Source organism: Mercurialis annua, linkage group LG3 (genome assembly GCF_937616625.2).
Source record: "Mercurialis annua linkage group LG3, ddMerAnnu1.2, whole genome shotgun sequence".
NCBI lineage: Eukaryota > Viridiplantae > Streptophyta > Magnoliopsida > Malpighiales > Euphorbiaceae > Mercurialis > Mercurialis annua.
In genome coordinates this window covers 70,680,834-70,738,576 of record NC_065572.1, presented here as the reverse complement: position 1 = coordinate 70,738,576, position 57,743 = coordinate 70,680,834, and the positions used below count along the sequence as shown (strand labels likewise).

Below are 57,743 nucleotides of genomic sequence, written 5' to 3'. Positions count from 1 at the left end.
ATTTGTTTTTAAGTATACTAAACTGAATTATTAATTTAAATTTTCACAATAATTTATACTTCTATTTTTTGTCAAAATTATCTGTATAATCTACAAAAACACTCGTATAGCGTACAAAAAATGAGATGCATATAATCGGTCTATTGTTTTTTAGCTTTACGCACTATAGATTAAACTCATTATTAGATCTCTGACTTTTATATTTTTGTTTTAGTTAAAGTCTTTTGATGTTAATTTTTTGGTTGTTAATGATATGGAATATACTTAACGAATCTCTTATTTTATGCGGCAATTTCGTCCAAATTGACAAATTTTACAGTAAAGGGACTATTTTTGGCTAAAACAATCTGCAGTCACCATATAAAATAAAAAATACTAGTGCAGGGACCTTACAGTAGTTTTATCCAAAAATTTTTACTGCAGGGGTAATTGATTTGAATGGCTGAAGAGGCACCACGTGTACTTTGCCATGAGAAACTTACTGCTCTTAACTTTGTATACGTGCGGCGTAGTGACAACGCTTGGAATGTAAGCTTCTTAACAAATTTCCGGCAAATCGGACGGTTGTTATGAAAACGATATAAAGAGAGAGAAAAAAAAGTTAGAAAAAAGTTCACATGGTAATGGTGGAGTGGTGACGGTTGGATCTACACTACAGCCTGTGTTGTATTGCGTGAAAATGACTTGGTATTGCCATTATTTATGGAGTGCCGTGAGAACATTTTCTTAACATATGAAATTATATAAAAAGAACTTTTTAAAGAGGCAAAATATATTGTAAATATTTTAAGTGAAATACATTTAAATATTTTAATCTTTGTGAATTATAAATATAAACAAAATATCTAAGTGACATGTTCTACTGACGGGCAATCATTAAGAGTCAAACTTTGACAATTTCTGCAAATTTATTTGCCCGAAAAAAAATATAACATGGACCAATAGTAATAGTTTCTTTTTATCTTTTTGATCGATACTAAGTTTAAGTAAATTATGAGAATAATCAAGAAAAAAAGCTAAGAAAGAAACGGTTCAGGTGTGTTTGTATATGTACTAGATTAAAAAAACCAATAATTTTAAATAAGCTTATGCAATTGCTGATTTTATTCTAACAGAAGAGGCACATGCACACGTAGTCATAATGAACAAGGAGTAGAATATGAAAGGTAAAGTAATAAGACATTTTTGAGTTGAATTTTGGAAAGAAAATAAAACAAATTATAATATGGAATCAATTATAGAAGACATCAAATATAACAAGTTTTAATTAATAATATGCAAAAAAACTAATGATAAGAAGTGTTTGTTATGCACATGAATAAAAGTTAATTAGGTTAGTCTCTAGTTACTCGAGGTTAAATTGAAAAAAATTCAATTTAAGCTCAAATTCGAGCTATTTGAATCTCATTGCGAGATGACTTTGAGTATTAGTTAAAAGGTTTGTGAATCTAAACGAGGTTTTTTTGTATGTATAACTTCCATCAAACAATTAAAATATTTGTCTAAAATAAATTTCATATTAAAACTTGATCTGTGATAAACTAAACAGGAATAGTAGTTGATGTCTAGGCCCTAAATAATTGTACAGGACAAAAAATGAACGTAGATGGGCCATTACAAAAGATAGTTTGCAACCCTAACCTTCCATGCAGACCGCCATGTGATGCTCCACCATTATTGAAATTTGCATACCAAGACAAATATCTCAACTGTTCCTCTTAATTAAAAAAATAATAAACAAAATAAAAAGATGCTGTCATAAATGGCTATTAAAGAGCAAAAATCCAAATAAAATAGTCACACTATTTAAATTACATAATTTTTTATTTACATTTAATAAATTTTGATTATAAAATTCTGTAGGCGTGTGTTGCGAATGTACGGTAGTGATGAAATAGTAGGAGGGGGTTATGGTTCACTGTCAACTATTTTAGTTCATTTTTAAGCGCGTTTTGAACGGTTGTGATTGAAACTTGAACTCAAAACAGTAATAATGTAACTGACAAATGGAAAAAAGAGAAAGCTACTTTTTTATTCTTTTACCTCATTTTGTCTTCTACAGTATAACTTTAAAAAAGAAAAAAAAACTTTTAAATTTAATTACTCTGGTAGTTTCTGGCAGTGTTTCTTTAGTTTCTTATTCACCAACTACTTATAACTTATCTCTCTTTTTCTATTGTTTTCAAGATTCTTTGTCTTGGACTCATTAGGTGCACACTGTTTGCATGCTATGCTCATTTTTTAACCACTTGGTAAAATTTATAAGGTCTTGTCATTTGATTGGAGTCGTCAAAAGTTGTAAAACTCGTGACATAGTTTTGGTTTTGCACATAATTTACCACACGGACACGGTAACTTTTTCAGGTTTGGATATAGGTTAGCTACCAAACCTCACTGCTAATGACATCAAACATTTGGTCTGGGAGTTGGCCGCTGTTGTCTTTAAAAACTGATCAAATATTGAATTTTAAAAAAATAAAAGAAATTATTGTAAAAGTTATTAGATGCTTTTAACATAACAGTTAAATAAAATATTAATCGGTGGCATGTTATTTTTATTAATTTTTTTTATCTTGGTTCAGTCTGCCTACTTTAAACGGCGAAGTGATTTAATTTAAGTTCTATATAAGATTTTACAGTATATAACTCAAAAAATGTAAACAAATTAAAATTAAATCGTGTAAAAAAAGGTCCTTATCAAACACGAATTTGGCCCCAATTAAATGATGGGCCTAAGATTGGCATTTGATCACATCAATTTTGACTCGGTACTTCATCAATTGTGTAACTAGGTTACAACTTGCAAGATCCATCGCCAATTCCAAAATGCAGATGAACACAAGTGGATTTTGTAAGGAATTTATTTACAAAGATGTACATGATTGCAAAATAACATTTAGTACATAACCAAAATCCTCAGAATCTGATCCTCCGGGAAACGAAATCCAACACGGCACTAGGTCCATGGTTGAGAAGATTGCTGAGTAATGCAGGTGAACTCAATGTCTGCAACATAAATTTTGAAAATAAAATTGGCTGCAGCGGATGTTTATATTTGCAGAGCTTTGCAAGATAAATATTCAACAGGGTAATACGTTTGATGAAAATGTAATAAGTTTACACAGTTCTATCTCTAGATACAGTGACAGACTTTTTGCACTCAATAGCAAGTAATGGTGCACAATTTTCTCAAAATTAATACGTTAAACTGTTCTTAAATATCATGAATATGTACTGCATTAGTAATTGCTGCATCTTGCTTTTTCGACACTTTCTTCCTTTTCCTATCCGACTGGGGTTCTTTAGCTTTCAGATCACGGGCGAAGGACCTCAACAAGGCAGCTACATGTTCATTTCTATGAGCTGAAACCAAAGAAGGGTGTCAGCTCAGCACATCTAATGGAATCAAACTATGTTACTTATACAAACATTAAGATAGCGAGAAAGATTCTTCCTACCAGATTCTCACACTTACTCCAAATCGACAACAAGAATAATTTGATGAAAAGCAAAATTACTTGCAAAGGGACCTTTTCATCACCTCTTTCAATTACCCTAATCATTAATGTCTTTTAACAGTTGCGTAGAGCTCAAACCAAAGAACATGGGAAGAGAAGAGAGCCTTGTAATGGTTTTACAAATCAAACAAGAAAATCATCAGTATCATGCAGTGTTACTTATTTAGAGCAACTCGAACAGGGACGACAAATGTCATTTGCCATTTCTTTATACTCCAACACAACGCCAAATCCAACACCGATATATAATTTGCCAGCAACTCTATTTTTTTGTCATAAAAGGAAAAAAGAAAGGAAAGATGGTATAATTTAAACAGAACATTCCTTTTTTGTGTTAAAAGTAGTGTTATGTATTGGATATATTCCGTAAATTTACATCAATTTGATGTAAGACTCGCAACAAATGATTTTAGTCTTTGGAGATGGACTTATAATAAAAACTTAATGCAAACTACATGACTAGAAAAGGATTACATATACACATATACCAGAAAGTATAACATCATCCATGCTGACAGTTTTACGACTAGCATGCTGAGCAAACAGCTCCAGATCCTTTGCCAATTGCTCTGAAAATTTCAAAAAGGAAATACTTCAATCAAAGCTTATTATACAAGTGTTCGAGAGCAATTATAGCAAATATCTTACTAATCTCAGAATTAAAACATATAATATATGATATTTTAGATAGATCTTTCTTAATTACTAGTATCATCTCATGTGCAGGTTATAATCTCTTTACAGGTGAGTAAATAGGTAATGCTTTTACAGAACTTCAAGACATAGTTCTAACCGGACTTAAGTAGCAATTTGCCCCTTCAACTTGTAAGTAATGGGCAATTAACACATAAATTAACTTTGTGGACAAATTAGTCATGAACTTGCTGATTATGGGCAATTAGCCCCATTTTGAAAAAGTAGCTTAAAATTTGATGGGGCAAATTGCCAATTGAGGGACAAATAACTTACAAGTTTAGGGGGCAAATTGCCCATAATATGCAAGTTCATGACTAATTTGCCCACAAAGTTAATTTGTGTGTTAATTGCCCATTGTTTACAAGTTGAAGGGGCAAATTGCTACTTAAGTTAAGTCGTTCTAACCGCATCTAAAACTAAAATCAAAATTGTTCGCTTGATGAGCACGAACAAGAAGCATGTCTAAACATTTCAATATCCAAAGGAAATGATAACATCAATAAAAGACATATTCTAAATTCTAACCACATTTAAAAAGTAAAATCAAAATTTCATATGATGAACAATTGAACATTTCAGCAGTGTATTTTAAGGCTAAATCGGAAATTCACCTGTGTATTTAAAGGCTAAATCGGAAATGCAAGCAATTATTGGTTCAGATATCTCCATTCCGATATTTTTCGCTGTTCAGAAAAATCAATAATGCTTTCAAAATTAGACAAAATAAAAAAAATGAAAAACTGTAGGAGGTGAATAATTAAAAATTCACCTTCAGTTTCTGCGATAGAGATGGCAGAGAGCCGGAATCGGTCTCGAAGCAACTCGTTAACCGATTCGTCCTCTTCTACTCTTTCTAAATCGTCGTTCCCATGTTCTCCTTCCATTTTTTTAAAATTTAGGGATCTGTCGATTGCCGCAGTCCGTCTAATATAAACAGCTGAAGCGCGGGAAAGTACCAAACGCACCGTTTTTGTTGGAAATGTGTCCAACTTACCACCAAGACTATATAAATTTCCTTTTTCTTTTAGACAAAATAACAAGAAAACCACAATAATGACTCTCTATTTCACATAATGCAATTTAATTAATTTAGTTACTTGATTACAATTTTTCTTTCATAAAATACCAACTTCTATTATACTTTTCAACCAACACCACCTTCCTCCCAAGCCAACATGTGTCCACCAAATCATATATATTTTTCAACCGAAGGGATCCACAGTTGAGATATGATTCACGGGACTGATGAAACAAAAAGAAAAGAGGGGCTCTTGGTTTCAATTATAGCCGTCAGCATTATGATTTAGAGTACGTCGCATTATGACTTAAGAGTGCCCCATCAATTTTTAAATATCCACTTGTCTCCATTTTCCTTATCAGTTATCACTTTAGGTCCTTTTTCTTTATTTGCGTTATTAGCAAAAATTGGTACACATTCTTTACATCTTGTTTTAAAAATGGTACCACAAACTTTAATTTCTATGATTTTTGTATTTTTGAATTATTGTTTATATTTTTATTTTATATTAGTGTTTTTATTTTGTACATTTTCGATACATTTTTGATTCATTTTTTATACATATTTTATTCATCTCTGATACATGTTTGATATATATTCGACCGTTCAAACACTTTTTCTTGTGTTTTATACATATTTGATATGTTTCAAATATATTAGATAATTATTGATTTATAATTTTAAAAGAAAATAGTTAAACGACGCGTATGTAGGTTAATTTCTCTTTTTCAAAATCTTGAATTGAGACAGTCAATGATGGAACAATTCCGTGTTGTTGAGTTTTTGGATTTTTTTGTTGCATGGAAGAAGTGTAAATAGTTTTACAATGCCATCAGATAAGACTTGGAGGAAATTAGGTGATTCTGCCACCAAAAAAATCTTCTATGGAGATATTATGGCAATGGAGAATGTGTGGAAAATATAAATAAATGCATTAGTTAGAGAAGAAGCGGAGACATTTTGGGTCTAGAAAAAGAATTAGATGTAGTAAAATTAAAGTATAATTAACCAATTTAATTGTTATTTTTTATTTTAATCTATTTAATTGATTCAATTGTCTAATTTGATCGGTTCGTTTTATATTTATACATCTATGATGTATAATTTATACATGATAGATACATTTTTTAATGTACTTTATAGATACATCGTTGATACATAAATTATACACGATTGATAAATTTCAATACATCTTAGATATATTAGATGATTATTGATTTATTATTTAAAAATAAATAGTTAAACGACGTACGTATAGGTTTTTTTTGCCAAACGCGTAGGTATTTTAAAATTTACCTTAATAGATACATCGCTGATAAATAATTTATACATGATAAATATATTTTTTAAATATACTTAACATATGCATAATTTATGTATAATAGATACATCGCTGATACATTGTTATTTATTAAAAAAAATTAAACATGATAGTATATTTTTTAAATGTACTAATAGATACATCGCTAATACATAATTTATACATGAGATATACATTTTTAAAATATATTTAAATAGATACATCGTTGATACATACATACTTTTTAAATATTCGTAATAGATACATCCGTGGTACATAATTTCCATGTGATGTATATTATTATAAGTTAGGCCCGTGTATCAATAAAATTGAAAAATTATCAAACATATAATTTAATATATCGCCGATACATATATGATACATATTTAATACATCGCTGATACATTTCTGATTTGTCAAGTTCTATAGTTTCAAGGACTGTCATCGTTGGAGTATTATTTATAGCGTGGATACATATCTGATATATTCAAATAAATCATCGTCAAATTCTATAAAATATATATATATATATATATATATATATATATATATATATATATATAAACATGATAGACACATTTTTTAAATGTATTTAATAGATACATCGCTGATACATAATTTATACACGATAGATATATTTTTAAATGTATTTAAATAGATACACGATAGATACATTTTTACTAAATTTATACATTTTTATTAAATTTACACACTATATATTTTTTACATATATTTGTTTGATACATCATTGATACATAATTATTTATTGTAGTTAATTAAACTAACTTTCTAATTTTTGTAAATATTACTTTGAATAATTTTGTGGATTTTTTTATCTATACTATATATAAAAGCACGGATGGGGGGGGGGGGGGACAGGCAAATTTACTGAATAATCCTTTTCAGTTTACTACTAAATAAAAGTTTTATAGTCATTAACTAATTAGTTATTTAATTAATCACTATTGTAATTAAAGTCCTAATTAGAATAGGTAGCTAAATTATCTCCAATTTAATTTTTAGTATTTAAAAAATAACTAAATTGTCTCCAAATTAGTAGAAATACCTATCTTTTAATTTGATTGAACTACAAAATTAAAATTATGTATTTGGTCAATATATTATTATTTATATTTCTATCTTATTATTTTTAAAAGATATTATTAATAAAATTAAGTTAATTATTTAATTATGGTTATTATAAAACTAAAAGAAAAATAAATTCAATATGGAAAAAAATTTAATAACCGAATATATTATATTTATTTTTACAAAAATTCTTAACTAATTTAATATTAATTATAAATAAAAAATTGATATAATTATAATAAATTTACTAATATGTTCATTGAGGAGTTACGTTACGAGCCACGCGCATAGCACGTAATGCGAAATTAGTATTTATAAATATACAGGAATAATAAAATACGATATATAATCAAAATATATTTTTAAAAGATAAATAAAAAACTGTCAATTTTATTTTTTTGGAGAATGTATCAATGATATCTCGGAGATGTATCGGAGATGTATCAGATGATATATATAAAACTGTGTCTATAATTTGTTGATGCTTGCGTGCTATTGGCTGACGCGCTGACGCGCGCTGACGCGCTCTGACACGCCAATCACATGTGCTAGCTGTTTTTATTTCTTTTTATTAAGATAATGTCATGTTTGCCATGTGTCACCTTTTTAATGGAATGATGTTTGTTGTAAACTTTTGTGCTTTTTGGTAGGAATGATAAATAATGGAGTTAGGTGACAATGTATGAAATGTTGAGCCATTTTTGTGGTATTTTTGTGATATTCTCTTTCTTTTAAGATATTATTAATTCCTTATCTCGAAGTGATTTACGAAACAATACATTTTAATTTCTTTATATTTAGGCTTAATTACTTAAAAAAACCTCCACCTTATAATATTTTTTCGTTTATACCATGATCTAGGAAAAAGTTCATTTGTACCCTTTTTTTAATTTTTTGTTTTCAACTCTACCCTAAAGCACTAAATTGAACTTTTTTTTATCTAGAAAAAGCTTAAAATAATCCTTCATTTTTTAATTTATTTGTATTTTTTTAAATAAAAAAAAGATGATATAACCCTTCTATTTAATTATTTTTAATATTTTCATCCTTTAATTAATTAAATTGTCAAAAAATAAAATTTTGGGGTACAATTGAAAACGAAAAATTAAAAAAAGGGTACAAATGAATTTTTTCCTAGGTCAGGGTATAAACGAAAAATTATTTCAAGGTGGATTTTTTTTAAGTAATTAGGCCTTATATTTAACCATTCTTGATGGGTAATAATTGATCACTGTGAATGAATTGATTCACAAATTTTTACTTAGATAGATGCATTAGATGTTAGTTTTTTTGTTTGGGTACATAGTATAGAAAGGTGACGAGTTTCAAGTGTAAGACGACATTCTAATATTATTTATATATGGATTAATCTCATCCGAGATGTATAGATTCTTTGTAGGAGTTGAAACTCTAACTTTAAGTTTTAAATGGTTAAATGAGTATATTTTAAACATGTAATCTCGTCGCAAAAAGCCTTACCAACTCGACTACGTTTTGATTATCATTACATGTTAGTCTTAATAGACAGTGAAAATACATACAGCAGTTAAATACATTGAAAATTCACATTTTACAAAACAACAGCCAAAAACTGCCTCTGAATTTTAGATTTTTGAACTCAAAATGCAAGCAAAACTTCAAATCTAACCTCTCCCTCCATTTCATTCAGGAACAGCTTCAACAAGCCTAGCGAAGTAAAACTGAGTAGTAGTCAGCCCTCGTTTTCTAATCTTCCACCCAACTTTCTTCAACGCTCTCTCCACATCACCCTCCGCATGTAAATACGCTCTCGTCGCCTTCGACGGCCCCGGAAACAACTCGCCGATCCTCTTCAACAAACTGTAGTAAAATGTCTTCGGCGCAAAACTTAAAATCAATCGATTCTCCGCTAATGAGGCGAGATGAGCAATCATTCCGTCCGCTTTACTCTGTGGATAATGTATCAGAACATCTAAGCACACGACGGTGTCGTATTTCCCGTTTAAACTCTCCAGATCATTAACTTCAAATTTTGGTAACACCGGCGCATTTTCAGTCGCTAATTGAAGCTGCTCTTTCGCCTGCACAAAAATTAATTAATTAAAATAAAGTAGATTAACGGTAATTTAAAATATATTATTTTCAAATCAAAATTTTAAAACACAAAATATAATAAACCTGAGATTGTAATTAATTGCTTAATTTAGCGGGAAAAAATTGATTGCGTACGTTTTTTTCAGCCTCGGCGACCATAGCAGCGGAGATATCGCTAGCGGAGACGACGGCGCCTTCTTTTGCTAGCGGAATTGAGAGGCTTCCGGTACCACAACCGGCGTCACAGACGGTTACTCCTTTGAGTGAGCCTTCGTCTTTCAGCATTTGTAGCACGTTTTCGACGGTTTTTGAGTGGCCTAACCTAATGTCACGTTGAACTCGATTAACTTCGTCTGTTTCACCGTAGATCTTCTTCCACCGTTGGAATCCAGTGTTGTTGAAGTACTCTCTGACTACCTCCTTGTCTCCGCCTCCGACTTCATCCGCTTGCAGCTTCCGCCGGCGCTCGGGGTCAGTGAGGGAGATTGCGGCAGCTAGAGCAGCAACGGAGCCTCCGCTGATGACGGCTAGGGTTGTCCCGTCGAGTGAGGAGAATTCGGCGGCGGATGCGACGGTGAACGGCGGAATGGCGGATACAGTAACTGTTCTAGTTGTTTTCAATTTGGGAGTTAAGAATCTGGAGATATTGGTGTTGGTGTGAAATGTAGTTGAACTTAAAAACGACGACGCATTCGCCATTTCAGCTGGCGAGGAGATTTCTGTCTGTGGAAGGAGACTGAAGAAATAGGTGGTTAGTATTGGTTTCGATATTTTCTTTAGGAAAAAGCTATCCGGATAGAATCTATCCGGATAGAGAGGCCTATTTTGGTATTTTGATTCAATATTTGAAGGTTATTTAAGTAATTTAAATTAAAAAGAAAAATAAAAAGACAATTGTAACCTTCGGTAAATAAATAATAGGTCTATCGTGATTTTTTTTGAAAAGTAGTTAGAGATATGGCCGGAATAGTTGGCTATTATCATGTTGGCGGAATTGTGATGTTTGATAAGTGTCATGTATATTAAATTCAAAAATGAACAAAGGATTATCCAATATTATAAAGGTGGTTTAATAGGTGATGGTAAACAAGAGTTATCAGTTATCACGATTATGAAACGATTATGAAATGATAAGGGACTATGGTTGTATCTAAACTTAAATAATAGTAATATTTAAACTTCAAATATAAGCTCTCATCGGAGTCTCTTAATTAACCAATTTTATGGTTAATTAATCTAAATTTAAAAAATATACTTCTTATAGGCTTAAAAAAGAATATTATCTTTAATTAATTAAAAAGCGAATAAAAATAATTGATATGTGTCATGTATATTCGATAGGCATATTTGAATTTAAACATCATAATTCCCCCATGCCCTTGGACAGTTCTAAACCAATTTCGGTTTAGGCCGATTTAAAAAATAAATAAAAATAGAAATTTATATAGAATCAAAAATAAAATAAAATTTCAATATAATTTTATATAAAAAATGATGTGACATCTCAATTCTGAACGAGAATAATAATAAAAAAATTTAGTTTAAAAAGTAATATTTTGAAAACCAAAAAATATGTGGTTATGAACTCATAAATAATCTAGTTCAACAGCGGTTGAACTATTGGTAAACTTCTTTTTTTAATTTGAACTTGATTTATGGTCTAACTACCAGCTAAATCTGTTTAGTCACTGGTTTTACCACTTGTCAATTCGAGTTGTTTAATTTAATATGATTAAACTTAATTAATGAATTTTTATTTTTTTCCAGATTAGTTAGACCGTATTTCTAATTAATTCTTGTTTCAACTAATTGAACTGACATGTGCGGTTCTTTAATAACTAGTTTAAAGTTTTATTTTTCTTTTGTTGTGTTTGACCAATTTGTATAAAGTAAAATAAAACCTATATTTTTTAAATCCGAGCAAATATTTTCTTTTATCAATTTTTACTAAACTAAATTGATTTTTGATTTAACTTTTTTTAGATGGAAGTTTAGTTCCATTTTAGCTCAATTTAATAAAGATTTGAGTATGTATTAGTCAGTTCGATTTGTTGGTCAAAATACCAATGTTTGGTTTTTGTAGCTAATAAATCAAACCAAATTAAAGATCAATACTAGCATATTATCTCCGAGAGACGGTAGAGTATTAAAATTTATATCATTATAAATTTGATATTAATTTTGTAATTATTTTCAATATTAAATATTTATAAACTTAATTTTATAACATTAATATTCTCTTCATTATAAACTTAATTTTATAATATTAATGTTGTCTTTGTAAAATTAAATGATGAAAACCGAAATACATAATGATATAATGAATTGAATCTCATTGGATCTACACCGTCAAGGAAAATCTGTGGAATCGCCTAAACAAGTCATAGCCGAGGTCGACCCTAATGGAGAATCGGAGGACTCGTCTAACTGGACCATCACCAAATCCTAAACGGATTCGCCCATATAAGAAAATTAGAGAGGATTCGCTCTAGAGCAACGGATGCCGAATCCGCATAGGATTCCGCAAATATGACAATATCGAATGTAACGCGTTTTACCAGAGATCCATGATGTCGGGTAAAGATCAAATATATCTATAGAGATTTTTCCTTGGATCTCGCGGAGTTTTCCTGATTAGGCTTTATCTCCTAATTCAACGCGTTAGATATGAAATTTGAAATCTACCGAATCTTACGGTATTCGGTTATTACTGCTATTAGGTGAATTTTTTAGGTTGCCTATGTAAGGCGAGTCTCTAAAAACTCAACCGCGACTTGTGTTGATAAGTCCACATATTCTCTTTGAGAGGCGGATTTGGTGCGTTATATTATTCTGCAAGTCGGTTTCATTACTAATATAAAAAAGGACCTTTCTAAAGTTATTTTAGTTTTTTCAATTTTTATGCAAATCCAATTTTTCTTATCTGTATGAGACGGAAATAATATACGTACAAAATGATATATAATATTTACCATTAAACATATAATATTTTAATATTTAAAATTTGAAGAATTAGTTCATTTGGGAATAAATATACATAATTTAGTAGGGGTAAAAAAGTCTTCTAATCTTCAAACTGTTTACTAAAATTAAAAGGTGGCTATAATTTAAGATGCCATAAAAAATAGGATGGCACATCAATTTTGGACCAACAGAGTAATTAAAATAATTTAATTTATATTTTTAATTGCTTAAGTTTAAATCAATATTAATTATCAATTTTAACTAAAACTAAATTAAAATTATATTATTATGAGATTTAGTGAGTTAACGACTTCAATTTAGTTTTTTGTATTTATCTAATTATTTAAACCATTGAATTTTATAAATTAATAATCAATATTCAAATTTTAATCAAAAATAAGTTCAACAACTATTAAATAATACGTATTATTTTTTTATTGATATTGGTTAAATTTTATCAATATAATTTTCAATTCATAAAAAAGTATTAATTTTCCTTATAGAAGTAAAAACTGTTTAAATAAGTAAAATAGTACTTATAATAAAAATTTAATCACTCAAAAGCCCTCCATCTTTAAACTTTTTTTAATTACATCCCGACGTTGAAAAACTCTCTCAAAACTCTCTCACCTTTAAATTCCATTTCAATTGCTCCCTGACGTAGGAAAATCCTCTCAAAATCCCCCACCTTTAGATTTTTTTTCAATTATACCCTAAATTGAAAATTTTTATAGTTTTAATTTTAAAAAGTTATTGGATAGAATTTTGGAAAGAATGATTTTTTACATTATTAATAATATTAGTATTTAATTAGAATATAAATTAAAAATGAAAAAAAAATTAAATTTTTTTTCATGTCAAAAGAGGTCAATTTAATACTATAGCGTACAATTGAAATGAAATTTAAAGGTGTGAGAGTTTTGAGAGATTAACCTATAATAAAACATGAGAATCTAAAATATGAATTAAAATTCAAAAACGACTCGAGAAAAGAGGCTGAATACCATTGTGGAGAGATTTGAAAAGCAATTTTAAGAAAAGTAAAAGCTTTTATTCATAGAAAGATTCATACACAAGTACGTATAAACTGTGGCAAAGTATTTATAGCATATGTTCACAATATCCAACCACTAATGGCATGTTTTCACCAAATAATCACTATGCCAGTAAGTCTAATAGAACACAAACCATAGCTCTTTTCATAAAGTAGTTATATAACAATTGAAAATTGGTTAGAGAAAAGATAAATGGTAAGTAAGTATTAATTACCAAAATAAATAGTAAAATAAATAATGTATCCATTTTTTACCAAAGGCTATAATAGTAAATATATTTTTAATTAAATAATTTAATTTAAAAAAATGGGTTTCTATCCGGATAGATTCTATCCGGATAGCATCACCCTTTTCTTTATTACTCTGTGGATATTGAAGGATAAGATTAGTTATCACTCTCTCGATTCTTGTGGGTCCCACTTTAATCAAGCTTTTAAACTTAATGCATTTTAATTTTATTCTTGATGATTGTGTAGAAATTGTTCAAGGTTAACGGTACCTTCTCTAATGGCGCGAAGAGATGGCTGATCGCGACGTTTAACCGGAACTTACTAGTGAACTACCGGAGTAAATTAGGGAAGAAAAGCTTAACCTTATTCAAGAGTCTTACTCTGAGTCAACATTTGACGACAAAACTTGGCCATATTTAAATTTCTGTGATATCAATTTTAAAAAGAGAACAATAAATTTAGCAGTATGTGTACAAAACATCTTATCTTTTATGTGCATTGTGATTATAATAATGTAAAGATTCCTAGCCAGCTGCTTGGCTTAACTCTATATCTGCTACTATTATCTTGTTTTGAAAGTGCTATTTTTGTTTTACCTGCTAAATATTCCAGCTATTGTTTACTAAAACAATAAGCACACGGACAGGAAAGGAATTTATATATTCCTACTTGATTCCGTTTTCATTGTATTTAAAGGTTTTGATTTTGATAAGCAACAAATTACGGAATGGCGATTCAAGCGTGTTTCTTGATTATAGTAGCAAGCATTTTATGCTTGAGTGTGGAATCCAAGTATATGGTATATAATACCACAGCAGGCATTGTTTCTGGGAAGATTAATGTTCACTTGGTGCCTCACACACATGATGATGTTGGGTGGTTAAAGACTATTGATCAGTACTATGTTGGATCTAACAATTCGATTCAGGTTTTTCTTTTCGTTTGGAGTACGAGTTTGATTTTTATGGCAACTCAATTTGTTTAGGTTTTGAGTTTATTTGGTGATGTTTTGCAGGGAGCATGTGTACAAAATGTGCTGGATTCCTTAGTGCCAGCATTGCTTGCAGACAAGAATCGCAAGTTCATATATGTTGAACAGGTTTTTGTTATCTTATATGAACTCACATCTTAGGGCGTTGAATGAAAATTAGCTTTGTTTCTACATATATATACATTTTTTTTTGAGTGTTTATCCCATGCAACCGTTGCGCCACGTCATTTTTACATCAAGCCAATGAGCATTTGCGATAGGGAATCTTTTAATTATTACTTATTTTTTTTATCATTCAATTTTCCACATGGCTAACGCATAATTGGTTTGTTGCACGAATGACATGGCGCAACGGTTGTGTGCAATAATTTTTCTTTTTTTTTATCTGTTTCTTCCAAAGTAACAGTTAAGCTGTTTCACTAACAAGCTTTTAGTTTTTGCTCGCAAATCTCAGGCATTTTTCCAACGGTGGTGGAATGAGCAGAGCAACAAGATCAAAAGAATAGTGAAAAGGCTTGTTAGATCGGGCCAACTTGAGTTAATGTATTGCACCACCTCTTATTCTCTTTTAACTTTTTCTTTCTGCAACTCAATTAAATGCAGGAAATAGCTCGCATAATATTCAATATGTCACCCACTTACTTAAGCAAACATAATTGAAATGGCATGTTGATTAATGAAAATTGAAACTGGGATTAATCTATTTTCTTATGCTTGGTGTCGAACATATGAAATCCCTTTGATAGTAATTTAAGCTGTAGATTCTAAAATTTCAATTTGCAGAAATGGGGGGATGTGCATGCATGATGAGGCAACTGTGCACTACATAGACATGATCGATCAAACAACTTTAGGGCACAAGTTTATAAAAGAAGAGTTTAATTTGACTCCAAGAATTGGTTGGCAGATTGATCCATTTGGACATTCTGCAGTTCAGGCTTACCTGCTGGGGGCAGAGGTATGGTCTATTCATTATGGGGTCAATTTGGCCGATAGTTAACTAGCATATATTTGGTATTTTTTCAAAGCTGATAATGCTGGGATGAGATAGTAGATCATACAATTTGGGAAGATAATTCATTAATATAAGCCTGCCCATTGATTCTTAGGCATCTCATGATTATACATTATCTATTGCTGGCGCAGGTTGGATTCGACTCTTTCTTTTTTGGTCGAATTGACTATCAAGACAGGTCTAAAAGGAAGGATGAGAAGAACCTTGAGGTTGTCTGGCGTGGCTCTAAAAGTCTAGGCTCCTCTGCACAGGTGAGTGTTGATAAGTATTTTATACTTGTTTCTACTGCAATCAAGCCAGTTTAGATGCTAATTTATATTGAAGGAAAAGGCCAGATGGTGTTTTTCTTTATTAATGATTAGATTGAATCAAAATTCACTACATGTTCTAATTCTAGTTCTTCATTACAATAATGAGTATTCTCAAGTCAAGTTTATTGCTTTAGATATTTGCAGGTGCATTTCCTAAGAATTATGAACCTCCAAGTGATAACTTCTACTTTGAAGTTGATGATGCATCTCCTGTTGTCCAGGTAAATAAGTGGCTGCCAAGCATTGCTGGTATTTAATTAATGCATATTACTCACTATGTTAAATGTGTTCCTGTTGACTTGAAGGATGACATCAATTTGTTTGATTACAATGTCCCTGATCGCGTGGATGATTTTGTATCTGCCGCAATTTCTCAAGTAAGGCTGTTATGTTAACTTCTAATTTAATCTTCCATTTTCAGTTCTATTCTATAAATGTTATTTTTATGCCAGGAAGAGATGTTTTAAAATGTCGCTAGCATTTGAGACATATTCAAAGAAAAGAGTTCCTGTCTGTCAATGCATATTACAGCTACTTGTTATCTTCTATTTTCCAGGCTAACATAACTCGGACAAATCATGTTATGTGGACTATGGGGACAGATTTCAAATACCAGTACGCTCACTCGTGGTTTAAGCAGATGGACAAGTTTATACATTACGTGAATCAAGTTAGTTTTCACTTGGATTATACTTTTATGCATTGAACAGCTTAAGAGGTGGCAAATATTCAGATGTTGCATTTGATTGTAGGAGTGATTTAATTATGGTAGTACTTCAAATAGAAAAAGCGCATGATCATGTGCATTTTTAGGAGTTGTTAATGAAACATCGTGATGATTGGTAAGCTTTGTGACAGCAAGCTATTCATTGCGCTTCATTATGATTTCAGCGAAAAAATTTCAAGTTTCTCGAGATCTCTTGCTTTTATTCAGATGAATCTTTAGGTTTGTATACTTTCTTCAAGTTTCAATGTTAATAGAGAGCATTGATAATTTGCAGGATGGGCGTGTGAACGCCTTCTACTCAACACCATCAATATATACTGATGCAAAACATGCATCAAAAGAGTCATGGCGACTCAAGACTGATGACTATTTCCCGTAAGTGCTGAAAACTAGAAAGTCAATTTTTCAATTTTATCAGTTTGCCACTTCTATTTCTTCTTGAAAGTCTTACTATTTGACAATTGAAATTCCAGATATGCAGATGATGTAAATGCTTACTGGACTGGATACTTTACGAGTAGGCCTTCCTTGAAAGGCTATGTTAGAGCAATGAGTGGCTACTATGTGGTAGGACTTGTGTGACTAGATCATTTCGTAATTTTGAAAAAATGATGCTCATGTGCACCTCAACATAAACAGGCAGCAAGACAACTGGAGTTTCTTAAAGGAATGAGTAGGGCAGGACCAAATACAGATTCTCTTGCTAATGCATTAGCAATTGCCCAACATCATGATGCAGTTGCTGGCACCGCTAAGCAGCATGTGGCTAATGATTATGCAAAACGGCTGTCAATAGGATACAAGGAGGTTCAACTTTGATCTTCCCAGTATTCTCTTGGTAAGATTTTATCATATATACTTTAGCTTGTTTGCTTGAATTTGTTTATGTTTCTTGCAGGCTGAGAAGGTAGTCAAAGAATCACTGACCTGCATAGCAGAGGCAAAACTAGAAAATGGTTGCATAAACACAACAGTTGACAAATTGCAACAGGCAAATACTTTACCAACTAAACCTTCATATTCCGTGAAATGCAATTTTATTTTGAAAGAAGAACAAATATAGTCTGTCGTTCAAACTTCAAACTGATTTTCATGTTCAATCCAAGAGACTTAATATCTCATTTTGTGGAATCTTCTCTTCTTTCATCCTTCCATTTCACTGTTTTTCAGTGTCCCTTGCTGAATATAAGCTATTGTCCTGCATCAGAAGTTGATTTGTCAAATGGAAAAAGCTTGGTAAGGAGATTATACATGTTCTTTTTCCTCACATCTTTTGGAGTACATCATCCTTGATGGTTCATTCTCTTCTGTATGTAGGTGGTGGTTGTCTACAATTCGTTGGGATGGAAAAGAGAGAACATTATAAGAATTCCTGTGAGTTCTTCTGATTTGATCGATTTAATGATCTCTAGCTAGTAAATAACAATTTGAAAATGCCATGTAAGCATCTTACTTTCAGTTCTCCTTTGTCTCAGTTTTTTCGTAAACAAAAACATAGTCACAAATTAAATGAATGCACAATGCACACATGTATGTATGTGCATGTATATTGTATACATGTCTAAACGTGTTTGTTTATGGAGCTGCATTTTCTTTCCAAGATTGGTATATACTCGCCAGTTCCTCCGTGTGTTTATAAATATTAGTTAACCTACCCGACTTGATACAGGTTATTAATGACAAAGTTATTGTCAAGGATTCTGAAGGAAATGCAATTGAATCACAGCTTTTGCCTCTTTTAAATGCCTCTGTAAGCATAAGAAACTACCATTCAGTGGCATATTTGGGTAATTCTCCAAATCTGACGCCCAACTACTGGCTAGCATTTTCAGCATCAGCACCACCTCTTGGTTTCAGCACGTACATAATCTCTGGTGTCACCCCAACTGCCAAACGGACAGGTAAACTAAGCAATAGCAGCGTTGGGCAACTTTTAAGCCAATTTTTGTGCGTATTCATTTGTCTTTACTTTATGCATACAGCTGCTATTTCTGAGGTGCAAACAGCACACAGGACAGGAGCTACTCAACATGATACAATTGAAATAGGGCCAGGCAACTTGAAACTAATATATTCTGGGAAAGAAGGAAAACTGACTCAGTATATAAACAGCAGAACCTCGGTATATAAAACTAGCACAATTATTATGTACATTACTGCATAGCAGATTCTCTTGGACAATTTACTCTACTGCCAAGGAACACTGTATGTTTTTGTAATTAAGTTATGTTTTATTCGACAAAAAGGTTAAAAGATCTTTGGAACAATCATACAGCTATTACGCCGGATATGAAGGAACTGACAAGGATCCTCAGGTATTGTGCTGCTTGTACATTATTGCTGCGTGATTTCATGTTGTCATCTATTGGCTTAACTTACTTTGTTCAAGGCTTCTGGAGCATACATCTTCCGCCCGAACGGTACATATCCCATCAACACCACAAATGGACAGGTACACAAGTCCTCTCCGAAATGCTCGACAAAAGATTCAACTCGCTCATATTTTCTGCAAAACAAGAAACTGAAGGAGTTGGTTAATTTCAGGTTGCTTTCACAGTTTTGCGGGGACCCTTATTGGATGAAATACATCACCGGATTAACCCATGGATATACCAGGTATGCTATCTTGTAGCATGAGAAGGAAATGCGTCCTAAACTTGTAGTGTCATGTTTACACTACACGACCTCAACTTCCCGACTGCATATGATACAGTTTTGGTGGCAGAAGCTCGCCTTTAAAATTTCTCCTAGGATAATGATAACTTTTGAGAAATTCTAATGCTGACAATATGTATAACTATTCTGTAAAATGAACAGATAACCAGAGTTTACAGGGGGAAAGAGCATGCTGAAGTTGAGTTCATTGTAAGTTGTTAAATTTGTTTCACCATGAATAGTGTATTTGGGAATCCACTGAATGAGAGAAGTGTTCTTACCAACTAGATTCTCCATTTCAGGTTGGGCCGATACCAATTGATGATGGAATTGGCAAAGAGGTTGTAACTAAGATTACAACAACTCTCAACAACAACAAAACATTCTATACAGATTCAAGTGGGCGTGATTTCCTAGAAAGGGTACTTCATTGTCCGGAACATTTTTGCATATAACTGTGTGGTTGCAATAATGCCTCAAATAGAAATCATTCCTGTGCAGATTCGAGACTATAGGAAAGACTGGGACCTCCAAGTGAATCAACCTATTGCAGGAAATTATTATCCTGTAAGTTCTCTTTTCATTGCAGTAGGTGTAATAGTGGATATTAAACTGCCTGAGTCATTGAGTTATTCCAGTATTACAAAAAGGGTACTAAATTTCAAATCGTTAAAAAATAGTCACTAAGTTATCGAATTATTTCTCAAAGACGTCACCGTTTTAAAAGAAGGTCATTAAGTTTATCGCAAATTTCAAAACGGGTACTGAGTTATACCATTTTGTTCAAAATTATTACTGAATTATACACCTTTTGTTAATTATGTCATGCCACGTAGGATAAAACACAAAAAGTTTGGTGCGTTTTGCCTGGAGTGACATCTCGTGAAATAATTTGATAACTTAGTGACCATTTTTTAACGATTTGAAACTTAGTACCCTTTCGGTAACATTGGAATAACTCAGTGACGTAGGTTGTTTAATATCCGTGTAATAGTTTACTGCTAATTTTGCTTATGAAAAATACATATGATCTTATTTACATGGTGTTAAATGTCTTGAATGGACCGACTTTCAAAATGTTCAATTATTTAATATTAATTCGACTTTCGTCACTTCAAGAAAAGCAAGAAAGTTAATCTTCTCCCAATGATCGATTGTTCAAAAACATCAATTTGAAATTACAAACACGCGTGCATGCCGATTGTGTGTGCTCGTTAAGTGATCTATGTAGATGCCAAATTACAAAGTATTTTCATTCTCCATTCAGATTAACCTTGGAATTTTTATGAAAGACAAAACTTCAGAGTTCTCTATTTTAGTAGACCGATCTATTGGAGGATCAAGTACTGTGGATGGGCAATTGGAACTGATGCTCCACAGGTTTATTCTTTCTTTTATAGTGGTTGCACTTTCCTATTTGTTTCCATATATTCCTTTACTGTTTATATTTACTTAAACAATATTCCGGCAGTATTTAACTGTGTGGTTTTTTTCTTCCCTCCAGGAGATTAGTTAAAGATGATTCTAGAGGAGTGGGAGAGGCGCTGAATGAGACAGTGTGTGTTCAGGATAAATGCACAGGATTGACTGTAAGCCCAGATCAAACCTCTATATTTGTAAGATTTCACACGATGATATACTGTTTTGATACATATCTAACTTGATGAAGTACATTGACAGATTGTAGGGAAGTACTACTTAAGAATAGATCCCTTAAGTGAGGGTGCTAAATGGCGTCGAACATATGGTCAAGAGATATATTCTCCCTTCCTCTTAGCCTTTGCAGAGCAGGTTGAAAAAAGACATTGAAGCATTCTTGTCACTGTGGTCTATATCTGTAACTTATATATGAACATCTTCATTTGCAGGAGGGCGACAGTTGGACAAATTCTCATGTAACAACCTTTTCTGCCATGGATCATTCCTATGTTTTACCAGATAATGTTGCACTATTGACCCTCCAGGTGTATATCTCTCTTGCTCGATTATATAATCTGAGAAAGTTTTACATTCACCAGATGTATTATACCCACCTGTTATATGAGTGTATATTGAGTGTTTTACACTTGGCCATAAAAATTTAACGCACGTCTCCCTGCTTAAACTATGCATTAAATCCCATCATTGGGTGTAATAGACCAGATGTAGGCAATAATTTCCCATTTAATCTACTGTTGTTACATGGAAAAGAGGGAGAAACTTTTAAGGCAGTTGCAACAGTTTGATAAATGAATTAACAACAATATCTTGGTCTTTCGCGAATATTATCTCTCTATGCATTAGTAGATTATTTTGAAGTTGGAATCTTACTTTCTTGTAATTCTGCAGGAACTGGACACTGCAAAAGTTCTAATTAGGTTCGCACACTTATACGAGGTAAGCTGTTCCTCTTCACATTCACTATCTATAGTATACTGTTTTCTTGCTTTCCTAAGTTGTCCTATATTCTGAAACTTCGTTTCTTTCAATGCTGTTTAATTTCAAGATTGGAGAGGATGAGGAATTGTCAGTCATGGCAAGTGTAGAGTTGAAAAAGGTGTTTCCAAACAAGAAGGTAGAGAGAAACAATTAATATACTACTATATGTTTGCTAATAGCTAAGAAAAATGCTCAAGGCTTTTAATGTAATATTCTAATGTCATATGCAGATAAGTAAAGTGACAGAGACAAGTTTATCTGCCAACCAAGAAAGAGCAGAAATGGAGAAGAAGAGGCTAGTTTGGAGTGTACAAGGCTCTTCTGGGGACGAAACCAAGGCAGTGAGAGGACGAGGTGTAGATACAGAAAAACTAGTAGTTGAACTTGCTCCAATGGAAATCCGCACTTTCCTTCTAGACTTTTGATTGAAAATGATGAATCAAAAGAAGCTGTTTATATAGCAAGAGCTCTAGTAAATTGGCTGATACTGATAGGATATTTTAATGTCCGTAACTGTAAGTAAGGCAGATACAGATCAATAAAATTTCAGCTGCTTTCATCCTTCATTTTTATTTTAGTTTTCACTTAATATGATGTATACCAAGTAAGTGACTGGTTTTATATACTATAACTTTTGGAAAAAGAGTCATTTATGCCCTTAAGATTTGCCTCTGGGATCAAGCAAGCACTCAACGTCCGAAAAGTTTCAAATAATGCCCTTAATGCCTTAAAAAGTGAATAATCAGGCCCCCATTTTAACTTATGAATGAGATGTTGGGGACTGGTTGGTTGTTCATTTTTTAAGACGTTTGGGGCATATTTGAACCTTTTCAGATGTTGAGGGCTTATTTAATTTTGGAGTCAAATCTTAGGAGCATAAATGACCCTTCTTCCATAATTTTTTGATAGAACCCATAGATATGTCCTCTCTGCTCTATAGTTTGCTGCCTTATTTAGCAGAACAGGTAACAGGATAAGGGTATATTTTGCTAAAGAATAAAGGCCATGTTTGGTTCATGGAATGGAATAGTATGGAATAGAATAGCTATTCTATAAGGAATGGAATAGCCATTCTTTAGTTTTTGAGAGGAGTCCTTATTCCACAAAATCATGGAATAGCAATTCTTTAGAATACCTATTCCATGAATCAAAGTAAAGAATTGTCATTCTATACGGAATAGCTATTCCATTCCGCACCTATTCCATGAACCAAACATGGCCAAAGGGTTAACCTGGCCCTTGAACTTGTGTGTTAGAGTCGATAAACTCACATATAATCATTAAGTATATTTGTTTTACTTTTTAGGTCAATTAAGGATGAACTTGTATAAAATGAACAACTTTAGAAACCGGACTGACTCTATCTTGTTTTTAATTGATCTTAAAATAGGATTTTTGTTCTTGATCAACTTAAAAATAGAAATTATTATCCTTAAATAGCCTAAAAATAGTGGTTGTAATGATCCTCGAGACAAATATATAGATGATGTACAAACTACTCTAAGGGTATAATTGAGTCGAGCCAACAAGTTACTCATGATTGACTTGAAACATACTCGAAATTGATTCAACTCATATCAAGCCGAGCTCGAGTTAATTATCAAGTCGATTTCAAGCTACTCGAGTAAATTATCCAGTCGAGTTCGATCTCCAAAATACTTTACTCGCTGAGCTCGCGAGTTTAATCGAGTTTGAAGTGTATATTTACAATAATACCTTTACTTTTATAGTAAAATTTAATTTTTAAATATTTAAATAGATAATCGAATTGAGTCAAACTCGAATCTCAATTATTCTACCGAGTTCGAGCTCCTAAAATAAAACTCGATCGAAGTCAAATCGAGTTTTGAGCTATATATTTTAGAGTCGAGTCATACTCGAGCTTGGAGTGTGTCGACTCCACTCAGTTACATCTCTCACCCTGTATAATAATATGAGCAAGTATTTTACACATTTACCATATGTGTAATAAATGCCTCACCATTTGTCGAGAATAAATAATTTTGCATGCACTATAAATTACTGTGTCCGATACGTCAGGTCGTGTCACTGGCTCTCAATAACGTCGTGTCGTCTGTTAGAGTCGACGGTAGCCGTTTCATATCAATCCGCACATTGCCCAAATCAAAGCCCAAAAACAAAGCCACAAACAATTAAACTCAAACTCACCACCAGAAGCAGAACGCGGAGCTACCTTAGAAAAGCGGCCGGAGCTTCAATTTACCTCTAGAAACAGCCATCACCCTCCGAATCCATACTAAAAACAGGTACGTCCGTACAATCTCACAAAGCTCTTCATATTTTCCCTAAACAATAAAATCGACCTCAACTTCAGATCTAATCTTCGCATAAAATGCAGCTAAAAATCAATTCTCACTCTTCTTTTAAAAAATATATTTTCGCAGCTCTTTATCTTCCGAATTCTATAATCATTTTTTTTATTTGTTAATGCGATTTTGTTTGACCAGTGGCTCCAAGTGAAGTATTGATGGCGAAGGAGAGCGAAAAGACGGCAATGGATATTGACGCACCAAAATCAAACAATTCCGATCAGATCAACCCTAGATATTCAATCAACGGTTATTTTTTTAATGAACTAATCGAATTACCTGAGTTTTGCTTAATTAAGTGATATTACTGTTTATTGCTTCATTTACACATTTTTGAGGTGTTAATGTGGAGTTTTTTTTGCTACGGTATCAGTGTTGCAGCTACTGAAATCTGCGCAAATGCAGCATGGCTTGCGGCATGGGGATTACACTCGTTACAGGTGTTAATTCCTGTAGTTTAGTACTTTGTATGCACTTTTTTTATTCATAATACTGGTTTTTGTTATTTAGTTGAGTAATGGAATCTTGTTGAAGCACAGGAGGTATTGTACTGCTCGATTGAGGAGGTTATATAAATCGCTGAAGTTTACTCATGGCCGTGGTAAATATGCTCGTAGAGCTATTACTGAATCCACTGTTACTGAAGTGAGGTACGCGTTGTTGATTATAGTTTTATTCCGTTGTTTTTGTTTATTATTATTTTGTTGGCTTATTATTCATTGGATTGGAGATATAAGCTTCTTATGTGGTCTTGGATATATATTATGTTAAAATAATCTAGATGAGGGTGGTTGTGATATCCGTTTCTTCTGTGTTTATGTTTCCTAGAAACAAGATGCTCTTTGAATTTACTTTCTGCTCCTTATTCACGTAAAAAAATATAATGAATGAATGAAGATAAGTCCGTGTTTCTTCACAAGATGCAGTTTTACATATTTGTGCTGCTTTTTAAATTCATTTTGAAAACATTGGTTTCTGTTTTGATTACTGAATCTGAAGCTTTGTTTAGCTACTTTTAGCAGATCGTGTAATTATGTTCTATTTTTATATTCCTTCGAGATTGTAATTTATATTATTTGAAAGAAGAATAGGTTTCTGCATCTGGTTCTTTATTCTGCGGAGAGAGCTTGGAGCCATGCTATGGAGAAAAGACAGCTTCCAGATGGTCCAAATGCCCGTCAGCGCATCTATTTGATTGGGAGACTAAGAAAGGCAGCACAATGGGCTAATCTTTTCTCACAGTTGTGTGTTATAAAGGGAGATTCCAGGACTTCCTTAGAAGCTGAGGTATCCTTCTATTTTGGTTACTTCAATTCGTGTTTGCAGTATTTGCTCTCATTTATTTCATAAATTTTCAAATGCGGTGTAGTTTAAATAATGTGCGTAAATATGGAGGGTGTGGTGGTGATACCGTTATTTTGAATTCTTTTATTAGATCACTTTCTAATTTTTGATATGAATAATTATAAATTTCAAAGTAAGTCATGTCTGCAATAGCTGTGGACATGACTGACTAAGCAGCCATGGTTGAAGTGGTAGTAATATTACATTCCAGTGATGCGCAGTCTTGTTAATGTTTTGACCCACTATCTAATTGTTTTTTTTATAATTTTCATTAGTACTTTTGCTAAATTTATACTGCCTGTTCATATAGTTTGATGAAGTATGTACGAATCCCTGATCTAAATCCACTAATTTCTGATTTATATATTTGTAGGCGTATGCCGCCTATATGAATGGCAGTCTGTTATTTGAACAAGATCGGAATTGGGAAACTGCGTTGAAGAATTTCTTAAGTGCCAGGTCCGTTCTTTTCTCCATCATATGTATCAGCATGCTCTAAAGGGTTAATCATATGCTTGTTTGCTTCATCTGATTCTATTTGTTTGAAAACCTCTAGTATGTTGGATCTGATTTTAATTCTATTTCTCATCTATTTTCCCTATTCTCATATTTATTATCACGGAGTTAATTTTTCCGGTAAAAAAATTGAGGTCACTTTTTGCGGCATAAAGTGTGATTTCGAGTATCACATTCAAACTGAAAATGATATGAGTGTAACAGTTGGATTGTGGGGGTTGAGAAATAGTTTCTTCCTGCCAAATAACAACATCCTTTAAGCACATTTTCCCACTTAAACATTGGAGCTTGTGATTTTACGTTGTTGGATTTTTTTTTAAAAAATATGCAATTAATTTTGATTGTCCAGTGAGTCTGTATCACATGCAAAGATCTCTTTTCCTTAATAAGTTAGAAGAATAATAGAAAGAAGAAATGATGCTGCACTTGATTTAATTGCTAACTAATGAAAATTAAGTATTTAAAAAGTAAGTACTGAATTTTAAAAACCGAGTATAATACACACCGAAAATTTTAAGCATTATATTTATCTATTTGATAAACTTAATCACTAAAAAAATGTTAAATTTTCAATCAAACAAATTTTAGTTTGGCAATTTTGATTTTTAAGTTATAACCATTAAAATATGTAACTGAAACTATAATTTCAAAATAATAGTTGCAACAAAATTTTATTTCTATATGAATATTTGAATAAAAGGGCAGAATAGTCGATGATACTATAGAGATAAATAAAGGATAAAAGGTAAAAAAATTAATGTTAATTTAATGATAAAACTAAGTGTTAGATTCCATCTTAAAATCAATTGGTATTAAGTGGAGGTGCCCAACCAATATTTAAACACATGTCCTTCACACACACAATCAATTTGGGATACTCCCACTTCAACACTCCCCCACGCGTAGCGTGTCCCTCACGCATCCCACTAAGGATATGGAAGAACCTTTAAGAAACAAGAAAAAGGTAACAAGTTGTGTTTAATTTTGCATTATCAAACTAATTTAAAAAGATAAAACTCTAGGAATTTTAAATTAACAATAAGTTGGATGTTCAAACATATTCTTAGTTTAACTAGTTTGATACTATGGAGTTTTTTTTTTTTTTTTTTTACCAAAACTATGGAGTAATTGAGTACAGTATCCTTTGGGTTATTTGGCTCCCAGCTCTCAAAGTTACCAAGCTAGACTTTACCTTTTTTTTGTTTCTTAGACGATGTTCCTTACTGATTTTTTTTTTAATATAGAGCTGTTTATGAAGAACTTGGAAAATATGGAGACCTGGAGAATCAAGTTTTGTGCCGTGAGCGTGTTGAAGAGCTTGAACCCAGTATCCGATATTGCCGACACAAGATTGGCGAGTCAAATCTACAAACCTCTGAACTCCTACAAATTGGTGAGATGGAAGGTCCTGCACTAGACCTCTTCAAAGCTAAATTGGAGGTGAGACTTGTTACTTTTCTGCTGTTTTTGGCCTATAATGCAATTTCATTGATTATGCTCCTTGCCCTTCTTTTGGTTTCTTCTTACTCCGTCGTGCTTATATTTTGTTGTCCTGCACCTTCTTTCGAAAGCTAACCGTTTTAGTTTTTACAATACCTAATAGTGATCACATTTTGGAGATCCAATTATTAGTAGATATTACGCACTTGAAGAGTAGTGGAAGCAAGATACTAAATTAGACCAACTCCATTTAAACTTCATTATCTGCTTAAAGTGTATGAATGGGTGAATTATCATTAACTTCATTATGCCTCTATGACTTTAGATTTTCTGACGGTTGTATATTCCTTTCATTCAAATCCAATAAGTATTTTTTATTTTGTACCCCTTGCTTCTGGTTTTTTATATTACCCTGTTTTGCAGGCTGTTATGGCCGAGGCAAGGTCCCAGCAGGCAGCTTCTCTGACCGAGTTTCATTGGCTTGGCCACAAATTTCCAATATCCAATGCAAAAACACGGGTTGCAATTTTAAAAGGTTGGTATTTTGCTGCTACTAATACAATCAGAGGGTTCACGATGTTTGAAATTATTTTTGTCAACAATCTGATGCACAGTTGCATTTTTGCAACTTTCTCTCCTTTTTCTTGGCCAGTACAACAATCTCTTAAATTGCACAAATGGTGCTAGTCACATTCATGTACTCTATAGTCTATAATACCAGCATTTCTAGATACATCGTTTTATAATCTGATCATATACTGTTAAATCAATCTTATCTTCTTCAACTGAGCAACCTAGCTGTTCTATTCTAGCTTGGTTGATTCTCTGTTGTCATCAGGAAGTGTAGGTAAATTTTGGTATTTGGTAGATGTCAGTTTACTTGTGATTTGCAATTCTAGAAAGTCTGTATGTGTCATGATGTCATCTCTATGTTATAAGAGAAGAGATTTGTTATTATTCTGTTAGTTAGAAATGAATATTTTTGTCTTTGCATTGCCATAACGAGGTTCTATTATGTGGGATTTCACATGCTTATTATTTGCATGTCTTTGTTTCCCCGTGCATAAATCCTCAAGTCCTGTTTGTTGTTTGATGATTTTCTCAGCTCAAGAATTAGAGAAGGATTTGCATGGTTCTGCAGCAGATTCACTCCCAGCAGAGAAAAAATTAGTCATCTTTGATAAAATTTTCACTGCATATCATGAAGCTAGAAGCAGCATTCGTACTGATTTGGTAATGGATTTAACCTGTTATGCTAACATTTGTTCTGAAGTCTTTATTTTCTTCTGCTTGTTTTGTTGTTGTAGCATCAAGTGGAAAATTTTGTCCGTTCTTGTTGCCTTTTATTCCGTGGCATGTTCTCCTATACAGTCTTTTAGACTTACATTGCTGACATGTCAAATTTTCTAGGTCAGTGCAGGTAATGCTGATAGTGTTAAAGATGACTTAAGTGGCCTTGATAAAGCTGTTGGTGCTGTACTAGGACAACGGACGATTGAGCGTAATCAGTTGTTGGTTAGCATTGCAAAGAGTAGACTTACAAGGCGACGCGATGAAAAAAATGAAAAAGTTACCAAGCCTGAGGAGCTTGTTCGCTTGTATGATCTCTTGTTACAGGTCAACATTTTTTTTTTGGAGATGTTTTATCATATTTTTTCCTGAAAAGGATGGTTCAAGTTACTGCTGCATGTGATGGAAATCAGTACATTAGGGTAATTTGCTGACATTTTAATCACTGTACATTATGACAGAATACATCTGATCTCTCTGACTTGGTTAGTTCTGGAAGAGATACAAAGCCTGAGGAAGTTGCATTCTCTGAAGATTGTGCAGTTAAAAGTTTGGCTTTCCGTGCACATAGGTAATGTGAGCCCCTTAATTCAATCGAATTGGTGCAATTTTCCAGTTTCTGTGGCAGAATTTGTCTTACTAAATCATAGCAAGTATTGTCTTTTAGTACTCAACTATGGCTGTTTAATGACATGATTGGTCATTATTAGACAAATTCAACAGTTACCTTCCCAACTTTTTTAGTTTTACTTTTTTTTTTCTGTTCAGCATGTGGACAAGGTTGGTTGTGTGGGTACTTTACTTCTACATGTTACTCCCTTTTTCCCAAAATTATAGAATCTTTTTTATATTTTTGGTGTCCCAAATCTTAGAAAAATAGTCTTTGGGTTGTTTAAAACACTTGTGTATTTAGTATTTACTTGTCAAAAGGCCCTTATCTATTTGTCTTAGTAAAACTCAATTGATATTGCTTGTTACATATACATTAATTATTTTGGAACACCGATGATGAGTATTTAGGAAATTAATATTAATATATTAATTAATACTCAATAATTTACTTAATCCCTGTGCATTTGGAAACAAGAACTATAATTTTGGGACGGAGAGAGTATTTGTTTTTAAGTTGTTAGAGTACCATTTAGTTGGTAGTGCTGCCGGTGCTGTGGAATTATTTTTCGGGGGGAAAAGCTTAGCTGAAGTTTGCATAATCGTGGGTCTTCACGGTCATTAGTCAATAATGTTCATTGTTATCTCTTGGGTTTTCTGGACCTGTTGAGCTTCCTGACTTTTGCAGGTGCTTTTATCTAGCAAAGTCTTATAGTTTAGCTGGGAAAAGAGCAGAAGCATATGCATTATTTCGTCGTGCTCAGTCCCTTGCTGAGAATGCCATACAGAAGTTTCAATCTCTTAACAATAATGATGAGGTGATTTAGCTGAAACATTTTTGTTTTAGCAGTTCTCTGTTGTATTAATGGCAGTCTGTTGTCAATTTTTAGTAACTGGATATATTACTTGCATGATAAATAAAACTCAAAATATCCTTAATATTGCTTCTCGCTTAAGATCCTTTTTGAGATTATTCTATAATTTTGTATTGTAGATAATGAGCAAAGAGCTGAAAACTTTATACAACGAGAGTAGATCTAATAGTTGCATAGAGCATGCGTCAGGAATCATGGAAAATGAGAAGGCTCCTGAGATTCTCTCCGAAAAAGTTTCCGCAATATCAATAAGTGGAAATGACAAGAAGGTAAATTCTTTCTTTGATGTATTCTAAATTTATCATCTATATTTTTTTCTTAACAATTAAACTGGTTATCAATACTTCTCTTTAAAACTGCTGGATCTTATCAGACACATGGCAGTAGTAATCAGCGGGGTGGTGGATTTGATTTAATATGTCATTTTCAGGGACTAGGGTTGAGCAAAATTTTGGTTAAACGCAATTAACTGATCTATTTTGGTTAATTTGGTAGCTCGGTTGGTTCGGTTATGGTTAAGAGTTTTAAAAATTTGATTAACTGATTAACCCGAGTTTTTTTAAATTTTACAAAAATATGTTTTACATTTTCTGCGGTTTAACAGCATTAGCTGAATAATTCAGTCAATTTTTGATTTTATACTTTTAAGATATTTTATTAATTCAGTTTCCATTAATTTGGTTAATTCAGTCGGTTCGGTTATTTTTAAAATAGAAGTAATTCGATTAATTTGGGTTTGGTTACTTCAGTTGGTTTTTAATCGAACCGACCATTTTCCCGCTCCTATTTAAGGACAGTATTTTCTTTGATGTCTTTTGACCCAAATTAGTTAATTAGAGTAGCATGGACATATTATATACCGGATTTTCTGAAAGTGAGTTACTGTGATTGGTTGGTTTAGTGTATGCATTGAATGCTTTCAAGATAAGGTGAAGATTGAGGGTAATTCTGTATTATAACTTATCATATAATGCCATAATTCATAAATAGTGTTACAGTTTGATAATATGTTATACTTTATCTTAAGAGGGCTGCCTAGTGTTATTCTGCTGTGAACACACATTTACCCTGGATGCTGTTTTGAATATGACAGGTTGAGAAATTCCTTCTTGAGAAACTGGATGTGTATGAATCGGCAGTTGGCGATCCAAATGTTAAAGCTCCTCCTCGGATTGAAGCCTTCCCTCCGCCCTTTCAAACAATACCTCGAAACCCGATAATTCTAGACCTTGCCTATAATTGTATTGAATTCCCATCTCTGGAAAACAGGACAAAGAAGGACAAGAAAGGCGGCATATTGAGTAGGTTCTGGGGATGAGTTGTGTAGAATGAATGAAGCTTTGATTATCTGAACAATTCAGGAAAAATGGCAAGGCATCTCTTTGATTAGCTATAGGAGACATCTACATTGTTGTCAGAAGCTGAGGGTTGAAAATTTTGGGCTTATAATTTTTAGCTAGTTAAAAGTAAACTATGATATTTGTTGATTCAGATGGAAAGGCAATCCTGTGTAATAAATTTAAAATTTTATGGAATTTGCAAAAATTTTGCATTTTGCAAAGGCTTAATGATTTTAAATTTTTAACACGTTTTCCAATTGTAATTTATTTTTTTAACTTATTTGGAGATTGTAATAGCCGTTTTTATGTATTCTTTTGAAAATAAGCTTGGTATTATTGAAAAATAGAAAGAGGATAATGATGATAATGATCATCAAGAAACTAAAAAATGTCAAATTCAAATTCAAACAATCTAGACCGAAACACCATGCATAAACCAAAACCCTTTATTTTCAACAAATTACATATCTAAATAACTTAAAACTACAAGACCACAATTACATACCCTCCTTATATAGCTAGAGGTGATGAACTTAAGCTTCATGTATTGCACAGGAATTTTTTTATAGAGAGCGATTTGCGGTCAGATGAACGATTGAGGAATAAAATTATAAGATCCATCTGTGTTAATTTTTACCCAGTTTTACCCATTCAGGAGGAGGGCAAAAATGTGGTATCCTTTTATCTTGAGATCATGTTGCATTTATAAGTTAATATTCAATAACTGGAATAACTTGAGCAACAAATTTGTCTATTATTTTAGGTATAAGTTAATTCCAATTAGTTGTATACTTATACAATTTTAATTTCGTTTCAAAAAAGATTCATATAAACTCGTAGAAATTGCTGCCAATTTAATTTCATATAATTCCATATAATTTTATTTGATTTTTACTTCATTTTGAAAGGTTTCATAGGAAATTAAATGAAACCATATTAAACTAATTAAGTACACCCTACGTGGATAAAATATAATTTTTATGAAATTATATTAAATCGTATGAAACTATGTGAAACATGTGGATAAAAATATAAAGACTCCGCATGCGTAAAATACAAATGCATGCGTGTCTTTAATATAAGAAAAAACTCTCGCGTGACGAAAATATATAAAGATTCCGCATAATTTAAAATAGAAAAAATGATTTGTTTATATATAAGGAAGTAAAGGTCTAATCACTCAAAAACCCCTCACCTTTAAACTTTTTTTCAATTCCACCCCGACGTTGAAAATTTGTCAATTTTACCCACTTTTGAATTTTCCGTTTTCAATTGTACCCCAGTATTTTAAATTTTGTTAATTTTTTTACTTAAATGATGAAATCATTCAATTAATTAAGTCTAAACATGAAATTAAATTCTTTTTTATTCAAAAAAGTACAAATAAGTCCTTTATTTTTAAAAACTAACTAAAAACCATAATCAAATTAACTCTAATTTAAATTCTTAATTAATTTAACTAAATTTAAATAAATTTTAAAAATATACAAGCAATATATGCGAGACATGGAGAATTTTTTAAACAAATTTCCAAACGCAAAAGACGTTAATTTAATTTTTCAGGGTACAATTGAAACACAAAAATACAAAATAGGGTAAAATTGACAAATTTTCAACGTCAGGGTATGATTGAAAAGGGGCTAAAAGGTCGGGGTTTTTTAAAACATTTGGCCGGAAGTAAATGAATTGTATGTATTATATTAGTCAACAACCTAAAACAATGGTCCATGGGCTGAATGCAAGACCAAGGGCAGGCCCGTCCCTTGCCAAACTTGTGCAGTTGTGTTTGGCACTTGGCTGACTCTCCCACCAACATTGCGCCTGGCGGTCATGCAAATCGTTCGCACCACCAGAAAGAGCTGGCACGCGGCGGCTCATCCCGCACAGCCTGCAGGCATGCATGGAATTTCTCATGCCAAACTTACGTACCAAAGATGTATATATATATGCACTACCCAATACTAACCTGTATATATCCATACACAAGCTTAAAAAATCTGGAGATAAAACTTAATTTCACTTTTCATTCTCTTTTGTTTACCTTTTCACAGCGAGATAATTAACGTCATGGCAGGACAAAATGCTCTATCATGGCCATTAGCTCTGCTGGTTATTTTTCTGCTTCTTGAAGCTGTGGTACAAGGAAGGTTACTTGATGGAGAAGTCAATATGGGCAATGAGATTCACAGAACGAACCGGGGAAAGGCCGGATATCAACCCCTTGCTGGCGGTTATGGTGGAGGCTATGGCTATGGTTCAGGTGGCGGCACCGGAGGATGGAGTAGTCCGGCAGGAGGATATGAGAAAGGAGGTGGTGAAGGTGGAGGTGGGGGCAACGGCCAAGGAGGTGGTTCTGGATTTGGGTCTGGGTCAGGGTCAGGGTCGGGGTCGGGATCGGGATATGGCGGTGGAGGCGGAGGTGGTCATTACAAGGACATTACAGAACATATGTCTTAACTCTTTAACATCCAAAATTTCAATGTAGTTAATAAGGATGGAACTTCTCTAGTTATTAGTTTAGCAATTCTATAGTTTTTGCAAGCTTATGATCATGAACTGTGAGATGAAATATGATTTAAGAAACTTACTACTGTATAAGTATTCCAAATCTTCTATGAGATACTGGAATCAACCCCCAATAATAGTCAAAAAATCTGATGGTTAGTCTATGAAAGCTATTTTGCTGCTACTAATACAATCAGAGGGTTTTGATTTTCCAGTTTGTGGCAGAATTTGTCTTACTAAATCATAGTAAGTATTGTCCATTAGTACTCAACTATTGTTGTTTAATCACATGATTGGTCATTTTGTTCAGTTACTTTTCTATTAGACAAATGCAGTTCCTTTCCAGTTTGATAATTAACATGTTATACTTAATCCTAAGAGGGCTGCTTAATTATCTCCTATAAACACACATTACCTTGGATGCTGTCTTAAACATGACAGGTTGTTAATTCATTCATTCTACACAAATGTGAAAGCTCCTCCGCGGATTGAAGCCTTCCCCCGCCCTTTCAAACGATACCTCGAAACCCGATAAATCTAGACCTTGCCTATAATTATATTGATTTATCTCTAGAGAACAGGACGAAGAAGGACAAGAAAGGCTTCATAAGTAGGCTCTGGAGATGAGTTGTGTAGAATGAATGAGACACTGATTAACTGAACAAATCAGGAAAAATGGCAAGGCATCTCTTTGATGAGCTATATATATAGGAGACATTTACATTGTAGTTAGAAGCTGAGGCATGAAAATTTAAATACATTACATACACAACTATACATCACTGAGAGCATAATTCATGACAGGCAGAGCAAGTGGTTCTAAATGCCAAGAGTCATCTGGTATTCCATACTTACCAATACCAGGCACTTTAGAAGCCGGAATCTTATGCGAAAATCTAAACATGTCGGCTCTTGAAACCAAACTAACCAGATCAAATCCATCATGCTGTTGCACCTGAAAGAATGTCAGACAGCCCTTCACTTCTCCAAGCCTGGATACTTTTATCCAATCTCCTTCTGAAAATTCTGAAAGAATTTTGACAATTTGGCATATCTTCTGCTTAGTATTATACCCTCTGGATATTGCCCAAATTTCTCCTTTTTGTGGGTAAATTTTGTAGCTTGATTTGCTTGTGTTTTCTTCACACTTAACTAAATGGGAGAAAAGTGACATTTCAATATTTGCACTCTGTCCACCAACTTTGAATGTCCCATGAGCCCTCGGAAGATCATGTCTTGACCATTCAGTCGCATGATCAAGAACAAGGTCAGGTTCCAAAAATGTGACGTAAATTCGAGTCTTTGACATCACATTATTAATCCTGACGTAATTTCGCGGGAGAAAATCGTTTCCCCAGTACACAGCCCATACCTGACCTGGAAGAAAGTCATTCTGAGACCAATTCGGCATCAAACATTTGCTCTCGGGAGGAAGCTGTAGCGTAACTGTGAATTCAGATAAGTTGCTTTTGGCTGGCTTGTCTTGAATCAGGTAATCTGGCAAAGCCATCTGATCGAGCTCAAACGTTCCTTCAACAAGTTCTCTGCACTTGAACATATGTGCTGGAACCTGATGAGAGAACATATATATTTTGCTTGGAGGTATATGAAAACTGACAGGTTTTCCTCCATTTGTTTGTCTTCCAAAGACACTAGTATAACCATCTATTTTTGCAAGATAAATTGCATCTACACCTAAACATTTTGAAAACTCTGATACTACTTCAACTAACTCAAGCTTGCATCTTTTCACAGAATTAGGATCATAAGACCAACCATCAAGTTCCCAGTTTTTGAAAACTGCCCAAATTTCACCTCTTGTTGGGTAAATTTCAATTTGCTCCTCTGTCACACCATGAACATATGAGCTTTTGTAGGACACAATCGTGGGCCAATCGACCTCGATATTCATCCTCGTCTCCGAATTGACTTGAAATAAGCCACAGGCAACAGGCAATCCTGCATCACACCACCTTCTTTCACTTAAAGTAACAGGTATTGGTTTATACCATGCAACACAAGTTGCTGCTTTTGCTATCGAAACAATTCGAGCATAGCGATAATGATGATGCCCGTTTCCTTTATAATTAACAGCCCAAATTTGACCTGCCTCAAAATGCCAAACTGTTCTATCACAATCAAAATTATAGAAGTCATGGACAGCTCTATTTTGCAATGCAGGCTGCAATTTGGCTGGCAAATTTGCACCGCCTGCATTGTCCTCTGCCTCTTCCCTAGTACTCGATCCTGACTTCAGATTAGCAGAAAACAAATTCAATTCTTGAACAATCATTTGAACTTTTTGTTTATGTATGTATTCCAAATTAGCAAAACAACCCTTAAAAGTAGAAGAACTTGGACTTACTTGAGTTAACCTCTTCAAATCAAACTCGGAGCGATTCTTTTCGTCTGTAAGAACTTTAAATGCATTCTCCAAAAGTTCCATAGCCAACTTTTTACAAGGAGATTGTCTCCTGATTACCCCCAACAAGCTAACAAGCTTATCATATTGAATTTTAATATCACAAAATGTAGAAGAAGGCTTAACTTGAAGCACACGGTAGTGATCAATAATTCCACAGCCGGGAAGCTCAACTGTTTTAGTAATTAGTATGTCACACTGAGTTAACATAGACATAATGTTGTCAAGAGCAGGACAAAGCTTATGAGCTTTAATCAAGTGATCCTTAGCCCCAACAAAGTCATTTGAATTCATCTTCTTCTCTGCCGCATCCTTTTCTTTCATAGCCTGTAACATCGCCTGATAATTCATCCTTTTTAAAACTCTATTTCAGAGTGTTTCACTGTGTTTTGTTGGGTGAAGAATTAAAGAAAGAACTGAAAAAAGTTGAAAAATGAAGTACAATAAAGGCAGCAGATTCCTCATACCAAAGGTGGCAAATCAGGAAAAGATAAAGAAGGAAATCATGCCATTTTGATGCCTTTCTTTCTCTAGTATTGATATTTTAATTTTAATTTATATATGTATATATGTATATTTTAGGGTCAACAACTATGTTCAGGTTACCAAACTTTCACAATATTTCGAAAAGGATATTAAATTTTAATTTATTTCTTAGAGGTATTTGGATTTCAATTTTCTTAACAACCGGAGGTCTATTAAATTTAGTGTAATTTAGTAATAAAATATGAATTTTAAAATTTGAGAAAATCGGTTTTTATTTTTATTTTTTGGCAAATCATAACAGCAGCCTATTTTTTATTAAAAAAAAAATTACGTGGACTCCATGATATATATATAGCCACGTTGATGTTTTTGAGTGAAAATTAGATTGGTGGTTCAATTTGCTAGTAAATAAAAATTGTGCCTGATTTTGCCAAATTTTAAAATTTGTATTACAATTACAAAACGCACAAAAGTTCATAATTATTTTTAAAATTAACCTTTAGTTTTTTGCTAAATCATGAAAAATACCTCGTCTCCTTAATCTTTTTTCCGTTTATGACTCAAATTTTAAAAATCGTCAATTTTAGTTCATTTGTCAATTTCACATTGTAGCCATTTGTTTAAAATGGAGTGGAAAATATTCAAATATACCCTTCTTGTTTGAAATTTTTGATGGCAAATTGGAAAGGTATGAAGCAATATGAAAAGAATATTTGAACTTTTTTCACTCTAGTTTGAACAAATTGCTAAAATCGAAACTGAAATGAAAAATATACTAAAATTGATAGTTTTGAAAGTTTAGGCCATAAGAAAAAATCAAAAAAATGGGATATTTTTTGAATGAATAAACCTTAATTTTATATATGACTTATAATAAATTAAACTAGATAACAAATACACATAAACATCTACTTATATTATACATAATAACACAACATATTAAACAAACAATAATACTTTAATTTGATACAAATAATAAACAACAATAATTTAATTTTCATCATATCTACTATAAAAAAAGAAAAATTGATATGAAAAAGAATATAAAGGATGTTCTTTTAATATAAAAAATATTATTAGTGATCGGAGATGAAAATACACAAGTTATTTTAGCATAAAGCTATTTTTAATGGATCATATCGAGAATTTTAAAAGAAATATCAGTCAATTTTTTTATTACAAGATGACTAGTATACAAAGAAGTGTTATTCTGAACATCGTCGCATTCATCAACTCTATTAAGCGCCTCTCTAGTGTTCGTAGCAGTTGCGGTGAATTCTTTATGAGTAGCATTTCGGGATGCTGTTAGAAATAATTTACGCGCTTCAAAATATTTGGATTCGCAGAATTTAGCGATTTGCAGTGCTAGAGGATTACTTTTAACTTGCGGGATGATGACTTCTCTAAGCAAAGATGCTGCATTTCCTGCTTCTTCCCAACTCCCTGAACATGATTGTCCTAAAAACCAATAAATGTCTTGTCCTTCGGCAAGGTTGTCCCGGATCTGAAAAATGTACCACAATATCCCGGATCTGTAGTTTTTTTGCAAACATCTTCGACTAGATCAGCTTTTGTTAGAATGAGAAGTAGCGTCGTGAAAACGGCAATTAGAAAAACTGATCGGAAAATATGAGCCATTTTTAAAAAAAAAATCTTCAATTTTATAAAATGATAGATTAAATGAATTTGATCTATTATTATATAGAAGCCTTGCGCTAAATAAGGAAATTATTGGGGGGTTGTTATATTTAGTATAGACACCAAAGAAAAATTTTCCAAAATAAGAAGATTAGAGAAAGACTTAACAATAAAATCATTTCTTATATTTTACTTAGCAGATTTTTAATGTTCACCTCATAATTTTTTTATTATAAGCAACTTTCTATAAATGGAGTCAATTGATTTGATATAGCATAATCAGTTTTTTTTTTAATAAAGTTTTGGTCATCCGATTCCAAACATCTCAAAAAGATTGACATTGTCAATAATAATAATAATCAAGAATCATGAAATGATAAAATATAAAAGCAATGAACATCGCTAAAAATGCATGTTTAAAATAATATGATCATTAATTTTATTAAAGCGGGTCAAAGTTAAATTGTTTATCATTTTAAACAATAAAATAAAGTATAAATTGTGTTTTTTCGATTTAATAGTTAAAATTGTTATATATTTTATTATATATATAGTTATTAGTCTTCTTTTTATATATAAATCATAAATGTACCTTTCTTTTTTTAACGTATGATTAGATTGTTTATTATTTTAAACACTAAAATAAAAATAAATTGTGTTTTTTCTTTTTGATTTAACAGTTAAAATTGTAATATATTCTATTATATATATATATATATATATATATATATATATATAATCATTAGTCTTCTTTTTTTTGCGTATGATTAAAAAATAAAAATTGTAATATATTGTGTTTGATAACCCGGCTTATTACTTAAATTAATATATTAAGCACTTAATTGTTTTAAGTTGGTTTGATAACTCAAAAAATTCAACTTAATTTATTCAGTTAAGCCAAAAACCACTTAAAATAATAAGTCAAAAATTTTGACTTATTTTTTTTACTGAAAACATTAATTATTACTCACAAATAAAAATATTTAATCTCACATATTTTTTTAATATCACAATGAGTGTATTATATTTAGATCAGCACTTAAAATTGCAAAATTTTAGAAATATTTTATTTTTTATCTTTATTTTTCTTTTTATAGTCTATATGTCATTTATTTAATATTTCCGCTTTTTAATATTATTTGAATTTATATTTGTAATTGATGGAAACTGAACTCTAACATACCTATAATGGAACCAAGTCATATACGATCTACCCTTATGTGAGAATCCTAGCACTCGCCTAAAAGGCGAAAGTCTGATGGTATCGACTCTCGATTCCATGAGATTCGCCAAATTTGAAGATTATCAGATTTAAACGATTTTTTATAATTTTATAAACTAGTATTTTATTTTAAGAGCTAATTTTCATATTAAAGGGGAGCATTGTTGTAATCTTTAAGGACTAATTATCAACATATGCAGCTAAAATTTAATATTTTTGTTTATGATATATGTATTATTCATAATATTTTTTTATACATATTATTTCTTTATATTTAAAAAATTTAGATAATATATAATTTATTTAAAATAATTAATCTTTAAAGGTTTAATATGTAAATATAACAATTTCAATAATATACAGTAATTGCATACTTGCAGTTATCAAACAGACTTATTCAATTCAGCACTTAAAAAAATCAGCAATTATAATTTTCAGCACTTAAAATTCAGCATTTAATTTTCAGCACTTAATTTTCAGTTTTATCAAACGTCGCCTTATATAAAAGATTACTTGCTAAAATTTTATCATTCCTTATATATATAATCATACATCTGTCCTTCCTTTTATTTCGGTGTATAATTATTAATTACTATAATTTGATATATATCTTTTACAAATTAACCATAATTCTATTTTTTTGTCTATTATAACAATATATAGTCATAATTAGGAGAAATTCTTAATGAGGTGTTGTATTGTAAGTGGCTAGTCTATATATAACTTAGTAGTCTCGATCTACCCAAAATAAATGAATGTAATAGATCTAAACTCAATTTATAAGACCACCATTAATTAGAAATAAAATGAGAAATAACAACAATTTAATGCAGATTGATAGTGTAGTCAGCGTAATTAGACCCTTTTGCCTGGGTTTGTTTTTTGTTCTCCTTTGTTTTGTTGCAATTGGAGCTGCTTCTGAGCTATGTTCAGCTAAATTGTATCAATTTTGCTGAACCCTGTTTTATTGGTATATAGCTCTGTTTTTTTTGGTGATTTATCAAATAATAATAATAATAATAATAATAATAATTGTTGTTTGCTTAATTCATGTGTTTTTTTAAATAGAATTGGAGAAGTATTTATTTTTTGATTTATTTTATAAATTTTTAATTCAATAAATAATTATTTTACACAATTGAACTTTTAGCGACAGAACCAGTGTTTGCTGGCAAGAGAAACTTTGTGTCGGCGAGAAGGAAACTGCATACCCACGCACTCCTCCCCAAAATAAATTTTGCCTTTTAGTTTTGATTGTTCAACACTCATACAAGGCGTTTAAAAATCCTAAAATGATTCTTTGATACTTGAAAAAAAAACTAAAAAAAAGTTGATAGGAGAATCAATTTAAAGAGCTTGCAATAGTTGGATCAATCTATATAACTAAAGAATAGGACTTTTAAGAAATCCATTATCATATGTATGCTTGCACATTCATTATTTTTTGTAGCCAATTTTTAAATCAAACTAAATTTTTATTAATTTGTCCATCACATCACTACCAAATCAACAAATTGTTGATGTGGCAACCCCTCCTCGTGGTCAAACTCATGATAGCCAAACCGAACTCAAACCAAATCTCCAAACGGCGGTGGCTGGTGGCCTGAGTGATGGTCAAAGTGCGAAAGTCGGTGGAGGGAGTGAATGATGGCGGTGTTGAAAATTTTGGAATAAATTTTATTTCGGGATAAAGTCCGATTTAATTAAATTAATTAAAATTTATGATAAGTTAATTATAAATTATTAAATTTTTTTAATATATATAAATTTTATAATAATAAAATTAATTAATTTGGTTTGGAAATTTGGTTTGATTTTGATTTGGTCTATCATGGATTTGGTTGAAAGAGTAATCGTTGTCACATCAACAATTCGCTGACTCGGCAGTGACGTGGTTGACAAGTTGACAAAAATCTGATTCGATTCAAACAATGGCTGAAAAAGATAACGAATATGTTAAAATAGGCTAATTCTGCCGATTTATAAAGGTTTGGCTATAAGCCTATAACTTATACCTTTAGTATTTTTATTAGGATTAACACCTATATTTATTATAACTTTAGTAATTTTAATGAAATTTTTATTATGTACTATGTAGGAAGATTTTGCAGGATCTCTTGACAGACCTGCAACTGCACTATTTTTATAGCGAGCAGTTCGAAACAACACCTTTTTTCGATTAAAAACTTCAATTATAAACAATACTAATGTAATTAAAATAGCATCAAATAGATCAACTATAAATTTGACAATGCAAATTTACAAATTGTTTAACGAATTGAATAATTTTATAAAATAAAATAAAATTATCAATGCACATAATAGTATACAGGGGATATATATTTTTAAAATTATATATATATACACCGCAATTTTTTAAAGGGTGACGATATTTGCAGAGCAAGTTTTTATATGGCAAGAGCAGTTTTTAAAATTTGAACATTATTATCCCTAATAATTAGTCAATTATTCTCCTCTTTTGGTTTAATATTTATTTCCTAAATTATCTTTGTTTTTTCTTTAAATAATCAGAATGACTCACAAGCAAAACCATAAAAAAAATCTCCATATGCCATTGATATTTAGTGAACTTCCTTACAATTTTGAAATGAAATCAAATAGACATTTAATATTTATGGAAAAAAACAAGAACATAAACAAAATGATATAGAGAATTCATAAAAAAAAAAAAAAAACAGAATCTGAAAACATACATATGTAATAAAATATGAACACAAATATCCAGTTGAATTTTTATTATTTTTCAATATAAAATCTGGATATTGGATAAACTACAACGTAAGAATTTCTCTAAGCAGTGTAATGACAACCAAAATGAAAAAAAAAAAATCAAAACAAACAAATACAAAAACTAGGGCTTTTCAATTGGGTGCTTACTCAAATTCTTACAGCTAAACGGTCAAACTATAGGCGCCTTTTTTATTTTTATTTTTATTTTTTATTTTTTAAAGATTGAACTTCATTAAATGAAGAAAATTATATATACAAATAGAAAAGGTGTAATTACTTAAAAACCACCCACCTTATAACTTTTTTTCATTTATACTATGACCTAAGAAAATTTTTAATTGTACCCTATTTTTGATTTTTATATTTCATCTCTACCCTAATAAGTTGAATTGACCTATTTTCTTTTGAAAAAAAGTTTAAATTAATCCTTCATTTTTAACCTATATTCTAATAAAACGTTAATGTTAATCATTTATGTATCTTGTTTTTAATATTTTCATCTTTAAATTAATTAAATTATCAAAAAAATTACTCTTGAGTACAAACGAAACATAAAAATCAAAAATAGGGTACAATTGAAAATTTTCCTAGGTCGTGGTATAAATGAAAAAAAATTACAAGTTGAGTGGTTTTTAAGTAATTAGGCCAGTAGGAAATAACTACTCAACACTAATAAGTAAGCTATTCCAAGATAAAATGATGAGAACTGCAAAACAGTCATCCACAAGGGCTTTTTAGCCACCGAATGGGCTACCTAATTAAAATCTAAATTTCGAAAATCGAAAAAGTAGATCAAAGATATCAACTAAAACTACTCCAACATTCTTGACGACGATGTCTGAAATCAACAACTTTTCCATTGCTGTTGTAGTCCTAGTGCATCCACCGCCAAGGAACCATCGTGCCTATGCCACAATTGAAAAAGCCAAATCGAAGCAAAAAATAATAAAACAACTAATTTGCCATTAAAATAGGTCTATAGTATTTTTTTTTAATAAATATTATTCTATCCACTTATCACAATTAAATGAATAGTAATGACATTCATCCAATAGTGAAACAGATAAAATAAATAAACACAAAGTAACTATAGAAACGGCCATAAAAATTATATTTTGTATATTACCGCCATACTAGATAAATTGAATATGGAAAAATTACTAAACGATCAAATATCTCAATATTTATTTAAAATATATATCAAAAGTTGATGAAAATATTAATTAGTTTTAGATAAAGGACTAATAAAAAAATTGAAATAATGTACTTGAATAATATAGTTGATGAAAAGCACGCTATGACAAAATTATTTTTTTAAAAAGAAGAGATAAATATATATTTTAATTAAGTTTAATTGTATTAAATGAAATTGCTGATTGAAAATTTCAAATTTGGCTTTTAAGTGTAAATTGAAAATGGCTCTACAATAAGAACCACATCTAACCCAAATTTTTTAACCTTAGAAATAGGAGAAATTTTTATGTAGACTCGGTCTACCACGTCATCCGTAGACTAACCTATCACATTGTGACACATCATTAAAATGATGGCAATCTTGTAAATTTGTTTTTTTACTTATTTACACCTTTAAATAGTAATATTACAAGATTGCCATCATTTTAATGATGTGTCATAATGTGATAGGTTTGGTCTACGGATGACGTGGTAAACCGAGTCTACCTAAGAATTTCTCTAGAAATAGATATGTTATTAAACTTATTTTGTTTAATGTTTGCTATCTAGCGGATTCAAAAGGACAAAGTTAATCAATATATAATATGCACAAAAGTTTAAAAAAAAAAAAGAAATTCAATAATCATAAACCAATACTATACAAATATTAATTATCAACTTATAATTGAAATTGAATAGAAAAAGAATAGAAAAGTACTTATCTGTGTAAATGAGAGAGGTAACCGTTTTGATGTCCCACGGTGTTGAATAACTTCATATTCCATCCAAATTTAAAATATTGTCAAATATATAAACTTCACTCTTTAAAAGCATATATTGTGGACTCTTTATAAATACTCTTTATTAAAAAAAAATTCAATGAATTTTTTATTTTGAAAAAAATAAAAAATAATTTAATTCTCCAAGTTTAAACGGTTAAAATAAATTTCTATTTCTTTTTAAAAAGATTACAAAATATTATTTTTATCATTTCTTTTTTAATTATTTATTTTAAATTATAAAAACTACAATCATTTAAATTTAAGAAGTATTAAACATTTTTTACTTTTAATTTATTTTAAAATACTCTTTAAAATAAAGAAGACCATTTAAGATGTTTTAAAGAGAAAGTGTCAAGAAATGATATATAATCACGCCAAATTTATCTTTATACAAAATATATCACAATCACGCCTCTTTATATAAAATTTGATAATTTAAGAATTTAGGATTGAAAAGAAATAGTGATAATAGTGATAATAGCAAGCATGATAATAGTGATAATAGCAAGCATGATAATAGTAATAATTTCAATTTTTTCACAAAATAGTGATAATAGTAAGCATGATAACCACATAATTGTTTCAAGAAAAAGCAAAAATAATCATTCTTCACTAGCATAATGTTATAGATTATTAAAGGAAATTTAAACTAAAAAGATTAGATTTAGAAGAATTCATATTTACAAATTTAAAGATCAAAGAAAAAGAAACGGTCTTGTAATCAAAATAAGACCCACTTATAGAATTAATCCCAAAAAAGCAAATAATCAGGAGATTAAAAATTAAATGCAAGTTTAATTATAAGTTAGTGACATTTTTTTAAAAAGGAAAGATTGAATCTTTGATAGGTAAGAACCTTTTTTATTTTCTTGAGATGAGTAAAAAGAAAATTATAGTTAAAAAAACTCACTAAATATTAATGGTATATGTAATTTTTCTTAAGTTTTTGCTTGCGGATCATCCCTAATTACTTTCAAAAAAAATTAAAAAAAAATTAAATTAAAAAAAGAGAATAGCTGACTAATTACTAGGGATAGTAATGTCCACATCCTAAAAATTGCTCTGACTATATCAAAATTTGCTCTGAAAATATCGCCACCCTTTTTTAAATTATATTTTTATCTATTATATTTTTTATATTTTTATAAGAATAAAGAGTCACTTCATCTTCTCAACTTGACAGAAAATACCAAAATAATCATTTTCAAACAAATCGGTCAAAAAACACCTACAAATGTGCCAAATCATATAAAAAACACCTTTTTGACAAAATTAGAGAGTTGAATTCTTAATTAAATATAACTAACTCTAATTTAATTATAAATAAGTCTAATTAGTCATAATTGACTAAAATTCTAATTAATACAAATTAGACCTAATTTACTGTTAATTAAAAATATAGTCGCCATCGCACTTCAGGCGAACGTTTGTTTTATCTTCCGTTTTAAACCAGTTAGGTTTGGACTGGAATAAAAAAGAACCATCTACACATTTTTTTCTTTTCGTTCGAAGGGGTTCCAGTGACCCCCTTGACTTTAATGTAGGACCGTCACTACACATAAAGCAATATGTGCTTTTTTTATCAAGTTCAAATGTTATAATACATACCAATTAATTTTTAGCAAAATTTTAACTAAACTTTAAATCAGATAGCATAGCATGTGCGAGAGTTGGGGTTCAAACCTCCAACCTCGAAGTGTACAATAAAAGGCTAAGCCATCAAATTAAATCCTCAAGTACCAATATGTGGTTAACTGACTACTTTACAAAAAAAAATTACTAATATCTTTAACATTAATTAATCTAAATTGTAAAATTATATTTATTTTAGTAAATATATATATATATATATATATATATATATATTATTTTATATTAAACTATACAATTTGACCCTTTTAAAAATTATTTCTAACTTTACGTTTTAATAAAGGGATTATTTTCCAAATACCTTTTTTGGCAAAGTATTTAGAGCATATTGACCCATATTTCTCTTATTGATTACGCTACCTATTCTTCTAACTTATTTAAAAAAAAACCCACTATATATAGAAGTTTTATCTCATTTAAGTTAAACTTTTATATAGTCACTCTTTTTTCTCTCTTCTCTCTCAAAGTTATCTATTCTTTTCTTCTTCTTTTTTCGTTTGATTTTCAGTTTGTCTCTTCCAGTTACTTTTCCGTTCGTATTTCCGTTCGCGCTTCCGTTCGTCTACTTCCGATGAATTTCTCGTCGTGTTCGGTCGTTTTTTGTTCTTCTTTTCCGTTCGTACTAGTTCGTTCGTCTCTTCCGTTCACTCTATGGATTTCTTGACTCGTTTTTAGATTTGTGTAATTTTTTAGGTTTTTTATAATGATTTGAATATTTTGTTAATAAATTATTATAGATTTATAATTTTTTATTTATAAAATTGTTCTATTAATCATATAATTATTTATTTTGTTTTTCTCTTATTCATGGATTTGTTTATTACTACTGATTTTATAAAGAACAAACTGATTTATGGTGCATTTATAGTAATTTTATGATATATTAACGTTTTAGTGTATTTTTGGTGTATTTATAGTGTATTTCTGCCGCTTTTAGTATATCTATGGTGCATTTACAGTGTTTATGGTGTATTTGCAGTGTTTTCATGGTATAAACTATAAAAACACTATAAAATGCCATAAATAAACTAATCTTACACTATAAAAACACCATAAAAACACTATATATACACACTATTGTTACACTATAAAAAAAATTCCAGGAAAAAAATCTTAAAAAAATTATTAAAAACTAAAAAATAGGGCTGTGCAATCGGTCGGTTCGGTCAACCGAAAAAACCGAAAACCAAAATTGGAAACCGAAAAAGGTATTTGTGAAATTTTTTTAAAAAGGTATTTTTCGTAAATAATAAAAGTTAGAAAAGAAAAGTCAAAACTTGACAGGTAAAAGTGTAAATAAGTTACCGAAACATGTATTTCAGGAAATTACCGCTTTAATAAACTAGTTATATTTGGATGAAAAAAATATAACTATTAATTGAAAAGTATGATTATTTATTTCATGCAACGAGTGTAACACGTCATCCTTACGACAAGTCAATTGACATTTATTATATATTTTTTTAATTATTTCTTATTTTTATAATTATTAAAAATTCAACATGACAAACGTCTTATTTGATTTGTTATATGAATAGCGTAAAATAACCACTGTAAATTATTCAAAAAGCATACATGATCATCAATGAAATGCAAATTATTGTTCAGCCAATTAAAGCATAACATATTGACAAAAAAATTAAAGCATAGCATATCACTATGATATGTGTCACTCTTGCTTATCTGGCTATCACCAAATAGCAAATTTGCTTACATGGCAGTAGAATTCGAGCCAGTGCCGTGGGACTGGAGAAATTTTTAGATAGACTCATTCCACCACGTCATTCATGAACTAAACTTATCACGTAATGATACGTCATTAAAATAATGGCAATCTTGTAAATTTGTTTATTACTTATTTACACATTTAAATAGTAATATCATAAGATTGTATTATTTTAACGGCGTGTCATTACGTGACAGGTTTAGTTTATGGATTACGTAATGGACTGAGTCAATCTAAGAATTTCTCGTGGGACTGTACTTTCATTCTGCGTGTGTAGTGCAATAATGCAACATGATCGATGGTAGCCACTTTGCACATTCTACGTATGCAGAAATAATGACTTGGCATATGGTATTACATATATGACACGTGGAAATGTTTTTTGTTTCCAACCCAAAAAAAAAAGTGGAGAGAGAGACTTTTATAAAGCAAAAAAAGAAGTAGGAAGGAAAGAAAATGGCGGGGATTAGAAAAAAAAAGAATAATACTAAGCGATAGCCATGAAATTTCACAAACAGAATTTTTCAAAATTTATCTAAAAACAACCCATAATCCTTTTCTTTTTCCTTAGATTGCTCTTTATTATATTTTCAATTATGGCAATTTTCTGTCCCCAATTTCTGCGCAGACATAACTTTCCTTAAAAATATAAGAGCCAATATGTAGAAGGACCATTTGATGACGACAAATCGTGGAAGGACCATTTGATGACGACAAAAATGTTGTCGGAAACTAGTACTACTCAATGAATAATTACATGTTAGTAACATGTAGGGGTGTAAATGAACCGAGCCGAGCCGAGCTTTAAAGTGTTCATGTTTGGTTCGTTTAGCGAACAAGGTCATGTTCGGTTCATGTTCAGTCGAGCTTTAAACGGAGTGTTCATGTTCGGTTCGTTTAAATTTTATAGTGTTGAATTCTTAATTAAATATAACTAACTCTAATTTAATTATAAATAAGCCTAATTAGTCACAATTGACTAAAATTATAATTAATACACATTAGACCTAATTTACTGTTAATCAAAAATATAGTCGCCATCGCACTTCAGGCGAACGTTTGTTTTATCTTCCGTTTTAATCTAGTTAGGTTTGGACTGGAATAAAAAAGCACCCGTCTATACATTTTTTCTTTTCATTCGAAGGGGTTCCAGTGACCCCTTTGACCCTAATGTAGGACCGTCACTATATCTATTCATGGGTTTGGGTACCCGGCCCGCCGCCCAGGCCCGTCCTCTTAGGGCCGGGCTTGTACACCAATATTTAGTCCCAAGCTCGGTCCGGGTCCGAGCCCGGAAAAAAACCCGCTTTTTGATGGGCGGGCTTGGGCTTTCAATATCATAAAAAATCAACGTAAGCCCGCCCAAGCCCGGCCCGAGCCCGAAAAAAGAGTGTATTAGGGCCGGGTTTGGGTAGTATATTAAAAGCCCGAACCGGGCTTGGGCGGGCTTGGGCTTGTCTTTAAAAAAGTCAAGCTCGCCTAAGCCCGGCACGAGCCCGCCCAAACCCGACCCATGAACAGGTCTAACCGTCACTACACATAAAGTAATATGTGCTTTTTTTTATCAACTTCAAATGTTATAATACATACCAATTAGTTTTTAGCAAAATTTTAACTAAATTTTAAATCAGATAGCATAGCCTGTGCGAGAGTTGGAGTTCAAACCTCCAACCTCGAAGTGTACAATAAGAGACTAAGCCATCAAACTAAACCCTCAAGTACCATTATGTGGTTAACTGACTACTTTACAAAAAAGAAATTACTAATATCTTTTATATTTATTAATCCAAATTATAAAATTATATTTATTTTAGTAAAATATATATATATATATATATATATATATATATATATATATTTATTTTATATTGATAGGAGTATTTTACTCCTATATTTAGGGTCGATTTTACTCGGTTTTCATCATGTGTAGTATTGTTTTTATACATTATTTGGCGTTTTTACGTTTAATAGTGTTTGTTAGTGTTTCAGTGGAAATTAGGTGAAAAACGACTATTTGGGGCAAATTTATGGTGGATTGCGTGTAAGAGTAAAAAGCGTAGCTTGCGGACGAAGGAATTGAAGTTCACGAACGAGATTGAGGAAAAAAGGGGTTGTTCCGTTCGAAACAAAGGTTTCACGAACGGGAACCATGCAGAATGAGCATGAGTCCCGAACGAGAAGGCCTTGTCCCGTTCGGGACTCAAGAAGAAATCAAATCTCAAAGCTTTCGGTCTGCAGTTTTTTCGAACGGAACTATGGTTTCCCGTTCGGGAAAGAAGAAAATTGGGCATGTCACGAACGGAACTATGGCTTCCCGAACGGAAAAGAAGAGAATTTGGCGTGCAGCAGACTTTGAATTGGACTTAAATTCCTCCTCAAATTACAATTACAATTCCTATTACAAATTGATTTGTAATACGAATTAGAAGACTCCGGAACTTCTCCTACTATATAAAGACCTTGTACTAGACTCAATTTAACATGTAGAATAATTTAGAATACATTAGTTTTAATTATTTTCTCTTAGATTAGCGTTTTAGTTTTCTGTTTCTCAGCAGTTTATAAGTAGTTTATAATTAGTTTCTGCAAGACGATTGTTGAAGATTTCAAGTTTAATCAAGACGATTCTTTCCGAAATTGACAACTCCGGTATTTATTGTTTAATTATGCTTTCTTCTTCATCATCCTTCTTGTTTTGTTTCAGTTTTAATATGAGTAACTAAAACCCTTGTTCGAGGGTTGATATGAACTTATAAATTGGTAATTATTTGGATTGGATGGATTAGTATTAATTCGTGTCTTAATTATTAATCTTATTGCTTGGATTAAATTAGCTACTTAGTTCATGAGTTTGTGTTTAGTTAACTAATTGAGAGATTGTTAATTAAATAGACATAGATAATTAAGAACTTAAAGAAAAACGCCGTGAGAGCGGGTTGGAATTTAGGTAGTCGTTGAGTTTGCTTCATAATTATAATTTGATTATTTAATTCAGTTTTAATATCGTGAGAGCGAGTTAATAATTGGTTAGTTAATTAGGTTGTGATTTTATTCGGATCTTTGAGGCTTGAGAGGGCGGGATTCGGTGCTTTAGAATAGCTCGATTCGCGATAAAATCACTAAGAAATCCTATTCCATAATTTTACTTATTTATTTGGGATTATCAATCCTTGAACTTTTTAATCTTATTGTTTTAAACCCTATTTTATTATTTGTTTTCAGTTTATATTAGTTTAATTAAATTACAAAACCCTATTGATTTTTCTAGCTAGCCGATTAAAGAATATTTGAAATTAGTGATTAAGTCCATTGTCTCTGTGGGATCGATACTTGGTCTTCCAAGTTATATTACTTGAGCGATATCGTACACTTGCGATTATTTGCCAACAAGTTTTTGGCGCCGTTGCCGGGGACAATTGCGTATTTAATAAATTAAGAGTATTATATTCTTGATTGTGTTAGCTTTTATTTTCTGTTTTTTATTTTTATTTTTTTTGTGTTTATTGGATTTTACGTGGGGTGTTCTTGTTTTTGGGTGTGCAGGAAATTTGATATTTGTTGGTTTATCCTCAATTTGTTTTTGGTGTACCTATTTTGGAAAGAGTAATGGCATGGAATCAAAATTATATGCAGTACCAAAATTTTCAGTATAATTGTGAAATTTGTGGGGATTTTGGTCATACTCGAGTTGACTGTCATGTACTCTATCCAGATTGGAATGGACATGCCAACTATATGGGTGATCAATGGCAAGCTAGTGAAACTTATGGTTGGAACGATACTTGGGAGAACTTCAATGAAAATTTGAACTTTAATTCAAGTTATCACCCACATCAAAACGAATGGGATTTCAATTCCAACTTTGATAATGAACCACAACAATCACCGGATTTTCAGAAAAATTGGAATGTGGATGAAGGAAGCAAGATTGACGAATTCATTGAGGAGATGAGAACCGGTTTCCAAAATCAAGCCGCGGTCAACCACCGTCTTGAGACGCAAATTTCTCAATTGGCTATTTTGATTCAAAATATAGCTCAAGATGGCCTACCATCTACAACAGAATCAAATCTAAAAGAGCAAGTAAAAGTAATTGAGCTTCGAAGCGGAAAATCACCTGACAGTCCATATGTTACGAAGGTGGTTCAAGTTGACGATGTGCCGGTCAATAGTGACGATGAGATGGCTGAAACTCCATATGTCAATGCTTTAGTTGGACATCATCCAATAAAGGTACATGTAGAGGTCGAAAAAGAACAGTGTGAGGATGGTGAACTTGAAACTCCGATTTTCCACCCAGTTACAACATCCATGAGCTTAAATAATGAAAGTGGAGAGCAATTTGGTATTACGGTACTCTACAAGGAATTTAATAAAACCTTTGATTTTAAAGATCCATTCTTAGAAGGGTTTGATTCCGAGTATGATGGAAATAATACTAAATATATGAATATGCTTCATACTCCTCATGTTCCCTACTATAGAGTACAAGCATACTCTATATCATCCGAGTTTTATTTGAAGGAGCCAACAAGAAAAAAGAGGAAGAAGATGCTACCAAGACGGCTTCCTCATGTTAGGTTGTATTTTTAGCAACCTTACGCGAAGAGTCTAGCTTTAGACTCTAACTAAAGCGCACTTGGGAGGCAATCCCAAGAGGTATTATTTTCCTTTCATCTTACACTCATGTTTTTCAATTTTTTTTATTATTTCATTACACTGAGGACATTGCATGAAATAGTGTGAGGATGGGGGAAAAACATATCGTTTAGTTAGGATTTTTATTTATTTATTATTGTTTGTTTATTTATGTTTTCTTAGGTTTAGTTTGTTTTTTTTTAGTTTGTTTTTCTTGTGTTTTCATGCTTTAGTAGATTGTATTAGGGTGTTTTAGGATAGTCGTAGTTTTTTACAATGCCTTGTATCGCTTTAAATCTTTGTCTTTCAATTATGAAAAAAAGTGTTAGTTGATTTGGTGTTATCTTTTAAATTTGTCAATTGTAGATTTTCCCGAATCAATGAATGTATGAACGCGATTTCTTAATTCGACAATTGATAAGCGATGCTTGCTTAATGACTTAATAATTCGTTGACATAATCCGATGAAATAAGGGCGAATTCAAAATTTAGACTTGTTCAAATCGTTGAAACATAATTGAATAACTTGATGCGGATTCATGACATGTCGATTGTTTATTTTTATAATCGTTTTTAAACTTCTGGCATAAGTAGCATAATTCTTGTAGGAATTGAGTTTATGGCATAACACTACACACTTTTGAGAGTTTTGAGCTTAATTTCCTTGTTGTGAGTGTTGATTTCATGTTTTATTCCTAGAACTTGCTCGGTGTCCGTTTAAAGTTACACGGTTGAGTTTTCAACAATTAGATGATTATGGCAATTAGGTATAACCTTTCTTTTAGACCACTTAAATAGACTACCCTTTATTCCCTAGATTACACCAATTTGAGCCTTAAACCTTTTTATTGTTTTTACCATATTTTACCCTTTACCGTTCTATGCTTTACCTCTTTTGTTTACCTTATCGACTTTATATATTATTTGTTGTGACTATGATGAATATAGGTGATTAATAACTCGAGATTAGTGAAAAGAAAAAGTGAACTACATTGTGCTTAAAAGATAAAGTTACGCCTTATAAAAGATTGAAAAAGAAAAAAAAAAGAGAGATAGAAATTTGCAAGCAAAAAGCTTCAAAAAGAAAAAAATTTCTGAGATTGCAAAAAGCAATGAGGAGAGCGTAATTTAAAAAGAAAAGAAAGTTATAAGTTCATATAAACGCAAATGCGGAGTTAGATCGACCTAGAAGTTAATAGTAGTAATAAATAATTTATTAAGTTGATAATTAGCCTTTGTTTTATCCTTTTTACCTACCCTTTACCTTAACCACGTTACAACCCCAATAAAGACCATATGATTTTTGTTGATTACCGAATCAAGTAGCGGAGTCCGGGACTATGAGCAAGCTTATGGTGAGTATTCATGTTTTCAATTGTGAGCTTTCTTTGTTATACACCCTACTTGTTGAAATATTGATGCCATTAGCTTAGTTTTTACTAAATTGTGCTATGATTTGCCTAAGTGAGAAATTGATTATTTTCCATGTCCCGCAAGTGATAGTGAAGCTTGAAGTGTGATTCAATTTGACCTTGTACTAATGAGTTATTAACCGTTGTTATATTGAATTATGTCATAAAATTATTATTGTTATTTGATTGCATCATTATTTAGTTGTCGGTTTTAGAAGGTTGTTTTTTATATTATTCATAGGGTCGGGGATTTCTTTGATTGATTTATTGTTAAGTTATATGCTAAGGATTTCTAACATATTTTGTAGAGTAAGATTTATTTCTTGCTTGAGGACAAGCAAAGGTTAAGTGTGAGGAGGTTTGATAGGAGTATTTTACTCCTATATTTAGGGTCGATTTTACTCGGTTTTCATCATGTGTAGTATTGTTTTTATACATTATTTGGCGTTTTTACGTTTAATAGTGTTTGTTAGTGTTTCAGTGGAAATTAGGTGAAAAACGACTATTTGGGGCAAATTTATGGTGGATTGCGTGTAAGAGTAAAAAGCGTAGCTTGCGGACGAAGGAATTGAAGTTCACGAACGAGATTGAGGAAAAAAGGGGTTGTTCCGTTCGAAACAAAGGTTTCACGAACGGGAACCATGCAGAATGAGCATGAGTCCCGAACGAGAAGGCCTTGTCCCGTTCGGGACTCAAGAAGAAATCAAATCTCAAAGCTTTCGGTCTGCAGTTTTTTCGAACGGAACTATGGTTTCCCGTTCGGGAAAGAAGAAAATTGGGCATGTCACGAACGGAACTATGGCTTCCCGAACGGAAAAGAAGAGAATTTGGCGTGCAGCAGACTTTGAATTGGACTTAAATTCCTCCTCAAATTACAATTACAATTCCTATTACAAATTGATTTGTAATACGAATTAGAAGACTCCGGAACTTCTCCTACTATATAAAGACCTTGTACTAGACTCAATTTAACATGTAGAATAATTTAGAATACATTAGTTTTAATTATTTTCTCTTAGATTAGCGTTTTAGTTTTCTGTTTCTCAGCAGTTTATAAGTAGTTTATAATTAGTTTCTGCAAGACGATTGTTGAAGATTTCAAGTTTAATCAAGACGATTCTTTCCGAAATTGACAACTCCGGTATTTATTGTTTAATTATGCTTTCTTCTTCATCATCCTTCTTATTTTGTTTCAGTTTTAATATGAGTAACTAAAACCCTTGTTCGAGGGTTGATATGAACTTATAAATTGGTAATTATTTGGATTGGATGGATTAGTATTAATTCGTGTCTTAATTATTAATCTTATTGCTTGGATTAAATTAGCTACTTAGTTCATGAGTTTGTGTTTAGTTAACTAATTGAGAGATTGTTAATTAAATAGACATAGATAATTAAGAACTTAAAGAAAAACGCCGTGAGAGCGGGTTGGAATTTAGGTAGTCGTTGAGTTTGCTTCATAATTATAATTTGATTATTTAATTCAGTTTTAATATCGTGAGAGCGAGTTAATAATTGGTTAGTTAATTAGGTTGTGATTTTATTCGGATCTTTGAGGCTTGAGAGGGCGGGATTCGGTGCTTTAGAATAGCTCGATTCGCGATAAAATCACTAAGAAATCCTATTCCATAATTTTACTTATTTATTTGGGATTATCAATCCTTGAACTTTTTAATCTTATTGTTTTAAACCCTATTTTATTATTTGTTTTCAGTTTATATTAGTTTAATTAAATTACAAAACCCTATTGATTTTTCTAGCTAGCCGATTAAAGAATATTTGAAATTAGTGATTAAGTCCATTGTCTCTGTGGGATCGATACTTGGTCTTCCAAGTTATATTACTTGAGCGATATCGTACACTTGCGATTATTTGCCAACATATATTAAACTATACAATTTGACCCTTTTAAAAATTATTTCTAACTTTGCGTTTTAATAAAGGAATTATTTTCCAAATACCTTTTTTGGCAAAGTATTTACAGCATATTGACCCATATTTCTCTTATTTCTTACGCTACCTATTATTCTAACTTATTTACAAAAATACCCACTATATATAGAACTCTTATCTCATTGAAGTTAAACTTTTATATAGTCACTTTTTTTCTCTCTTCTCTCTCAAAATTATCTATTCTTTTTTTCTTTCTTTTTCGTTTGATTTTCAGTTTGTCTCTTCCAGTTACTTTTCCGTTCGTATTTCCGTTCGCGCTTCCGTTCGTCTACTTCCGATGAATTTCTTGTCGTGTTCGGTCGTTTTTTGTTCATCTTTTCCGTTCGCACTAGTATGTTCCTCTCTTCCGTTCACTCTATGGATTTCTTGACTCGTTTTTAGATTTGTGTATTTTTTAGTTTTTTTGTAATGATTTGAATATTTTGTTAATAAATTATTATAGATCTATAATTTTTTGTTTATAAAATTGTTCTATTATTCATATAATTATTTATTTTGTTTTTCTCTTATTCATAGATTTGTTTATTACTACTGATTTTATAAAGAACAAACTGATTTTATGGTGCATTTGTAGTAATTTTATGATATATTAACGTTTTAGTGTATTTTTGGTGTATTTATAGTGTATTTCTGCCGTTTTTAATATATCTATGGTGCATTTACAGTGTTTATGGTGTATTTGCAGTGTTTTCATGGTATAAACCATAAAAACACTATAAAATGCCATAAATACACTATTTATACACTAATTTTACACTATAAAAACACCATAAAAACACTATATATACACACACTATTGTTACACTATAAAAAAAATTCCAGGAAAAAATCTATAAAAAAATTATTAAAAACTAAAAAATAGGGCTGTGCAATCGGTCGGTTCGGTCGACCGAAAAAACCGAAAATCGAAATTGAAAACCGAAAAAGGTATTTGTGAAATTTTAAAAAAAAGGTATTTTTCGTAAATAATAAAAGTTAGAAAAGAAAAGTCAAAACGTGACAGGTAAAAGTGTAAATAAATTACCGAAACATGTATTTCAGGAAATTACCACTTTAATAAACTAATTATATTTGGATGAAAGAAATATGACTATCAATTGAAAAGTATGATTATTTATTTCATGTAACGAGTGTAACACGTCATCCTTACGACAAGTCAATTGACATTTATTATATATTTTTTTAATTACTTCTTATTTTTATAATTATTAAAAATTCAATATGACAAACGTCTTATTTGATTTGTTTTATGAATAGCGTAAAACAACCACTGTAAATTATTCAAAAAGCATACATGATCATCAATGCAAATGCAAATTATTGTTCAGCCAATTAAAGCATAACATATTGACAAAAAAATTAAAGCATAGCATATCACTATGATATGTGTCACTCTTGCTTATCTGGCTATCACTAAATAGCAAATTTGCTTACATGGCAGTAGAATTCGAGCCAGTGCCGTGAGACTGGAGAAATTTTTAGATAGACTCAGTCCACCACGTCATCTATGAACTAAACCTATCACGTAATGATACGTCATTAAAATAATGGCAATCTTATAAATATATTTATTGCTTATTT

General features: G+C 31.4%; 6 protein-coding genes across 8 annotated transcripts; 3 read left to right on the top strand and 3 right to left on the bottom strand.

Moving 5' to 3' along the window:
- Window positions 1-2,643: 2,643 nt before the first annotated feature.
- LOC126671576 (protein MHF1 homolog) lies at window positions 2,644-5,240 on the bottom strand. 2 transcript variants are annotated; one of them, XM_050365357.2, is made up of 5 exons: window positions 4,984-5,231; window positions 4,826-4,897; window positions 4,007-4,087; window positions 3,236-3,363; window positions 2,644-3,006 (listed from the first exon to the last, which is right to left on the bottom strand). In XM_050365357.2, exons 1-5 carry the CDS (start codon window positions 5,096-5,098, stop codon window positions 2,917-2,919), a joined length of 486 nt encoding a protein of 161 aa, XP_050221314.1. In that variant the 5' UTR covers window positions 5,099-5,231; the 3' UTR covers window positions 2,644-2,916. The 2 variants fall into 2 exon arrangements, with proteins under 2 accessions (XP_050221314.1, XP_050221315.1); XM_050365358.2 differs by lacking the exon at window positions 4,007-4,087 and having other exon boundaries at window positions 4,984-5,240.
- A 3,856-nt stretch (window positions 5,241-9,096) lies between these two features.
- On the bottom strand, window positions 9,097-10,465 carry LOC126671916 (magnesium protoporphyrin IX methyltransferase, chloroplastic). The gene is made up of 2 exons (XM_050365740.2): window positions 9,830-10,465; window positions 9,097-9,681 (listed from the first exon to the last, which is right to left on the bottom strand). Exons 1-2 carry the CDS (start codon window positions 10,391-10,393, stop codon window positions 9,283-9,285), a joined length of 963 nt encoding a protein of 320 aa, XP_050221697.1. The 5' UTR covers window positions 10,394-10,465; the 3' UTR covers window positions 9,097-9,282.
- A 3,663-nt stretch (window positions 10,466-14,128) lies between these two features.
- On the top strand, window positions 14,129-22,626 carry LOC126671915 (probable alpha-mannosidase At5g13980). Its single transcript, XM_050365739.2, has 29 exons — window positions 14,129-14,871; window positions 14,959-15,042; window positions 15,389-15,477; window positions 15,718-15,892; window positions 16,081-16,200; window positions 16,395-16,481; window positions 16,566-16,637; window positions 16,817-16,930; window positions 17,262-17,362; window positions 17,461-17,554; window positions 17,627-17,794; window positions 17,886-17,978; window positions 18,158-18,223; window positions 18,305-18,361; window positions 18,657-18,888; window positions 18,970-19,109; window positions 19,234-19,302; window positions 19,377-19,439; window positions 19,532-19,603; window positions 19,805-19,852; window positions 19,945-20,064; window positions 20,144-20,209; window positions 20,910-21,022; window positions 21,147-21,231; window positions 21,323-21,433; window positions 21,511-21,606; window positions 21,971-22,018; window positions 22,128-22,196; window positions 22,291-22,626. Exons 1-29 carry the CDS (start codon window positions 14,671-14,673, stop codon window positions 22,483-22,485), a joined length of 3,048 nt encoding a protein of 1,015 aa, XP_050221696.1. The 5' UTR covers window positions 14,129-14,670; the 3' UTR covers window positions 22,486-22,626.
- A 1,586-nt stretch (window positions 22,627-24,212) lies between these two features.
- Window positions 24,213-32,049, top strand: LOC126673444 (uncharacterized). 2 transcript variants are annotated; one of them, XM_050367595.2, is made up of 14 exons: window positions 24,213-24,327; window positions 24,529-24,639; window positions 24,764-24,830; window positions 24,930-25,040; window positions 25,482-25,677; window positions 26,108-26,193; window positions 27,495-27,690; window positions 28,114-28,225; window positions 28,796-28,923; window positions 29,101-29,307; window positions 29,442-29,551; window positions 30,278-30,407; window positions 30,584-30,733; window positions 31,558-32,049. In XM_050367595.2, the coding sequence occupies exons 2-14, from the start codon at window positions 24,549-24,551 to the stop codon at window positions 31,780-31,782; spliced, it is 1,809 nt and encodes a 602-aa protein (XP_050223552.1). In that variant the 5' UTR covers window positions 24,213-24,327; window positions 24,529-24,548; the 3' UTR covers window positions 31,783-32,049. The 2 variants fall into 2 exon arrangements, with proteins under 2 accessions (XP_050223552.1, XP_050223553.1); XM_050367596.2 differs by lacking the exons at window positions 24,213-24,327; window positions 24,529-24,639; window positions 24,764-24,830 and having other exon boundaries at window positions 24,956-25,040; window positions 25,477-25,677.
- Window positions 32,050-33,871: 1,822 nt separating this feature from the next.
- Window positions 33,872-34,261, top strand: LOC126672941 (glycine-rich cell wall structural protein 2-like). The gene has a single exon (XM_050366888.1). It carries the CDS (start codon window positions 33,872-33,874, stop codon window positions 34,259-34,261), a length of 390 nt encoding a protein of 129 aa, XP_050222845.1.
- A 701-nt stretch (window positions 34,262-34,962) lies between these two features.
- On the bottom strand, window positions 34,963-37,206 carry LOC126673443 (uncharacterized). Its single transcript, XM_056105132.1, has one exon. It carries the CDS (start codon window positions 37,080-37,082, stop codon window positions 35,082-35,084), a length of 2,001 nt encoding a protein of 666 aa, XP_055961107.1. The 5' UTR covers window positions 37,083-37,206; the 3' UTR covers window positions 34,963-35,081.
- Window positions 37,207-57,743: the final 20,537 nt, after the last annotated feature.

What these genes read in the sequence shown, in the direction of transcription:
- LOC126671576 (XM_050365357.2), bottom strand. Translation starts at nt 5,098, where the DNA reads ATGGAAGGAGAACATGGGAACGACGATTTAGAAAGAGTAGAAGAGGAC. An exon ending in CTCTATCGCAGAAACTGAAG is followed by an intron (nt 4,898 to 4,983) that starts GTGAATTTTTAA and finishes TTTTCTGAACAG; the next exon opens with CGAAAAATATCGGAATGGAG. An exon ending in ATGCAGCAATTACTAATGCA is followed by an intron (nt 3,007 to 3,235) that starts GTACATATTCAT and finishes TTTATGTTGCAG; the next exon opens with ACATTGAGTTCACCTGCATT.
- LOC126671916 (XM_050365740.2), bottom strand. Translation starts at nt 10,393, where the DNA reads ATGGCGAATGCGTCGTCGTTTTTAAGTTCAACTACATTTCACACCAAC. An exon ending in TCGCCGAGGCTGAAAAAAAC is followed by an intron (nt 9,682 to 9,829) that starts GTACGCAATCAA and finishes ATTTTTGTGCAG; the next exon opens with GCGAAAGAGCAGCTTCAATT.
- LOC126671915 (XM_050365739.2), top strand. Translation starts at nt 14,671, where the DNA reads ATGGCGATTCAAGCGTGTTTCTTGATTATAGTAGCAAGCATTTTATGC. An exon ending in TGTCAAATGGAAAAAGCTTG is followed by an intron (nt 18,224 to 18,304) that starts GTAAGGAGATTA and finishes TTCTGTATGTAG; the next exon opens with GTGGTGGTTGTCTACAATTC. An exon ending in AGGTGTTTCCAAACAAGAAG is followed by an intron (nt 22,197 to 22,290) that starts GTAGAGAGAAAC and finishes TGTCATATGCAG; the next exon opens with ATAAGTAAAGTGACAGAGAC.
- LOC126673444 (XM_050367595.2), top strand. Translation starts at nt 24,549, where the DNA reads ATGGCGAAGGAGAGCGAAAAGACGGCAATGGATATTGACGCACCAAAA. An exon ending in AAGAATTTCTTAAGTGCCAG is followed by an intron (nt 26,194 to 27,494) that starts GTCCGTTCTTTT and finishes TTTTTAATATAG; the next exon opens with AGCTGTTTATGAAGAACTTG. An exon ending in GCAGCATTCGTACTGATTTG is followed by an intron (nt 28,924 to 29,100) that starts GTAATGGATTTA and finishes CAAATTTTCTAG; the next exon opens with GTCAGTGCAGGTAATGCTGA.
- LOC126672941 (XM_050366888.1), top strand. Translation starts at nt 33,872, where the DNA reads ATGGCAGGACAAAATGCTCTATCATGGCCATTAGCTCTGCTGGTTATT.
- LOC126673443 (XM_056105132.1), bottom strand. Translation starts at nt 37,082, where the DNA reads ATGAATTATCAGGCGATGTTACAGGCTATGAAAGAAAAGGATGCGGCA.